A 72089-nucleotide genomic window follows, 5' to 3' on the forward strand; every position below is an offset into this window, starting at 1 on the left:
TGGGAGACATTGTAGACTTCTAATGTCTCCCAAATGAAGTCATAAAACCCTTATTTTTTAGTAATTCTCATAAATTTAATAATTATATTATAGAAATGAGATAAATTTAATAATTAAATATTTGCGTAGGATCTCAACTTCATGCGAGTTACGTACTTTATTTTTGTTTTGTTATATCACTAAATATGTTTATCTTAAATATACTAATGTTCTTTGTATTTTCATTCAAAATAAATACAACATCCCCAGCTAAGAGAAAGGGTCATGGTGCTATTATTGGAAAATATTTATATTTCAAACGACGAAAAAATGGAAAACCACTGGAAGTGGTGTTCGACCAACGAACGTACAAGGATGTTGGGGGCGAGCATATTGCTTTTTTTTGCCTCAAGACACCCAAATTAAAACGAAGGTTCCCGAACATTACGATTCATGGGAATTAGTGCCTCAACATTACAAGGACCTAGTCCTTAGCATGATGAAAGTACAAAAACTATTCAATTAATTTTTTTTAAATGTGTCTTTAATATAGTATATTATTATTATGCTTCTTTTTCAATGTAGTGGTATTATCAAGTAGACGATCACGAGGATTACACAAAGTGTGTAGAGGGTAACGATCAAGGAGAAGGAAAGATGGATAACGTAATAGGAAAACAACAAGACTGAAGACTTAGAGAAATACTAAAAAGGACCAAAGGATTGAGACCAATGAAAGCACATTTAATGGCTCTTGGACCAAACTTTTAAATGTGATTAACTACTTTTAGTGATAATCTGTGAACATATTTCAAATAAACATGTCATCTTCTACAAATATTTATGACATTTTAAATGTCATAAATATTTTGTCGTGAAAAGTATTTTTTGTTGGTGTGAATAGAAACTCATGAAAAATGCAGCCTTAATGTATCTTAGAATTATTTTGCATGTTGATAAGTAATTTGTGTTGGAGTTGTTGTTAATAAAAGTGTAAATCAGAGTTACGCAATGGAATTAGCCTTTTAAAATATTTATTAATACCAGCTAGGATCATACATATATAAATATATTAAATCACAAACAAATAGATTAGAGATTACCTCATGTAGCCTATCAAGAATCCATGAATATTTTGTATAAATCAATTATCTTCCAATCCAGATTCTGAAAACTCAGACCTAGATCTTCCAGACCAATCCTCAAATACACAAGGACGTGTGTGAGCACGTAGGAATCAAAAGGTTGATTTAGAACTCTCTAGATGTACTCAACACATGAGATCTAGAGAGGTTTGATTGAGAGACGATGAAATTGAATAATTTTTCAGGTGTAGTAAACTACCACTTTCTTTCTGAGAGAGAGTTTGACAATCTTAACTTTTTAACCGCTTAAAACAACTTCTTTCTGAAAGTATCACTCTATCAGTTTCCTTAAAATAATTAACTTAGTTAATTAATCTTTATTTTATTAAAATAAATCTAATCAGTTATAAACTACTCATTTATTTAATTCAAATCATATTTAAAACGAATAATTAAACAAATAATTTTGAAATTTAAAATTTAAATCCTAGGGATACAAATATCCCTGTGTGTAGCGCCACACTCATTGTGCAGTGAGTGCGTCTCACCACACTATTAGGGCTCTCCCTAATTTTCTCCTTTGTTTATTTAATCAATATTTAAGACAATATACTTTTCCCAAAATAAATATCAGTTAATACAAAATTATCTTTATCTTAAAATATTAGTTATAAATAAATATCATATAATAAATAAGATAATTATGAATATCTCTCTTTATATTAATTAAAATGTGATTAATGTTTATTTTAACATATAGTTTTTAAAAATAAAAAATATATAGTAAAATAATTAATTAATTCATAATTAATCAATTGCTCATAATTATTACATATTATTTATTTGCCATGGAAAATTAATTCCTTTGCGATTAAGTCATTATTTCTACAAATCTTTCTTTTTACATCCTTACCCTTTAATCTATAATACGAAGTGATGTGGGGACCATGGACCTATAATACGAAGCTCCAATAAACCAGATTATTAATTAAACTCTTTAATCTAATAATCTTATTTATTAATTTCATATTTACTCCACTATAAATATGGAACCACACTCTAATTATTTGTAGAATAAAATTTACAGAGTTTTCTCTTGTAGTTCATTGATATTACCAATAAATGTAGTTTTGTCCTCCTTTTATTGTTTCGTTAATTAGAGTTGGTCAAGATTATTGTTTTACCCTTCTAATTACCTCTTGATCCTTAAGTACAATTAATTCACTAGTGAATAATTAATCTATAATCAAATTATAGATTTGAGGTCAATAACTATTTAGTTCCATAATTAACCCTTAAGGGAACCAATATTCGATCTCTTAGGAAAGTATGGACTCCATTATTATAAATCATGTTCCTAGCTGTTGACACCATTTTTCGTCAACTTAGAAAAGAAGAGCAATAAACAAAAATATACCAGACGAAATGAAATATGTAGACAAGATCTTTTACGTGGTTCGGCAGTTAAAATCTACCTAGTCCACGAATCTATATTATTAATTCTTTTGGAATTCCCTGGAGGCTTTCAGGAAGCAATTGTCTAGAGTTTTCTCTCTAAATCTCAATATTTTGGTCCTCTACAAATGAATTATCCCACTTTATTTATAGAGGGGTTTTCTGAATTGCTTCCCATATATTTCGAGAAGATATTCTATAAACCAAATAAAATAATGCCATTAAATGCATTAGTTACTATGTACGCGGTAATATCCCATAAAATGCGGGATTTAATAACAAATTACATCAGACCCCTTAAACATAGGGAATTTATAACAACAAATACATTCACACACAGCTGATGGGCCTATACACTAGATCCATGTGCCTTCAAGACCGTTTGCCTATTACGAGCTCGTCATCTTGGTTCGCCTATGCTCCCAATAAGTAACCATTGACGAATCTATCCCATTCGAGCTTACAGTTCTTGAGATCGAACCATCTTGTCTGAGATCGGGAAATGAATTAAGAAGTTTATACAAGTGTTGAACAATTGCTACTATGATTTGCGAGCCTAACTCGTTAGCTCGGAGCACCTTCGAGAATACATAATGCTCGAGCTCAAGAATTGGTCACTTACAGCGAAACTGTCTCTGACTTGTGGATCGCATGATGACTGTGATTATTTCGAGCTTACGCCTTACGAGCCTGAATTTTGAGATCAAGATTCCCATTCTCAAAATTTGGGTGTAACATTTTGCCCCCTCAAAAGTATCTGTTCGAATCCCATGAGAAGGAAACTTTTGAATTGGCCCTTTCGAAAACTGAGCAACTTAATATACTCGTGTGTGGACACGCATCAATCATAGGTTGCTCAATCAGAGTACTCAAGTACTTTTTCACCATACCCACATCTGTTTGCCTGCCAACTTTATGCTGCCATTACAATGTTTGTACCCAACCGTCTGATCAGATACCGAATCTGGCCAATGGCCCAGATCAATTCAACCTTTGACATTCCATGGGGCTTATAAATATGCTCGTATTATCTTCTTCCTCCCATTTTTGTGTCTTGAATTTTCAGAGAAAAAAGAAGAAAAACCAAAACTAACAGTCTGTTCTATTCTTGCATGTTTTCCAAACCACGGAGGCAAAATATCCATGGCATGTTTGATTCTGTGAGAGCTTCCCTGACACCGCTCTTTCAATCACCGATCTTGCTATACCCACAAGCAGCTTCTGTGTGTAAGTTCTATTCCTTATTCTTCACCTTGCTCTGTTATTTATGTATTTTTACGTGTTTTTCTACTGTGTGAATGTATTCAATAACTTGTTGCCTTAACAATGTAGTTTAGATGATATTACATAAACTTTGGACCCAAAAATCTTTGAAATCGTGGATTTTAAACCCAGATTTAGTGCGAAAAATCCAGATGTAGGCTTTCTTCCTTTTAGACTACAAGTGATGTATCGTGTAGACCAAGAAATGGGGTACTGAATTAGGGTTTTAAATTGCATGATTCCTCAAATTATCACCTTTTTGAGTAACCGTCAAATTTTCCCCTGAAAATCTGGGATTCTTAAAATGAACCCACACTTTTCTTCCCTCACGACGAATACACGCTTGAAGCCCAAACTTTACAATAGTTCGGGGTTCTTCCTCAAATTCGACCTGTCCTTTCGAGACCGCGGTCTCGATCAGGCTTACTCCTTGAGCTCGAGCCTTCGAGCTTGAATAACCTAAAATCTTACTTTGATCTCTTGTATGTCTGGCCCTCACCTTTTTCTTTCTTGCTAGATGTCGCAGAATTTTGAGAAACAGTGGGGGTCAGTGCTTGCAATCCCATACTCTCCAACGACTCCAAATCTTGAATCTCCCTTCACTCGAAACCAGTAGCTGATTCGTGAGTACAAAGTGAGGTGCGAGCAAGAAGATATTCGAGCCCATTTTTGATGCCAGATCTACGAGGTCGAGGATAAAAAAAGGAGGAAACTTCGGGTCGCAATTTATCCAGATCTAGACCCCGATCTGGTCGAGGATAAAAAAAGGAGGAAATTTCTAACATCCTTGCTCGCCACAGCTTTAGACTGTCCGGCTCACTGAGGTGCCGAGCTGCTACTCCAAATGAGCGGAGCTGCTATGCCTCGGGTGATGGCCAACCCAACAATAAACTTAAGTTCGCAGCCTGGAGTTGTGATCAGATGAAGGCAGGGACTTTATTGCCCCTGAAATCCTTTTTTAAGGATTTTCTAGATTTTTTTGGGCTCGCGCCCTTCAACTCCAGACCAATTCATACAGGGTCTTGTCAGCCCTGAGGTCGCTATACCACGAGTTAAAGTGGAAGGACCTTCACCAAGGGAGATCCTCTATCTCTTTTGCCTGAAAAGCAATCCCTCTCGGGCTCGGGGAGGAGACGACTTTTACTATCTGTCAAGCTACCTGAAGGAGAAGAAGATCTTCGAGGATATGCAGAACCACCCTCCAAACTTCAAGCTACCCTTCTTCTGGACAGACGGCCTGGCTCCTTCTAAATTTTATTTGTTCCAACGAATTCGTAAGTTCACACACTTATCTCCTTTTTCGCTCAATTAATGATTGGGCTCGAACTAATGACCTGTATCCATTTCTTCAGCCAATTATCACCGGCCCACACCCTCGGACTCGATGGTGGAGCACAGGAAAGCTTTGCTTCAGTTGTCGTATGGTAGGCGTTCCTTGTCTTATCTTCTTCATGAAGATAACCTTCGAGCCTGCGGCCTCCTAGAGCAAGATCAGTCGACGGATGACACCGCCTGCCGCAAATATACCAAGTGGGAACACATACCACTTCCTACTGAGAAGCTCTCTCCGAGACAGAGGTCAACGAGCTCAAGAGCCCGCTCTCCCATGGCTCCCCGCCACGAACGCCCGTGCTCGGGAAATGAAGCAAACGACGAGGCTTCGAGCTCGAGTAGTGGAGGTAAAGTTGTTCTCAGCTCTACTAAGTGGTCCCCATCCCTGCTAAAACATAAGTTTGATACCCTGATCCTATTCGTGGATTCTAGGGATAATTTCCATGTGGGGTCGTGGGTAGATGAGAGGGTTCATAGGTTCGATAGCTGGTTAGGAAAATTCCAAACTATGTTTAGTTTAAATGAAGTTTAGGATAGGGTCGCCATTCAGTATGAGACGAATGACTATAGATACATTTTGAGTCTATATCCCACATATAGAGAAGGGACTACCCCAGCCTCCTCTAAAGATAGGGGGATTACATGGTCGTCGAGCACAAGCTCGGGGGAGAGTTCTAGTTAGGTTTCTCGTCACTTGAACCTTTATTTCTTTTTAGTAGTTTAAACTCGTTAACTAATGTGTGACTTGTTTATGCAAGAGATATGGAGTCCGACCTCGACAACGTACTTAATCACCACTCGAGAGCAAAACAAATCAAACGCCCGAGGGCGTCACAGAGGGTGAGGCAACCTTCTAAGGTCCTGAAAAGAACCGAGGTGACCCCTCCTCCTCCAGGCTTCTAGATCCTGAGCCAAGCCGTTGCCACAGCCCTCGAGGTTGGGGTACCTACCGAAGACACTCTCCCCCTGCCTCCTGCTACCCAAGCCTCCCAGAAAACCACGCCAGCTCCAAAGAAGCCAGTTCCAACTCGGGAGCGTCTGTTGTCGATTTTGACTCATTCCAGTGAGTACGTGATTGAAAATGCTGCGAGAGCACATAGGGAAACCCTTGGCTCGAATGTTCTGTCTCAGGTGGGCCAAAGCTTCAGCAATCTCGATGCTCCCCATTGGTAGTTCTTAAACAACTACCAGGATACTAACACCCTTTACGACAAGGGTAGCGAGCTCATCTCCTTGATAATTTTCTCTTTTTACTTTGTCATGTTGTCTGTTTGAATTTATTTGGTATATGATCTAACCTAATTTGTTTGTGTATAGGCCCTTGCTGCATTTGCTCAGCTGAACTACAAGCTGAACAATGAAGTCCATTCGAGCTTGTCTTATGCTCAAGAGTCGAAGAATCTCCAGCTCAAGCTCGCGGATGAGCTTAAGGCTACCAAGTCAAAGTTGTAGGCTGAGATTAAGGAGAAGGACTTGAGAATCAAGGAGCTTAAAGAGCTAAATTCCAAGCTCAAGGAGGAGAAGAAGGCCACGTTCGACATAATCGAGGGAAAAAAGGCCCGCCTTCTTGAAGAATTCAACCAAAAGAAGGATCGCACAGTTGATATGGCCATGTATAGAATATGGGCCAACAATGTCGACCTCGATACAAGCTTCTTGGATACTCTCAAGGATGAGTTCCCGACAAGGTGGCAAGCTCGACTGGAAGTGGAGGATGCTGAGGAGGAGGCTGAAAAGGCAAAGGAGAATTCGGATACTGTTGGGGGGGATGCTCTCGCTTCATAGAAGTGAGGCCATAGGCTACATCCCATTAATACTTTTTGTAATAATCTTTTTTATTATTATTATTTATTATGCCCTTGGGGCAAAGACAATCTTCTGCTCGTTTAAGGGCAATTTTAAATTTGTTCAAACTTTAGCGTTTGATTTTCTTTGCTCGACAATTTTTGTATATGCTTAATTAAGTTTTACTTTAATGTTTTTGCTTTTACATTTCTAGGTCAAAATATTTTAAGCATTTGATATTAAAGGTTTGCTTTTATGTTTGTTTATTCATACAAACACCTGTTGGATTTAAGCTCGAGTTTCGATGCATTTATGCACAATTTAATCGATGTATCCATGTTCGATCTCGTTATTTATCAAGGTCGGACCTTACTTTTACCATGCACTCGAAATTACTTTATATGGCATGTAAGATAGGTAGTTTAGTTATATCTTGCTTTTCTAGACACTTTTCCTCTTCCTCGAGTAGCTCCCCATGGTTGTGAGGTCGAAACTATCTTTTTGCAAAATATTCCAGCCTCGATCTTGACTTAATTCGAAGTAGGTTTATTTATATTCTAACTTCATGTCGATTAGTTTGAGCTGGTTTGTTCCAAACTTATTTAGCTTGTCTCTGGTTTGTAATCCATACACTTATAATTTTGATAATCTGGCTATGTCCAAAATATCTTAGCTCGCGTATCTGGTTATATCCAAACACTTACTTTTGATAATCTGGTTATGTTCAGATCATCTTAGCTTGAGCATCTGGTTTTATTCAGACTGTTTTGACTCGCATATACACTTATAACCTTTATGTCGGGTTAATGATTCCAGACATTTTTATTAGTTTTTACGTGTATACAATATTTTCATGTCAGGTTAGTGATCCAGACATTTTTATTCTATGTTATTTATTTTTTCAAACTTATGGTATTATTATATACCACTGATGCCCCCTTAATATCCTATGAGTGTGACCATAGGTTATTAAATTAAGAGAGTTTCCAAAAAATACAACATTTAGTAAAAAGTAAAAATAACTTTTGATCAAGGTTAAATACTTTACTAATAAAAGATCTGAAAAGGAAACAAGCTTGGTTACAGTAAAACATCATTCCTACACTACTGATAGTAAGGTCGTAGATGTTCGCCATTCCAAGCTCGCAGTACCAATTCTGTGTTTAATCTAGCCAATTTATATACTCCAGGTCGACTAATGGACTCGTTTTGGTAAGGTCCCTCCTAGTTAGGTCTGAGTACTCTAGCAGACGAGTCCCTTGTAGCTAGGAATACACGTCTTAATACCAAGTCTCTCAATCCGAATTTTCTAGTTTGAACTTGTTTATTGAAGTATCGGGTAGCTCGCTGCTGATATGCTGCATTTTTTAGTTGAGATTCATCTCGTCTTTCTTCAATAAGGTCCAGACTTTCTTCGAGCTGGGATTGGTTTGAGGCCTGATCGTAAGAATGGCTCCGAATTGTGGGTATTTCAACCTTAATTGGCAACATGGCTTCGCATCCATATGCCAGGGAGAAGGGAGTGTGTCCTGTGGAAGTGCGAGTTGTGGTTCGATAAGCCCACAAAACCTGGGGTAACTCTTCAGGCCATTTTCCATTAGCCTCCTCCAACCTTTTTTTCATGGAGCTCTTAAGGGTTTTATTGACTACTTCGACCTGCCCATTTGCTTGGGGATGGGCAACGAAGGAGAAACTTTTTATTATTCCATTTTTTTTCCACAAAAATGGGTACCGTTGTTTGCACTATCTTTATGGGCATTCCATATCGGCAGATGATGTTTTTTTACCACAAAGTCTAGAACTTTTTTCGAGGTAATTGTTGCCAGGGGTTTGGCGTCAGTCCATTTTGTAAAATAATTGACCGCGACCACTGCATACTTTACCCCACCTTTTACCATTGGTAATGAACCTATGAGATCGATTCCCCATACCACAAATGGCCATGGGGAGGTCATCATGGTTAGCTCGGTTGGTGGAGCTCATGGAATTGTAGAGAATCGTTGGCATTTATCACATATTTTGACATACTCGAATGCGTCTGTTTTGACTGTGGGCCAGAAATATCATTGTCTTATAACTTTTTTGGAAAGACTATGCCCCCTAGTGTGATCTCCACAAAATCCTTCATGAATTTCTTCTAGAATTTTCTTTGCCTCGGGTGGAGTTACACATCAGAGTAGTTGCATAGAATATCCTCTTCGATGCAACCTTCCTTCCATAATAGTGTATCTTGGGATCTGATACATCAATTTATGAGCCTCGTTCTGTTCTACTGGGAGAATGCCAGTTTCAAGGTAATCGATTATTGCGGTCATCCAAGTCAGTTGGGAGTCAATCGTGTACACGTCTTCCTCATTAGGCTCACTGATACTGGGGGTTGATAGAAATTATATTTGGACCACGTTCAGTGTGTCGGCCTAGCTGGTCATAGCGAGCTTGGCTAAGGCGTCTGCATTTGAATTTTGCTCTAGGGAAGCCTTCTCTCTATGGCATAAAACTCTAATTGTTCGAGTGTAGCCTTGGCTTTCTCTAAATATGCGACCATACTTATGCCACGAGCTTGATATTCCCCCAAAATTTGGTTGACCACTAACTACGAATCACTGTAATAGTGTATTGCCTTTGCTTTGAGTTCCTTGGCTATTCGAAGTCCTGCCAATAATGCTTCATATTCAACCTTGTTATTGAACGCTTCGAAGGTGAACCTCAAGGCGGAATGAAAATGACTTCCTAATAGAGTGATTAGTATGATTCCTGCCCCTGATCCATTTTCATTGGATGATCCATCGACATAGAGTTTCCACAATTCGTGAGCTAGGGTTATAACCTCGTCGTTAGACACTCCAGTACATTCTACGATGAAATCTACTAGGGCTTGTCCTTTTATGGTCGTTCTCGGGTGATATGTGATCTCAAACTATCTGAGTTTGACTGCCCACTTTAGCAATCTACCCGAGGCTTCTGGTTTAGACAAAACTTACCGCAGTGGTTGATCAGTTAATACATGAATAGGATGTGCCTGGAAGTAAGGTCGGAGCTTTCGAGATGAGTGGATCAGGTTGAGAACTAGTTTTTCCATTAAAGGGTATCTTGATTCTGCCCCCAGTAACCTTTTGCTGACATAACACACTGGTTTTTGTACCTTTTTGTCTTCTCGGATGAGCACAACACTTATGGCGTGCTCGGTAGTAGCGAGATACAAGTATAAGACTTCTCATGTGATAGGCTTTGACAAGATTGGAGGTTTTGCGAGATGCTTCTTTAAATCCTGGAATGCAAGCTCACATTCCTCTGTCCACTCAAACTTTTTGTCCCCTCTCAAAAGGTTAAAGAAAGGAAGACAATGGTCTATAGATTTTGAAATAAACCTACTTAATGCCGCCATCCGTCTAGTTAAACTCTGGACATCTTTATGCTTTCGAGGTGAGGACATATCAATCAATGCCTTTATCTTGTCAGGATTCACCTCCATCCCTCGCACGTTTACTATAAAACCTAGAAACTTTCCCGAAGATACTCAGAAAAAGCAGTTTTGTGGGTTGAGTTTCATGTAATATTTTCGTAATATGACAAAGAATTCTTTGAGGTCATCCACATGGTTATCATTATGATTATAATTTACTAGCATGTTTTCAAGATAAACTTCAATGTTATTACCTATCTGCTCGGAGAACATTCTGTTCACAAGTCTTTGGTATGTTGCTCCAGCGTTTTTAAGCCCGAAAGGCATGACATTGTAGCAGTATAATCCTTTATCGGTTACAAAGCTTGTATGCTCTTGGTACGGTGCATGCATGGTGATCTGGTTATATCTAGAATAGGCATCCATGAACGACATGAGGTCGTGACCTGCTGTGGCATCGACGAGCTGATCAATCTGAGGTAAGGGAAAACAATCCTTGGGGCATGCCTTGTTAAGATTGGAGTAGTCGATGCAAGTTTGCCATGTTCCATTGGGTTTCATAACCAACACTGGATTGGCAATCCAATATGGATAGAAGGCATCTCGTATGAATTGATTTGCCTTTAACCTGCCGACTTTTTTCTTTAGGGCCTTCTTTCTATCGTCTTCCAAGAGTTTTCGTTTTTGTGGCTTCGGGGGGAAGCTCTTGTCGATGTTAAGTACATGGCTTATGACATTTGGAATTATTCCCACCATGTCTGAATGCGACCATGCAAATACATCCTAGTTCTCTTTTAAGAAGAAAATTAATTGTTATTTCGGTTTTTCAGAAAGATTCTTACCCACCTTCACCGTCTTCGTGGGATCGCCTTCTTCGAGCTTGACCTCTTCGAGCTCTTCTAGAGGTTCAAGGTCAGTCCTTTCCTCTATTTTGGGGTCAATCTCTTCATCTATCTCAAGGATCATCCCATCCTTGTCCTGTATTATCATAAGTGCCTGTTCACTTGTTTGTTTACACTATAAGAAAAAACAGTATTCATAACACTTAAAAACTGCTAACCGGGACTATTGATAGCACTTTTGAAAATGCTAACATAGCCTCTGTTATTAAAAGTCCAGTCTTTTCTATAACAGTTTTTGAATGTTATGTTCGGTGTTATCTTAAACTATTCAATAACACATTTTTAGGTGCTATAATATTCAAATAATAACATTTTTATAGAGTTTTTGGTTATATATTTGAAGTTTAATCTTGTACTTTTTTCATAACACTTTTCAACTGTTACATTTGATTATTTTGATAACATTTTTAGTTTGTTATATTATATAAACCATAACGATTTTTTACGCTTATAATATGTTTTAAAATCATAACATATAGTAATAAAATTTTAAATTTTATTTTGATAAGTATACTTATATGGTTTTTTTTTAATTAAAAGATTTTCATTATTGTATTTTGATAAAAAAAAATTCAAAATTAATCATAAAATGTAAATCTCAATAGATTGATAAACCATAAGTATTACATTAAACAATAACTAATTCAATCCATGAATGTGTCTACTTCATGAGATCTTAGTTCTAACTTAAGTTTGAAAGCATAACATAATAAAGTTTAATAATCTTGAACAATTTTTACTTCAAAAATGAAAAATAGAAACATTACAAGATACACAAAAGTAAACCATGCGTGAAACTTGCTCTATCCTTCAATTCATCATCCTTTGTGCACTTGCTCCATATCTCTCTTCAACAACCTTATCCATTTCCAAATTTTGTCTAAAGCTCTTCCTCTTTTCATTGAGGAGTTTAACTAATTTTCCTGTAGGTATGTGTTTTGGCCTCTTTCCTTTTGTAGATGGAGGTGACATATCTTGTACTTGGCAAACTCTTTGACTAGTTTCTGATCAAACGTTTCTATAATTAGTACGAATTTTGATGAGTTACAAAAATCATATATAACAACATATTATCAATTATCACAAAAAAAAACTTATAATAAAAGGCAGAAAGAAAGAAATAAACAGTCATTCTTGGCATCAAAGAAATAAAAATTCAAAGTGTCATACTAATAGTAAAAGAGCGGATAAGCATCTCTTGGTCCATTTTTGCCACTTTTATCCTCATATTATTTTATATTTACTTTTTCCACTCCATAAAAATGTTGAATTTTTACATTACATACGACTATTTTAGTAGCCACTGCCAGCAAAAAATAAATAAATAAAAGACATATGTTGACTAAGAGAATATTCTTAGTGCCAGCACTTAGTCTACTTAGTGACTAAGAGAATATATATATGTGAGGTAGCTTTACATATCCTATTTACTTCTTTGTAGAATTTTTGGTTCCTATAAGTGTATATCTGACAAGTATAGAATGCCAAATTGCTATACTCCTCTTGAAGAGTTTCTTTATACTTTTGGAGGACCCTGGCATTTCTCAGTTTCTTTAGTGTAGTGGTTTGATTTGAACCCATAAGTAAATCACTAGTATTAAATCATAATAGCTGTCATAGAAAACTCTTGCTTGGAGAACCTAGAAGCAACATGATTCTTCACTGTACAATATTTGCATATTCAGGTGAGGGTCAAGGTAGAAATAGAAGAAAGACTTGCATTTTGGGACGATTGTGAAATTGAGGAAGTACTTTTAAAGGACAACTTTAAATTCTAAGATTTTAGCTGTTTACTTTCTACATGAATGGAACTCACTATGTCTATTGGAAAGGATTATTCTGCTCTGTCTCAGAGCTGGTGTTTGGCACAAAACTAACAATGAGACAGTCAATCATTTAGTTATTCATTGCCTTTTTCTGAAAGAATGTGGATAAATGTAAAACTATTTATAGTTGGAGGCTTTTTGGATTACTTTACAGTACTCTGTAAATTTGTTAAGTTTAAATTTTTAGGAGTGGGTAACGAAAATAGAAAGTAGCTGTGGGATTCTGCTATGATGGCTATTTGTTGGTCATTGTGCTTAGAAAGGGACAAGATAATTTTTTTAATATTGAAAAAGAGATTGATATTATTTGGGCTAAAGTAGGCATCTCAGTGATTTGTTTAAAAAGAATTCAGGAATTGTATTTTTGGTTTTTCAAGAGATTGAGCATTTTTTGTTATTTGGATTTCAGTGGACTTTTCATCTCCTTTATATTTTGTCTTTGACAATAGTAGGGTCTAGTTCTTATTAAAAAAAATAAAATAATGTATAAATAATATGTTTTGTAAAGTCTATGGTTTAGCTCATTTCATTTTGTCAAACTTTCTAATTATGTTCATTGTGTTTCTCTCACACATAGATTATGATGAGAAGGCTGAAGATGCTGTTGATTATGAAGACTTTGATGAGCAATATGAAGGAAACATGGGTATTGGATTATAAAATATTCTATTGTTACAAAATTATATTCATTGTAAATAAATAATTAGAAAACAGTAAAGGAGAATGGAAAGTCCCTAGGGTATGTTTATGATTTTTTACTTCAGGATAAGAAGCAAGTTATATAAAAGCAAATAATAGTGAAGCTATAACATAAGACATTCTTCAAATAAAAGACTTTAACACATTACAGAAAGATACTCTTAAAATAATGGGGGCCTTCATATAATATTAGAAAAGTAAAACCCAATATCAATTAATCATTGTGAACATGTCCATTATGTTTAAGTTTAAAAAGAAATGAACATGCAAAAGAAAAAGTCCCAAGGACTCATCAAACCTCTTAGTAATGACAAGATCATTAATACATGAAAATTCTAGTCATGAACATGGTGAACATTAAAACTTCCTCAATTAAGCAAGAAATATTCAAAACAGGGAAAAACTGTAAGATAACTTCCTCAATATAGTGTTTCTAATGTGTTGTTATGAACTACATTTATCAAGTGGCTTGGTTCCATTTACAAGAAAATTATTTCTATTAAGGTTATTTGACAATGCTTAACTTGTACAAAACTAGAAGAGACTACAAACACTATAACATCAAACCAGGCTCTATGTCTAACAATAGAGGCTCTTAAAATATCTATCAATAAAATACATTGATTTACCATTTTCACAAGTCCATAATATTCATATAAATATAAACACATAAATTATACATAAATAAAACTATCAAATATAAAAACCAAATAACTAACTAGAGACACAACAACGATTGTTAATAGCCACAACGCAAATATTATTCCAATATATATATTTCAATTCACTAAGACACACAAGTTCTCAACCTTCTGTTATCACCGCAGCACACAACAATAATCTCAGAACCTACTTTACTATGGATGAATATTTAAGATATTTAAACTCATCTAACATTAGCATAATATTAAAACAAAGGTAAAAGGCATACCACTTGCAAAATGCAGACAAAAATAAGAGTCTCCCGTGAAAGATTGCTTGCACACAAAGTATCTTGCCTCTTCTCTTGGAGGCAGCCATCCAGAAAAGTTTTAACTATATTACAAATAGAATAAAAATACAAAGATAGAGCCATATATTAGAAATATAACAGCACCAAACACTAATTCAAAAGAAAAAAACCAGCGTAGAAAACTTTCATTGAATTTCGACCAATATGATATGTTGAAATGTATGTCTGTAAAACAGGCATCCAAGTATTTATGTATGCACCTAAAGAAAGAATACCTAGTGGATAATAAATAAGGAATAATTCAAAAGATTCACTGCCATGATAGCTATTGGCTGAACTAAAAGCCAACAGGCAACGACACTGTAAAGGTAATATGGTTATAGGCATAAGATTAGACTCGTGAAGTAAATGCAATTCAACACACACAACAAAGTAATAGTTAATCACCTCATCAATATCGAGGGTTCCTTCGGAAACAATAGTAACACTAGTGACAGCAGCATTGTGTACGTGATTGTGATGATGATGATGATTGCTGCATTCTGTATTATCCATCCCAATTGATGTAAAGAAATTAGTTGATAACCAATAAAGCAATTAACAGAAATCAACAATATGAATTGTCAAAGATAAAACTAACTAAATAGGCACTTAAAAGATAAACATGTACTATAATAGTAATAGTAATAGTCATAATAATAATAATAATAATCAACTGACAACTAATTCATCGGTACAAAAAGTGTCTATAACAGAGCAGGTTTAGCAAGTCCTACAAAGCAAATATCACAATGATAATCAAGCACCAAAACCAGTTTGAGATAATGTTTGAATAAAGAATTATGAGTCATTTGACATTCCCAAATGGTAGAACCATTTGTGAAATTAAATGTAAAATCTACTAAAGAAATCAATTTTCTCTTGTATGGCAAATACTTGGAGGGTGTTTTACTGTGCAAATTTATTGGTTTCTTCTCAATACAATAAAATAATAAATGCAGTTTTCTAGAAATGCCAAACCGTTTGGTTTGTTTTGAGGTGAAACAGTTGACGCAAACAAACAAATCAATCTCTATGATTTGAGCCTTAGATTTGCGATAAAAATCTTTCTAGAGACATCACCCAAATCATTGATAATACCCCAAAACCAAAACAAAAATCAATACAAGTTTTACTTAACAAACTAAAACACTAAATATCAAAATCAAAGTTAAAAAAAAAAATACCTTACCTCTTGAGCTACTCCGAGAGAGGCTTCAATGAGGTGAAATTTGAGAGAGGCGAGGGAAAGAGGAGAGCGTGAGAAAGAGAGGCCCTGTGAGTGTTTGAATTAGCTAGCATACAACCTGTCTAGTTTTAATTTTCTGTGTTATCTCAATTAGAAACAAATATATATAATCAATATTCAAAACACTTTCTTAATATTAATTTGAAATCTGAAAAAGAAAAAAAAAACTATAGAAGAAACTAACAACTTCGTGAGTGATTGGGTCACTTGCTGCCTTTTGGGTAAAATTTCAGCTTGTTTTTTTTTATTAGGATATATTTATAACACTTCCAAATTTACGTAATATTTGAACGTAATATATAAGCAAAATTGTTGTAGTGTAAGTAGAACTAATGTTGCATGACTCTTCAACAGAATAGAAAAAGAAAAAACAGGGGGTCCATCACTCAATGTTGACTTAATTTACAGTATATATCTTGCAAAAACTTTAATGCCTTGAAGATATATTCTCAGCATTGAACTATATGTGTGCGTATTGGTACTGAGTTTGAACTGTAATTGACAATGTTGAAAGGGTTGAATTTAAGAAAATCTTAATTATTCACCTGCCAAGGTTAATGGCCTCGCCTAAGAGAAACATTGAACCAATCATAGTAATGATTAGAGTCAATGGTTGTGACATGGCTAGGAAAACTGGTCCCTTCATCTGAATCACCCATGCTTGAATGTTATATGAAAGAGAAGTAATTAAAATTCCCTGTAAAGAAAATAACTTAAATCAACTATGCATATAGTATTAACTGAAAAATCTTTATAAAAATTCAAGTGTCATAAAAAACTTTATAATGCCCAGATAATGGGCAGATAAGGGCTTTTCAGTCTCCATTTCTTCACCATAACAATATCGTTATTCAAAAGAGAACATTTTACTAATTTAGAATCAACGAAACATAGAAGAGTATGAAAATTTCACTAGGACACAACTTCCCAAATCTATCTATATTATCAATATGTAAAGCGAATAAAAGAAAGTTAATTAAAGTTACAAAATTCCATACCAACTTTCGTTTCTTCCATGAGTATTTGGTTTTTTTTCTTTTAATTTCTTTTATTATAAAAACAATTTTGTTATACATAAAAAAAATAATAAAAGATAAAGGTTACCTTCTGCTGTCTCCTCTCCACTTAAGAGACTGAAATTATATGAATGAATTAAGTAATGAAGGGTCTCTTGTTTGCTTACTGTGTAAACTATTGTGAGTAATTTAATGTTCCAACCAAGTTTCCATTCACTAGGATCTCTCTCCAAAGCAATGGCAAATACAAAACACTGACCAGTACTTGAAAGGCATAGTAGGGTTGTGAACCTTAGCCTTTCTAGATAAATTTTCAAGATTCGAGCCTAATATTAATAAAATCCAACACATCATATAAAAGGTCACAATGATGAATTTGTAATTAAAACACAATCTCTTTAATAAAATTTCTATATGTGGTCTCAAACTTAGTACTTGGTTCTCAAAATTTCATCTATATCATATTTTTATAAATGTCATGATTACTTGTTGGTTTCAATCAAAATTAATAGTGAAATATTCTTGCCAAGATTTGAAGTGTTAGTTAAACTATGTTTAGGGACAAGATCAACTTTAGAGAGTCCAAGTTAATATATATCAACAAAATGAAACAATGTAATTTCTTACATGAACTCTTATTACCTGAAGAACAAGGAACAAAGACCAAGCAAAGGTTCCAAATAGAGAGAGCAAACAACCAATTACCCATCTTTTGTTAGAAGAGAGATGAGATTGGTGTTCTTCTTGTGGGTGATGATACTCAAAGGGGTGATGGTGGAAAAAGGGATTCAAATGAGGACCTTTGTAAAAGGTAAGAATCACAATACCAGCCATGCACGCCACTAGTCCTGCAACCTTCACTATCCCTGCTGTTGTCCTTATGTTTAATTTCTCCATCCTGTTTGTGAACATGCAATGTGATTGATTTGATTTTATACATATTTAGGCACAAAAGGGTCAAACTTAAAACATTCCAAGTTTCCAATATCGGTGAAATTATCTGTATTTCCTATTTGAGCTCAGTATGTTTTTAATCCTTTCTTCTAATAAACAGAATACATTCTATGGTATTTTCCTAAAGTAATCTCATGTTTTATTCTTAAGTTCACCAATCAAGATTTATGGATAGTCCTTTTCAACATCTGTGTAAAGCTATAACAGAATGGCCGATAGAAAACAAAAACAAAAAAATGCTACTATTTGTCCTCCACTTGAAAAGTAAAGTGTTAAAAGAACAATGTAGGAAATTTCGACCTTTTTCAATTTTTTAAGTTTCAAGACTAAAAAACAAACTTTTGTATCTTTGTTCAGAGACCAATTCTGAGGATTAAATGTTTCTTTTACAAAAATCTATTACCCTGATGTGAAGATCTAGAACAAATAAAAAAATTAAACAAATGCACATGATTAAATTGATAAAAGCACCGTAGAAGAAGAGCCAAGAAAAAAGTTGCAACAGGGAGGCAGTTCAATATAGCAGCACCAAATGTTGTTGTTGTGTAGGCAAGTGCAACATTAGAAGCATTAAGGGGAAGAGTCACCCTTCGATGAAACAGTTAAAAAATATCTTGGCAATATCAATAAACTTATGAGGAAAGCTTATAACTTTCATGGAACATTTTAACATGTTGATATATACATAATACATACATACCCCAAGAAGGCAAGCATGAAAATCTTCCCGAAGGTAACAACAGAAAGTAGTGTTCCATTTCTTCTACAATGCAATAAAAAAAGACTGTCACAACATGTTATATATATATATATAAATTACTTAGCTCATCGTAAAAGAGTACTTAATTAAAATAACATAATGAAAGAAAGAAAGGGACCACCTTTCGAAAACCATAGCAAGAGGGACTTAGACGACAGTTCCAACTAGTTGACGATAGAAAGTGAAGATGTAACAGTTCATACCACAATTAAAGGTGGCTTTGGTAAGCAAAACCATGCCAGCATATATTGCTTGTGCTAGTATCACAGCTAAATAGTACTTCTCTTCCCCCATATTTAGTGATAGTGATGTAGCATAAGCTGTTTTTTTTAACCTTGATTTCAAAATCAGATTGGAGAATGGAGATTGAAAATATAATGAAAGGGTTCATATAAATAATCAATAACCCTCTCACAAATGAAAAAGAAATTTCGGAAGAAAGAAGTAGCTACAAAAAATTGTGTATTGATTCTCTAAGCACTATGCCAAAAGAAGGCTTATTCATAATCATGAAAAGACGGTTTAGTGACTTCAATTGTTATATTGTTTAGTTACAAATGACGAGACGAAACCAGAAATTAGTGAGTGAGTGGTTGTGTAGATGAGAGTGAGTGGAGGAGAATAACATGGTTGTGTAGACGAAAAAAAAAGAGAAAGAAAGAGAAGCTGAGAAGCAAGAAAGAGAAGCTGGTGACACATTGAAAATGGCATCTAGTTCAATTCAGTGCCCTAATCATTTCTGAGACAACTTGAGGATGGAACAGACACATTATGCCATAAGATAGACCACGTGTAAGCACCTAAATATGTTGTGACATGTTTAGGTCTATTATACTGATTTGACGGTTTGCCATATAATCTTTCACAGCTTTTTGCAAACAATAATATCATATCACAACAAACCCAGATCCCCATTTCTTATGCACCTCCACTAATTGTTGACAATGCTAATTGATATGAATAATCCCAATTGAGGAACCCACTTCAAAGTTGCATCTAACATTTTGTTTCTTGTTATAGAAAATGCCAATATTTGGATATGCGTAGACAAAGGAAGCTTCAAAACATATATAACCCCAAAAGGAAAAAACTTTGTTTAATCAGAAACTAAATCTCACTACCTTGACCCTTACTTACTTCTATAGACGTTAAGAAAAAATGGGAATTCACTCAATTTTCATTTCCAACTTTAGCTAGAAAACAAACAGATTGTTTCATCATATAACATCACATTAAGAATGGTAAATGCATACTCAAAATCAGAAAACTCAGGGGAAACAAAAATATAAACCTAAGATTTTAATGCAAGGCAACTCATTTAACTGGCCATGAATCAAATATGGCAACTATGAAACAAACCTTTGGCATTCGCAACACCAACCAAACACTTAATTCAAACAATCAATGTCCAATTCTTATGCAATTATCCTCTACAGTGCTGTGAAAAGAATATCAAAATTGTATATAATGCAATACATACATAAATTGAGCTCGTTCAACCAAATGAGTCACTTTGCTTTACAGTGGCTCTTTTCATCTACTTTTATTTTATATATATATATATACATATATTTATCATTCCTACGATGCGAAAAAACATAAAGCTATACACTATTTCCTGAAATTTTCAATCACTTTAACCAACACATTGACTTCAAAAATTTCTCTAGGTATCACTACCAAACCATATTTTAGACTATGAGTGGCGTCATAATGTTCGAACTATAGATAGAAAATAAATAAAATATTTATACCAGAGATAATAAAATATTTTAACATCTTTTTCTATTATTTTAGAGAATTATTTATTTTAAACTATTAGAAAGTAATTTTTCTTAATTATTATATACAACTCAATCTTTCACATCAAAAGATAACCATTCTAACTTCTAAGTTTAATTAGTAATGAACATTGTTTAGCTAATGTTTATTATATTAGTTACACTAGATTCAGTCTCAATCATGACTGTTCTCTATTGGTATATATTAGCAAAATGATCATTTTAAAGTTACCACTTTCAACGAACAGAAGTTGATTAATTCATTTTTTTATCCTGAAATTCCTTTTACATGATTGAGAGTTTGTTCCACTAATTACATAAAAAAAAAATTATATAAGTAATTAGTACTATGCCTTTGGGGCCTAACTTTGATTCATTTTGATCATTGACCCACTAGAGCTAAAATCAATCTCCTCAAAATTAATTTGGCAGATTCAAGAGACTTGAGAAAAGGCCCAAGAGCTACCATGCATTGATATGCACTCAATATATTAAGATCTATCTTTCAAAAATATTTTTTTTTCTTTTTAAATAAAAGGTCAATTTGCATTCTATTTCAAGTAATAAATTGCAAACGACATTTTTATTTTGTTTTATCCATTTATGTGCAGAAAGAAAAGTTTTCTGTATAATTCAGTGCTTCCAAACATAGTAATATGACTGGCTTACTACTGATTAAGTATCTGAAACAAGTCAGAAGGAAAAAATAATAAATCCTGTCTCTAGTATTGATTCATGAGCCAAACAGAAACCAATTTCCACATATCTACAAATTTTAACCGGAGTAAATAATAGGACTTTCCAAAATAAAAGTCACACATTTAAATATCATACACAAGTTTTACATCCAATTACTCAAGAATTATGTGGAGGTGACTCTTAGTCTTTAAGGATCCAAGATATTTCACAATATTTTTGTGGTTCAAATTCTGCAAAAGAGAATAAGGTTTATCAGTCTCTGACCATTCACCTTCTTCCAAGGATGCTAGTTGTAGGATTCAACTCAAGTGAAAGAACATAACAATGAAGTGATAGCTATCCATGGTGTTTAACTAAAATGGAAGTCCTCAGTTTATATCTCAAAAGTTTCATTGCTAAGCTGCAGATTTTGGCATGCATCAACCAATCTTTCTTATTTTTGAGTTCAAAACTACATAATTAATACACGCTACTTGAGTCATACAAGCAAGATAACAGTACCTTCAGTAAATCTATCTCTTGCTGTAAAGTTACGTGGAAAGGATCCATGGGAAAGCCATCAAAGAGAAAAGAGACTAAGTTAGTAGTCATGCATAGATACTAAAAAATAAACAGTTTATGAAATACTGAAAATAATTAAATGTCAATCATATGGGTAGGAGTACTTCGGAATCAAGTCCTCGTGAAACCTTTAATGCTTAATCATGTTTCAAGCTTTTCAATTTACTAACTTCTTAAAAGCCATATTTTCAAGATCTGTGGTGTTCTGGGAAAATAGTTGTGACATATCAATCTACAACATTCAGCCAACAGTTATCAATATTTTCAAGATCTGTGGTGTTCTTTCACAACAGTTATCTTCCTCAAAGTTCAGCTCTTATTCTGTCAATAGCTCTTAGAAATTTCTTTCACAACAGTTATCTTGCATATCAATCTAGTTTCTATCAAAGATGGGTTTTTTATCATATCAATCTACAACATTCAGCCAACAATTTATATTATCAGGGATGAGAGAAACGAACCTGAGATAGTAGGCGTGAGGCAGAGAAGCACCACTCTGGAGCGTGACTTCGTGAGGCGGAGAAAGATCTCCACTCTGGAGCGAGTCTTCATGAGGCAAAGATGAGTTGAGGGCGAAGAGACTTCGTGAGGGCGGTGAGGCAGAGATGAGTTGAGGGCGGAGAGACTTCGTGAGGGCTGTGAGGGCGGAGAGACTTCGTGAGGGTGGTGAGGCAGAGATGAGTTGAGGGCGGAGAGACCTCGTGAGGGCGGTGAGGGTGGTGAGTCTTCGTGAGGGCGGAGAGGGTGGAGAGGGCAGAGTGAGTCTTCGTGAGTGAGAGATGGAGGCTGAGAGAAAGGGTAACTTAGAGAAAGGCTGAGAGAAAGGGAATTTGGCATAAATTCATTTTGGTGACTGAGTTTTAGTCATATGGCGCCAAAATCAGACCCGTGTGTTTTTAATCCCCACTATTCAGACCCGTGTGTTTTTAATCCCCCACTTAATAATAGCACTTCTAAATATATGCTATTCTTTAATGTAATATATACTAAATATTGTTGTAGTGTTATTTCCTCTAACGGAGATGCTACAACACTCCCTCCCCACAAGCTGGTCCCTTTTCAGAGTCCCAATGCCACTAGAAGTCGGGAACTTAATGGCCAAGTGCCTAACAGATGATATTTCCTCCCCCAACTAAGGTGGGTCTTCCGAGCAGTACATTGTAGGAAGATGGAAGATCCACCATGACGAACTCCATCATCTTGGTTACAAAGACTGGATAGTCTCCCAAGGTCATAGGGAGTTCAATGGATCTGATACAGGCAATCCCTTCTACTGAAAAACCATACAACGTGGTTGCATAGGCCTTTAGGTCGTGAAGCGTGAGTCCTATCTTTTCTAGAGTGGCTTTATAGAGGATATTAACCGAGCTTCCGTTATCAATCAGGACTCGGTGTACCCTCTTGTTCGTGAGCTGGAGGGTTATGACTAGGGGGTCGTTATGGGGAAATTGGACATGAGACGCGTCTTCTTCAATAAAGGTTATAGGTTGAGTTTCAACCCTTTATTGTTTTAGATCTCTTGGTTCAAGTTCGTAGGGAGAACCGTCACCTATTTTGAGCTCATTTACATATCTCGTTTCTACCCGATCCTGCGATATGGGGTCCCCCCGAGGTGGTTATGACATCTTCTCCATCAATCAGAGGGGGTCGCTCATCCTCCTGAGCTTGGGAGTTACTGTTCTAGGCAGATGGTGCAGCTGCTACCCTTTGGCTGGTGGAAGCCTGCTTGGGATTTTGGTTTCTTACGTATTTTCTGAAATAACCCCTCGAGATCAATCCTTCGATCTCATCTTTTAACTGTCGACGCTCATCGTTTGAATGCCCGATATCCTGATGAAATCTACAGTATTTACTAGAATCTCTCTTTGCTTTTTGATTCCTCATTGGGTCAAGTCGTCTGAATGGGACCTGGTTTTCATTAGCTAGGTAAATGTTCTCTCGAGACTCATTGAGCTCGGTATACACTTTGTATATGGAGAAGTATCTTTCCCCTTTCTTCTTCTTTCCCACATCTGCCTTGGGGTTATTCCCTTCATTTTACTTCCTTTTGGAAGGGTTGTCCCTGGGGGGTTTCAAAGTCGACGAGTCTACCAAGGTCAAAGCAGAGTTCGTGTTTGTTGTTGTAGTTATGGGCTAGGAGGTCATGTTCAACGCTGACCTCACCTCTTCTACATTGACAAACCTCTGGGCTCGTCAATTAAACTCAGTTAACGACAAGGCAGGTTTCCTTTGTAAGTCTTCCCAGAGAGGACTTCCTGGCATTACACCACTCGAACTGCCATTAAGTGACCACTATCGTTGACATCTCGAGCTCGAGCTACTTCTAAGTTAAACCTTGTGAGGTAACCTTTTAGTGACTCATTTGGTTGTTGCCGGACATTGATCAGGGCTGAGGCCTTGGGCCTAATGCCAACCATAGCTTTAATTTTTTTTTTGAAATATCTTGATAATTGATCCTAGGATGCAATCGAATGCCTTTTGAACTTTTCAAACTAGTTTTTTGCTGGTTCTGTGAGTGTTGCTGGGAACATAATACATTTGAGCTCGTAGCCCACATTGTTGGCTCGCATTATAGTGTTGAATGTGCTCAGATGGCTATATGGATTTGAATTTCTGTCAAATGGCGGGACATGGGGAATTCTAAACCTCTGAGGAAATGGGGTGTTAGAGATATGCGGGACAAATGGTTGAGCTGCTCATCAAACTCTTCTTCCTTCTCCTTGCTATGCTCATTCTGTAAGTGCCTGAATGCTCTCTCCAACTATTCAATACTTTCTTGGACTAGATCTACGGGAGCCCTAGCTAGGACCTTGGGGGTTGGTTATCATTGAAAACAACTCCAGCTCCCTGTCTCGGTGCAGAATTGTAAATTGGCTGTTAATGGCCATTTAGATGATCTCGTAGATATAGGTTCGTGGGATTGTCACGTCCCCAATTATGGTTTAAGTGTTCCCTTAGAATAGGGTGATCTCCTCAATTCTCGGCATTCCTTGGTTCCATGTTGTAAATTCTCACGGACTTAGTGTAATCCGAGATTTCACTTACATAACCGGCTAATCGGTTATTACGAGATCGATCTCCTGCTAACCTCCTTGTCCCAGCAGTTTGTGATCGTAACATTTGGCTTCTCGTAGGTTGAGGAGCCCTACGATCTTGGGCAGCTTCTCCTTGTTCGTTCCTAGCCCTTCGATTCCTATCTTGATTGGTAGGTCACAGAACTTCCTGAACTTGCGAGGGATGCCTTATTGGTAATCGTGGGTGTCTTATGGGAGATGGTAGCTGTCTCCCATTGTTGGGCCTAGATGGTCCTAAATTTTCTCGGTCAGGCTCTGGGATGTTCTGCGCAGCACCAAGATTTGAGATCTGAGCCACTGAGGGGGCTCGGTTATTCCCTGTTCCTTCTACAGTCGGGTCGGCGGTACCCTTAGCCCGGTTACTCCTCTGGGGTCTTGGACGAATAGGCTGGGATGCTGGTGGTGGCGCCTGCTCTGTCCTTCTAGCAGTCGTGTTCTTACGAGGACGTCCCCTAGGACTTCGAGGAAGAGCCTGGGTGCCAGCAGCTAGTCTAGCTAATTCTTCATTATGTTTCGTTGCTTCTGCCAACTGTTTGTGTAATTGGCGATTTTCAAGTTCCACAATTGGAACATACCTTTAAGGATTGTAATACATATCCTCATCAGGCCTGGGGGCAGGCTGCCCTCGAGAGTTGGATGAGTCACTCCTTTCTTCGGGATGGGGATCAGCCATAGGTTGCTTTCCAAGCCATCGTGGGTAACCCTCATCATGGGGAATTTCCTCCTCAGGTATATTGGGGTTACTTGCAGTGGCCATTCATGATCCTAGAGGCTCTCTAACTAAACAGGTTCACGTCTTGTTTAATAGCTCTCAATGAAAGCACCAGACTATTGACGCCGTTTTTTGTCAACTTAGAAAAGAAGAGCAATTAAACAAAAATATACTAGAGGAAATGAAAAATGTAGACAAGATCTTTTACGTGTGTTATCCCCAAAAATGGAGATTGATGACGTGGCAATAGAGGTGACAAATGGCAGTACATGGTCAGTAAAAGACATATTAATAGTCAATAAATACATTGACTCCTCAGAGTTGTGATAAAGTGACCCGATAGACTGGTGAAGAGTTTGGACTGCTTGAAAGATGTCATAATCAAGCCAAGTGCATCCTAGGAGATCCCAAGGGTGTGGTCCGAGGAGACCCCAAGGGGGTGGTCCTAGGAGATCTAAGGAGAGTGCATCCTAGGAGAACTAAGGAGAGTGCATCCTAGGAGATCCCAAGGATGTGGTCCGAGGAGAGCCCAAGGGACTTTGGTCCGAGGAGAACCCAAGAGAGTGGTCCTAGGAGACCCCAAGAGAGTGGTCCTAGGAGACCCCAAGGATGTGGTCTGAGGAGAGCCCAAGAATTTGGTCTTTATACATATGTCCAACAAGTGCATGGTTGCCCAAATAAAAGAGTGCCATGTTAGAGGAGAGATATGGCATGCTAGAGGAGAGTGCCATGTTAGAGGAGAGGAGTGCATATCCTACCACCATGCACTTGTCCGACCCACAAAAACATGTCCTACCACCATGCACATGTCCGACCAGCACTTGCATGGGTGGTCAGTAGGAGGTGGATCAACTAGCTAGAGGAGGACTAAGTCAAGATTCCCAGAAACAACTTCAACAAGATATGCGGGAATCTCTCATTCTTCCCACAAATTGGGGGTTTGTTACATTTTGAATGTTTGTTGTAATTTAAATGTAATAAGTATAATAAAATATCTTGGTTCTAGGGGATACCGTATGTATGACCCTAAGCCTATAAATAGAGGGCTTATGGGATTAGAGAGGGGCTTCTTCTGCTTCTTCTTTCTAGAGAGAGAAAATTTGGGTCTGAGTATTCTAGAGAGAGAAAGTGCTGGTATTTGAAAGGATCCTTGTATTTTTGCAATCTGTACTGAAGAAACTCAGTTGGCTCAGTCCATCTGATCTTGAGTACAGATATATAATCACAACTCTAAGTGGATTAGGCTATTAACGACTGATCGGGGCTGAACCACTATAAAAATCTCCTGTATTATTTACTTTTCTTGATTAAACTGTCTGTGTCGTTTAAATTCTCTTGAAGGTTTATTGTTTTTGACGTTCTCACGTCGTTGCCTAAAAACACAGTCAACAACGTGGTTCGGCAGTTAAAATCTGCCTAGTCCACGAGTCTATATTATTAATTCTTTTTGAATTCCTTGGAGGCTTTCAGGAAGCAATTGTCCAGAGTTTTCTCTCCGAATCTCAATATTTCGGTCCTGTACAAAATGAATAATCCCACTCTATTTATAGAGGGTTTTTCTGAATTGCTTCCCATATATTTCGGGAGGATATTCTATAAATCAAATAAAATAATTCCATTAAATGCATTAGTTACTATGTACGCGGTAATATCCCATAAAATGTGGGATTTAATAACAAATTACATTAGATCCCTTAAACATAGGGAATTTATAACAAAAAATGCATTCACACACAGCTGAGGAGCCTAGACACTAGATCCATGTGCCTTCAAGACCGTTTGCCTATTACGAGCTCGTCATCTTGGTTTTCCTATGCTCCCAATAAGTAACCATTGACGAATCCATCCCCTTCAAGCTTACAGTTCTCGAGCTCGAACCATCTTGTCTGAGAGTGGGAAATGAATCAAGAAGTTTATACAAGTGTTGAACCATTGCTACTATGAGTTGTGAGCCTAACTCGTTAGCTCGAAGTACCTTCAAGGCAACATAATGCTCGAGCTCAAGAATTGGTCACTTACAGCGAAACTGCCTCTGACTTGTGGATCTCATGATGACTGTGCTTATTTCGAGCTTATGCCTTACGAGCCTGAATTTCGAGATCAAGATTCTCATTCTCGAAATCTAGGTGTAACACTAGCCTTTCATGATACTGAATCTCCAAAACAAAAGTCATTAGCTTCATTATACTAAGAAACCTTAACCACTGAATCAAAAGATCCAATAAACACAAATAGGAGTTCATGAATACTTAGGATTTAGACTGATCTACAAATGATCATCAATTATGATAAGAATTAAATCTTTATGTCAAATGATAAGTTTATAGAGATAATTAATTATCATCGGTCATGTCATATATAATCTCTATTTTATACAACGCATTTGCTAAGATGTCTACCCACATTAGTAATCCGAATCTAGATCACTTGCATCCCGTATGCTTAATAAACTGCACTAGTAACCTGTAACGCCCCACGTCACTATGGCTGCTACCTGGAATGACGAATGGCCCTGCAAACCAACACGAGTCTTTCCAATGTGCTTTGTCCTCACTCGCACACTTCTTGGGAAAACTTCCCAGAAGGTCACCCATCATGAGATTACTCCAATTCAAGCATGCTTAACTTTGGAGTTCTCAAGTATCATACATATATAGATATATTAAATCACATACAAATAGATTAGAGATTACCTCTTGTAGACTATTAAGAATCCACGAGTCTTTTTGTATAAATCAACGATCTTCTAATCTAGATTCTAAAAGCTCTCACCTTGATCTTCCAAACCAATCTTCAAACACACAAGGACGTGTGTGGGCAGGTAGGATTCAAAAGGTTAATTTAGAACTCTCTAGATGTACTCAACACATGAGATCTAGAGAGGTTTGATTGAGAGAAGATGTATTTAAAAGTTTTTCAAGTTTAAGAAAATCTATCACTTTTTTTCTGAGAGAGAGTCTGACAGTCTAAACTTTTTAATCGCTTAAAACAAGTTCTTTCTGAAAGAATCGCTCTTTCAACTATATAAAGATGATTAACTTAATTAATTAATTTTTATTTTATTAAAATAAAACTGATTAGTTATAACCTATTAAAATATTTAATTTAAATCATCTTTAAAAAGAATAATTAAATAAGTGATTAAACAAATAATTTTGAAATTCCAAATTCAAATCCAAGGGATACAGATATCCCTGTGTGTGGTGCCAGACTTATTGTGTAGCGAGTGTGTCACACCACACTATTAGGGCTCTCCCTAATTTTCTCATTTGTTTGTTTAATCAACATTTTAGACAATATATTTTCCCCAAAATAAATATCAATTAATTCAAAATTAACTTTATCTTAAAAGATCAATTTTCAATAAATATCTTATTATAAATAACATAATTATTAATCTCTCTCTTTATATTAATTCAAACATGATTAATATTTATTTTAACATAAAAATTTTCAAAATAAAAACAATATAATTAAATAACTAATTAATTGCTCATGTTTATTTATTTTCACTGGAAAATTAATTCATTTGCAATTAAGTCCTTCCATCTACAAATGTTTCTTTTGACATCCTTACCCTTGACAGTGTAGGATATAGGTGATCTGGGGACCATGGACCTATAATACGAAACTCTGATAAACCAGATTATTAATTAAACTTTTTAATCTAATAATCTTATTTATTAATTCCATGATTACTCCATTATAAATATGGAATTGCACTCTAAGTATTTATATAATTATATTTACAGAGTTTTCTCTTGTAGTCCATTGATTTAATTAGAGCTGGTCAAGATTACCGTTTTACCTCTTAATCCTTAGGTACCATTAATTTACTAGCGAATAATTAATCTATAATCAAATTATAGATTTGAGCTCAATAGCTATTCAATAGCATAATTAACCCTTAAGGGAACCAATATTCGATCCGTTAGGAAAGTATGAATTCTATTATTGTAAATCATATTCCCAGCCATTCATGATATTGAATCTTCAAAACAAAAGTCATTAGCCTCATTATACTAAGAAACATTAACGAGTGAATCAAAAGATCCAATAAACACAAAGAGTAGTTCATGAATACTCACGATTTAGACTGGTCTACAAATGGTCATCTATTATGATAATAATTAAATCTTTATGTCAAACGACAAGTTTATACTTAATAAAACATTCACATTTCATTGGTTCATAAGAAAACCATTTATTATAAAGATCTCAGTGGGGACTTGCTTAAAACAATGCAAGTTGGGCCCAGTAGTTTTAAAAGAAAATATGAGTTTTCATGCAAGGTTCAAAAGAAACAATCCAATAATTAAGTCCCACCGATAAGTTTAAAAAAAGTCCCTTAAAACATAACATAATTAAAATTTCGTCTTTAAGTGATCATTTTTCCGTCCATAGGATGCCCTCACGCCATACACCCCACGACGATAGAACTCCTCACGTCACCGCGCGTGCCATAGAGAAACCTATTTGCTACCTGAAAGGGAAAGTAAGGGGGTGAGCTAAAAGCCCAGTAAGGAAGTACAAACAATAAGCAAGTAAGATACAAGAAATTACAAACACTATCGTTCATCTTTATACATCATGGCATCATCGTAGCATTGGCATCAATAAACGTAAACATATTACCACCATCATATCATAGATATCATAACATCATAACAGAATTATTAACATCACCAACATCATAACATAATCATAAACATAACATCATAACATAACCATAAACATAACATCATAACATAACCATAAACATCACCAGACATCATAGCACATTCATAAAAAATTCCTTGTGAACATGGCCCGCTAACTTGTCCATGCCACCCTTTGAGGTAAACAAGAGTCTCTGGTCCTTGAATAACCTCGGCGTGTCCGCCCATGGAGTTACGTCTTCATATCCTTAGTAACTCGGGTTACGTCTTCTTTATTCTTAGCAACCCATTTTGATGTGTCGCGTTCATCACGCTAACATCCATTCATATCATACAACATACAATCCAAACATATCATCATATCAAAGTGTTTCATAATTCATAACGCAAGGCATCATAACATATCATTTCATAATCATCATCACATAAATATCATCATTCAAAATATACTTATTCATGCTTGTCAATCTTACCATTCACAATATAAGCAACCAAAATTCTCTCTAACTTCTTTACCTCATGTCCAAGCTAAGTAAAGCAACAGATCGGGTACGCTTCACAAAGAGCCTAGAATAATATTCAAATAACATTGTCTTAATAACACACTTAATTTATAACAACATTTCACCAAAGAGCATGTTTTTCATGTACCATTCATGCACACAAAGTCACCAAGACCGAACATATATACATGCTCCAAATAACATTCTCATTTCAAAACAAGTATACTAAAATCAAAATGGAGAGAAAAAAAAGTTCTCTACACTCTTTCATGTTGATTCCATAGAACTAAAAACATTAAATGTAAACTATTATACTCACATAAACACATATATATATATATACAATCATTGACGTATAAAAGAAACACAAATTGAAACTATGGCACCTACACTTATGTATTAGTATATATATGTATACATACACAATTTATATGCATGCTCTCGGCTTCATGTAGGAATGCATGATATATATATACACACTTGCAAGGTAATATATAAGTATATATATTTATACATATATACACGCATATATCTTATTAAATATAAACTTTATGCAAATATAACCGTGACACACTTTTATATATACATGCAATTTATAGCCACTATATTAATTACATATAAAATATTTAATTTTATACACATTCATGCACATATACATATATATATATATATTATATTGTATATATATGGAGAACATATGAAATTATATGCATACAAATATATATATATATTGTATAAATATGCATACAATCATATATATATAAATATATGTATATATTTATATTCACACAACCATACATGCTCATTTACAAAAAAAAACATAGATCAATTCACATACTTGTATACATAATATATATATACACTATATTAATTACATATAAAATATTTAATTTTATACACATTCATGCACATATACATATATATATATATTATATTGTATATATATGGAGAACATATGAAATTATATGCATACAAATTATATATTGTATATATATATATGCATACAATCATATATATATGCATATATTTATATTCACACAACCATACATGCTCATTTACAAAAAAAAAAAAATATAGATCAATTCACATACTTGTATACATAATATACATTTATATATCTGCATATATATAAATACTTTCACATCATACACAACTATATTCAAAACTCCATCTAGTTTCTAGTACTCTAAAAGAAAAGAAGAAACATAATCACATTAGTACATAGATAATGACATCAAAGAAATGAATCCCAACCTCTTTGATGCTCGATGAATTTCCTAAGATAGATTAGAGAGATGCTTCACTCGATTACCACAACCGCTTGTCCTAATCATTTCAAAACATACTCTTTAAAATCTATGGAGTAGAAGAGGAGGAAAAAAAATTGATCAATGTATAGGCATACTTACCAATATACACTTCTATGTTCTTGTTGTTTTCTTATGATTTAATTCCTTCTTTTTTTTTTAAAACCCCAACCTTTCACTCTCTACCTATGTGGAGAGAAATAGAGATAGAAAAGTCCAACTCTATCCCTTTAGTATGGATGGAAAGAGTAGAATCACAAGAGGAAAATTGAAGATAACCTTAGTGATTTTCCTATTGCGTGGATGGCCAGAATATATAGAAGAATGAGAAAAGGGTACTGTCTATTTCTATAACCAATCCTTCCCAAGATCTCTCGGCAATAAAAAAGAAACAATTGATTTTCATTAATTTTATTTTGATTTATCATAGAAAATGCCAACTCAAGATGAATGAAAGAAATAACAACAGAATGGAAACTTCTAAAGGTGATATTTCCCTTAGTTGACCGTGCCACACTCACATACCCCAATATAAGGTTTGGCTAGCACCAATATAGAAAGCAATCAATTCATTTATTTCCTAAAACTCAAAATAATTATATATATAAATGAAAACATATTAGAATGAGATACAACTATGACTTTCATAGTCTAATATTGTCATCTGTAGCAAAATATCACCTGATGAATTATTCAAAGACAAAAGAAGTAAATCCCAATGTGTCACTCAATAAAGTCAAATAAAAACCAATTTCAATAGAAGATATCACAAGCTTATTTCCAATTCAAACAACAAATATGCTCATGTTTTCACCATTTGACGAATTCCCATAAATGCACACACGCACACACATAGGAGACTCGATCCTATCACAAATTGAGAAAATTATCAATTTCAATATTCATAATTTGTCGCGCTTAAATATTTAATAAAAGAAAATATTAAACAAACAAACCCATCAAATTCAATTGTACAAATAACATTACAAATTGATAAATAAACTAGTAATAAATAAATAATTAAATAAATAAAGCACAAAATTAATAAAAAAATGAAGAAATTTTTTTTTGGTGCGCTACAGTTTGATAGCTGCTACTTACTTCTTGGTCATTTCTCCACTTATTTCTCCTTAGAGGATGACCATGATTCCACCTAGCTGAATGATTACGTCGAGGTTGTTGGCCTCAATTTTGACTTGCTAGTCATTTGTTCCTTGGTTGTCAGAACTGTTGACCAGGCCCTAGGTTTTGTTGATTAGGAGGTTTCCCTCCTCTTGAGGCTGCCCGCCTTGCTTTCCCATCAGTAGGCCTTCCAACTCCAAATACTTGTCTACCATACCCTTGACCTTGGTCACAATTGGGTAGCACATGTTCATCTTGGTGGAGTTGATGCTGTACTCTTGGTTTAGTTCCCTTGTTCAAGTGATGACTTCGAGTTTGCCCAGGGGGAACCACTTGGTTTCAGGACCTTGCTGGTTGAGCAGGATCTAGGGCTCGTCTGGCTGGCGTTTGAGCCTCAACATTTGCTCGGCCAGTGTTCTCAATTCAAGGGCTCATTGGTCGAGGTATTGCATCTTGAGTTTGTTGCAAGACACCCTCTAGCACTCTTGCTACTTCAGTATTACGACGGTCAACTTCCTCTTGACAAGCTTTAAGGGCTCGCTGTCATTGATCCATCGAAGATTGAAAATCTTGTCTCTAATTGTTCAGGGCTTCAGCTATAGCTTCTTGGGCTGCTGCCTGATTTTTATGCATGACCACAAACTGCTCCTGCATTTGTCCCACGATTTCTTTCAGCTATTCAATATCGAGGTTGAGGTCTTCCGTTAAGTGAAAATGGGGCTCATCATGCCCAAATGCTCCTCGTGGAGGAAGGTCTCCAGGTAGAGGAACTTGCTAACCAGGGTGCAAGGAGGAATTTGACTACTTGAAGGGCGATCATATGGTCCAGTTGTAGGGTTTCCCCTTTGTGGTTCCTGACTTTGGCTTCTAGTAGTGATAGCCATTGATTCATACGAATCTAGTAGATTGTGATCTTGGATTTCAGCTCTCAATGAAAGCACCAAAATGTTGACCAACAATTTGTTCAATGACACTATTAATATGAACAACAGTAAATAATTTGGAGAGCTAAAATCAAGTAAAACGACACAAAAAATTTATAGTGGTTCGTCCCCAAGAGCTAGTAATGACCTACGTCCATTTGCACCTATTTATTGAGCCTTTTAATGGGTTATGGGCCCTATAAAATGATCTAGGCCATACACGTGTAGTGTGAGATTGTTACAATTGATTACATATTCAAATTATTACAAGAAATACATTCAAATATTAGTAACATAAATATCTTATGATATCTCGTGAAATTCAGATCATTCTAGTTGAATGACTTTCCATCTAGCAGGTCTCCCTTCGAGCAGCTTTATAAGGTTGTTGTGCCTTCGACTAGCTTCCTTCCATTTGAGTAGAAAACTTTGTTGCCTTTAGCATTTCAAGGCAGATTGCTTCCTTCATGTTGGTGGAGCTTACTCGAGCAACCTTTTTGTCTCGACCAACTCTTAGAAATCTCAATGCTCTGTTGCCACATGTCCCCTTCAAACACCACGCCACCATGTCCAATTTTGGGTTAAACAAAAAAATGACCATCTAATAGACGTGGTTCTTAATACCTAGGCATATGTGTCAAAGCAATTTATTCCTTTCTTTTGTTTGAATCCCTTACCTACTAATCTAGCCTTAAAGGTTTGTATGGTGCGACTGATATGGTATTTTCTTCTAAATACCCATTTGCACCCAATTTGTTTAGAGCCATTTGGAAGGTCAACCAATTCTCAAGTGTGGTTGAAAATAATTGAATCCATTTCATTGTTTGTTGTTGCCTTCCAAAAAGTGGAGTCCCTTTAGGACATAGCTTCTTTGAATGTTTTAGGATCATCCTCCAACTAAAGTACTATTGGATAGGGCCAAGTGACTTCTGTATTATTTCCTTCTATAAGGTATAGTGTCTCTATTTGAGAACACTTCTCACTTGATCCCAAATCTTTGAGTCTTTGGCTCCTTGTAGGCAATAGAGGTTGCTCACCAATCCTTTTAGGAGTCTTTTCTTGAGGCTCTCTAATTTAAGTTGGTTCTATTAACTTGTTGTCATCACATGACATGTTCTCAAAGAACTCAGACTCTCTTGATTCAATTAGCACATTAGACTCCAAGTCTAATAATCTAGAAGCTTTGTTATTTGAAGCATAGCCTACAAATGCAAATCTTATAGCCCTTCGACCCAACCTGGTCTTTTTAGGATCCATGCTCTTGCAATAAGCAAGACACCCCCCACATTTTAAAATAACCAATGTTTGGTTTCTTTCCTTTCCATAACTCATATGGAGATATATTATTTTTCTTCATGGGAATATGATTAAAAATATCACAAGCGGATAGCAAGGCTTCACCCCACAAATTAAAAACTCAATTTTGAATGTAATAGCATAGCATTAATCATCTCAAGAAATGTTCTATTTTTCCTTTCCGCTATATCATTTTGCTGTGCAGTAGATGGGCCAGTACATTCATGTATTATTTCATGCTCTTCACAAAACAAGTTGAAATCATTTGAAAAATATTCACCATTCCTATCACTTCCAAGCACTTTTATTTTCCTTTCTAATTGATTTACAACTTCCGCTTTATAGGCTTTGAACACAAGTACTTACCACCAGTACTAGAAATATACCAAGCAGCCTAGCTTGGTACTTAGCAGTGTTTCTGCCATTCTATATTGTTATTTACACTTAGAAATCTACTTGTGTTCTCTGGTTATCTTATGTAAACCCTTAAGATCAATAAAAATCTCATAGTAAAGTAGGTCATTACCAATTCTTGGGGCCGAACCTCTATAAATCTTGGTGTCCTTTATTATTTATTGCTCACTATTATCAGGTTCTTGGCTCATTTATGGTTCATTGATTGTCGAATTGAAAGCTCTCTAATTAATTATTTGACTCTACGTCAGTTGGCTAAAATACCAGTCAACATTTTGGTGCTTTCATTGAGAGCCTAAGACAATCACATTCGAATTATTTTGCTGCAAGGATGGTAGTCTCAACCAGAAGGTCAAGCCAAGAGCCTCTACAGCCTAAGGCTGAAGTCTCTCACCAAGTCCCATCAATGAGCAATTTCAATGGGCAGTGAAGTGATTTGCCACCTATAAATCCATCTGGTGTCGAGGGCAAACCGCACCAGGACGTGGAGCTACTGCCTCTGCTGGAATCACCCATGCAGGAACGTCAGGTGGAGTTGTTGCACAGGGTACCAACCAGCCAGTACCCAGAGCTGGAGGTCCTGGACGGTATGAGCGCCATGTAGATATTGAAGGACTTGACCTTGAAATTGATTAGATAAGGGAAGTTGTGGGTAGATGCAAGATCAGCTTGCCACCATGAACCAGGGGTGAGCTACCACTCAGGAGGCCCTTAATGAGGCTTTCGAAAAACAAATGAGAGATTTCAAAGAATGGATGGATTAACATATCCGGGAGGTGCAGGCCCGACAAGAGGACATGGAGCACTGGACTAGAGAGGTTGTTGAATCCATCCACAATTATATGCAACAACAATAAATCCAAGGTATGGTAACTGGAACTAGAACTACTGCCCAAAACCAACAACGTCCTCCCATTTTTTGTTTCGATGAAGGTGTCATGCATGGGCCAGAGGCTTAACCTTAGAATGGGAATCAGGTTCCAACCAAGAGTCATAGATCTGGTCGAGGTGCTCAAGCCAACAACAATAGGTGACCCTTACTAGCTGATGAACAGATCCTGCCAAAGCGTGGCGTGGGACAAGACCAAGTAGGAAATTTTCGGCCAAGACCTCAGGGTAGTGGCCATGACAGGAATCTTGGTGTTGTAGGACGGGATGGCAACCCCCGAGCTCCAGCACCGAATAGGAGTGGTCAACCCCAAAACTACCAGCAGCAACTTGGTCGATATAGACATCATCAAGAATACCCACCAAGAACCCGAAGAGATGAGCCAGAAGTTAGTAATGCATACAGACCCCATTATGCTGATCGGTGTGACCATGATGAGGCAGCAAGCCAAGTTCGCCATCAAAATTATTGAGGCTAACAGGATAACCAGGGTCAGAGAGGTAACCAGCTCGAAGAAGCGTCTATCCCACAAGGGCAGGATATGCCAACCAATCAACCACCCCGAGGTGGGGGGTTTCAGGGAGTACCTCCAGTACCAGGCTGAGCAGACAGCCAGAATGCTGGGGGCAGACCTTGGCCAAACTCTGTTTTCAACTGAATGGGCCCCATGGGATGTGAAGACCTTCGGGATGCTCTTAATAAAAGCAGGAAAAATTGGGATTCGAATAACATAGCTCCACTTCAGCCTTTTCTGGACCCAAGAATGGATGTGGTCTGCAATGCAACACAGCCCCAGGCAGCTGCAAACCCTAATATCCAGGCCCAGTTGGATCTATTATCCTGACTGGTAAGGGACTTGACAGCCCCCAAGTTAACAGATATTGAAATGGAGAGCCAGAAAGGTTCCCCATTTTTTGAACGTATTAATCAGCTGCCCATACCTGTCAAATTTAAAATGTCGATGTGGAAGATGTACATTGGACTGGAGGACCCAATATCTCATGTTCACAACTTTGAACTACAAAATAATTTGCAGGGGGTTCAGGATGATGCCAGGTGCATGATCTACCTAGCCACCTTGTCAGAAATCGCCCAGCAATGGTTCTTCAAGCTACAACCAGGGTCAATTACACCATGGGATTGATTTGTTCGCACATTCAATTCCCAATTCTCCTTAGCAATGCTCCTTCTCACCGAGCCGAATGACCCGGTGGACATAAAACAAAGGGATAATGAACCTTTAAAGGACAACATTCATCATTTTATGCGGGAAGCCACTAGAGTGAAATCCCTCAGAAATGATGGTAAGTTGATTGCCATCAATTCGGGAGTCAAAGTAAAAAGTCTGTTCTGGAGAAGTTTAAAAAGGAATTCTGCACGTACCACCCAAGAGTTCCTTAATCGGGCAGAGGAATTCATCAAGCTTGAGGAAGTCGAGCAGAAGGTGGATAATCCAACTCAGATGGCCATTGAGCAGGGGAAAACAGATGCTGGGAATACCACCAACCCTGCAGAGGGAGGAAAGAATGGGGCTAAGAATGGCAAGCGTAGTAATGGGGTTAGAAGTAATGCTAACCAGAATGACAATAAGAAGCCTAAGACCACCGAGCAGCCCAAGCCACGGGAATATGTTCCTAAATTTACTACTTACTCCATCCTGTTAGAGACCCGAGTGGACATTTTTGATGCCACACAGGTTGTCGAACCGTATAGAATACCTTCACCAATGAGGAAGGATGTTAATAGATGGGATATGACAAAGCTCTGCCAGTTTCACTGTAACGCCATGGATAGCCAAGACCGTTACACTGTGTGTTTATAAAGTGCTAGACTTGCTAATCAAGTCATTTAAATAAAATCGTGTTATTGAAACTATAAAGGAACTAGGGTTAAAAGCGTTTTGGTCTCAAAAGCCACATTTTCATTAATAAGCATAATTTGTTACATGGGATCCCAAAAATATTAAGTTCAAAGACTGTTTACAAAAGACATAAGCTTTATGTACAACAATTGGCCATACTAAGGCAAAACGAGTAGTTAGGTGATCCCTGTCCTGGTCCACTCCTCGACCGTGGCGGCCGAACCGCTGGCTATGTACATTCCACCTTGGAGCTCTCCACCTCAGGCTTGGTCCAGCTTGCCCTTGCCTTTACCTGCACCACGTGGCACCCGTGACCCAAGGCCCAGCAAGAAAACACAACAACAACAGAGCATAAACGATTAACAGACAAGACAACATCTCACACTGCACCTCATAAACTCAGCCATATCATCAATCAGTTTAATCAAGTAATCCACATACTAAGCATATCAATTCATAACATAGACAGTTCACAAATGATAACCAGGGCTAGCGCTCTCAGGCTGCTCCCTCCGTTATCCCGTTGTTCTTGGCTACCAGTGGCCAATTCGCGCCCTGTGCGCTAATATCATGTACGACACTCTTAGGCCGCTTTTACATGTCCCATGGCGTGATACCAACATTGACACGACACAATTCTTGGGAGCACTTAGTACCATCACAAACATACAACCGGGTGCAGTTTTCTTACCTTTCAATTTACTAGTTTCCGATGCGACGAAGCCGCGAGCACGGTCCTCTACCCCGAGCCTCTCCAAAGACCTAGTCACAACACAAATGAAACATCCTTTGTCACTAATAAATTTAAAACTACTTCCCGGAACCAATCCCACACTCACGGAATCCCCCAAATCCCTAAAACAATGCACCGAAGACATCCCCCGAACCCCCGAAGCAAAGGCTCAAAATTGTAAAATCCCATGCTCTGAAATTGGCCTAGTGCCGCGGCGCTGCCCAATAGGGTCGCGAAGCCCAGCAAGTTAGAGTCGCGGCGCCCAACAAGTCAGAGAACTTGCTCTGCCCAGAAACAGCCTCGCGCCGCGGCGCCCAAGAACAAGGCCGCGGCGCTCCTTCGCGAACCTAGATTTCTGGGTTTTCCCCTGCATTTTCCCCGAACCCAAATCACTCCAAATCATTCCAAATTCATACCTAAGCCAAAAAACCAATTCAAAACCCCAAATAGACCATTCAACAACCTATGAACATTATAATCTAGCTCAATTACACAACCACTCACAGAATTCACACTTAAATTTCAGATTCAAACCCTTGAACCAAAACTTGAGAAAAGTGCAAACCAGACCTTTAAATTCTTAAACCATAATAGTTACGAAAATTAAACATGATACACTCTTACCTTAGTCAAGAACCCAGCTTGAATTCTCCTCAACTCTAGCTTCAAATCACCTTCTCTTTTGATTATTCCAACTCTGAATTCATGCAAAACAAGCCACTAACTTGTTTCAATTCATACCTATCCTCTAAAAACCAGACTTGAAACTTAAACAAACCATAGACAAATCCTTACCTCTGAGTAATCTTGTCTTATGCTCAGCTTAGTTGCCTTGAACCGTCAAAACTCTCTTCTTAGGTCTCCCAACTTTAGCTTCCCTCTTCTTCTCTTTTCTTCTAGATTTTCCTCCAATTTCAGCATAAATCAATTTTCCAATGTGTTATACGTGACTAACTTTTCCTCTCAGCTGAAGCTCATCTATCCACTGCCAAAAGACCACCTTACCCCTCCACTAATATCCCTTTCTAACTAAACCTCAAGGGCACACTTGTCCTTTTACTTACATTACAATTCTACCACTTCTCCAACAAAACCTGTTACTCTCTATAGTTACTAACGGTTACACAAGTTACCAAATCCCCAGTTACCATTATCTAGCTTTCTAGGACCGTCTCGGCACGTGCATCACATTGATATCACCACACCCACGTGGTGCAAATCATATAGCATAATTATCACATAACATAATACACATAGTCACATAACATGCTTTAAATCATAATCATGCATCTTAATCATTAAAATCACACATAATTCCCATTATGCCCTCCAGGCACACTAATCAAGGCCCTTAAGCCTAATTAGTAAATTTGGGTCATTACATTCACAATGACTATGGTCATGAAACCAATGAATGTAACCACCTGAAGGAGGAGATAGAATTCCTCATTAGACAAAGCAATGCCCATCTGAAGAGGTATGTACGGCCGACTGCCGACCAACATTCTGAGCAGCCTCCTCATCAACAGTCTCAATAGTATTAGAGCAATCAGCCTCTCCTACCACCACCAGTTGCTGTTGGCTAAATATGACCTGCTGTGGGCTGCATTTGGCCGGCAACTCCGACAAAGCTCGAGAAAGATACACTCGTTCCCTTAGGCACAAGCAGGAGGAAGATGGACTGGTTGTCCATAACCGTACTCCCAAACAACCTCGCTACGAGTGTGAGCCCATCACGTTCAGCGAGGAAGACACAAGTCACGTACACCATCCACATAACGATCCGTTGGTGGTAGAAGTACAAATTGCTAATATGATCGTGGCCTGACCGATTATTGACCATGGGTCATCTACCAACAACCTATTCAAGAGTACCCTAGAGAGGATGAATTTAAGCATCAATGATCTGGAACCATGTGAGCAGATGTTGTATGGGTTTACAGGGAATGGCATGGCCCCAACAGGAAGCATAAGGTTGCCTTTGACAGTGGGAACAACACATAACAACAACACTGTAATGGATTTGTTCGTGGTAATAGACATCCCCTCTCCGTACAATGCCATGATAGGCCGACCAGTCTTGTATGACCTCCGAGCAGTCACTTCAGTCTTCCATTTGCTCGTCAAATTCCCAACTCGAGCATGTATAGGATGTCTCAAAGGGAACCAACTGGTGGCCAGATAATGTTATAATTCGTCAGTAAAAAAGGTAGGGAAGGGACCCTGCACTGCACAGCTTGTAGGCCCCGGTCACCAAAAATAGGAGCAAAAATGTCAGCTAAAGCATTTAGGCCGGAAGGCAGAGTAGAATCCTCGGGAGTAGAAGGGTTGTCTTGTTCGAAAATAGAGAAGGTAAGATCCTAGACAACTGGAACATATTCGGTGGATACAGTCTAGGCCTCAGCTTGTTCTCGCTTGGTACAGTATTGCATAAGCTCCTCGAAAGCCTCTTCCAGGTAGCTGTAATCCACCCCCTTATTGCGCACCCAGAAGTCATAGAAAGTGCTCATGCCAAAAGCCTCATAGGCCGTGACATCAACAACCCTGCCAGCTTTCTCTTCATCAAAGGCCTTCGCTAGTTCATCCATCACCACCTGAATGGCTCTCCTCTCGGCAACATTCCTCATGGAAATTTCCTTCAACTCCTTGTCTCTTCTCTCCAGAAGATTGACATCAAGATTCCTCTGGTCGACAGCAATCTATAGCCCATCATTTTCATTGGAAATATGCTCGATGGTCTGCTGAAGATTTCGGACCTGCTCAGTCAATTGGGCAACATGAGAGGCTTTGTCCTCAGACTCTTTCACCAAGCCAACCACATGTTTGCTCACCCCCTTGGCTCGATAATGAGCGTAGCTGAGAGCTAGCATACCCTGCAATATGAATGGAAAAAATTTAGAACAAATAACAAAAGAAAAAGATTAGTTAAACACCAAGCAGATCAATTATTTACGCTAGCAATATCATGAAGACCGGTGCTAGTGATGTAATCCAGGGATTTGGTATCAAGGGTATTCATGAATTCAACTTGGGAGGTAGACACCATTTTTATATGTCCCAGTTGGATGGCCAGGGCTTTCTTTAGAGTCTCGTGGATCTCCTCACTAGGGTCCTCAACAACGCCTTCTGGGGCTCTGCTCGGGGTGGCCAGCTCTAGTGCAGTGTTCGTAAGGTAACCACGTCGGTAGAAAGTCCTTTGCTTTTGCCAGATTTGCTCGACGGTGTATGCGCCTTTTTCCGAGAGGGAGTCTTATCAGGGATCTTCTCGACCCACTCAGTAGCTTCAGCAGGTGAGTCAGCTTTCTGACGCTTGGCTGAGGGAACCTCACTGCTAGGACAACTCGTATGCTTCTGGGCAAACTTCTTGAAAAATACGGACGACATATTTGCAAACTAAAAGCAAAAGATTAGTAAAGGAGTCGAGCAGGGTCATAGTAAGAAAAAAACATAATTAAGAAAAGTAAAAGCAAGTTATGAGAAGAGAGTCAGATCACCCTCTTTGGCTCCCCCTAGCTGTCGGCTGCCTCGAGCGCAAGATCCTCATCACTGGGTGATGAGTCTGAATCTATCACTACTACAAAATTGTACTTAGACGACATGCATGAGATGACGTTTGTAGTAGAACTGTTGTATCATGTTAAAAATATACATGATACAACAGTCGCTCACAAACTATTGTGCCATGCAAATTAAAACTCACATGAAACGACAGTTCGAATGAGACTGTTGTAACATGCCTATTTTTAACATGAGACAACATTTCTACTTAAACTGTTGTCTAATACAATACGAATTTTCTAATCAATACCAATTTTGAGACTATAAAGAAATATTTCCCTCTAAATTTATATTATCATTTATTTGGATAAATAATAATATATATCCAATTGGATGAAAGGTTTATCCTAAAATTTGTGAGATTTAAAATAAATTATGATTTAATTATAATATTTGGGATTAAAAGAAAGAGTTTTGATTAGTCAAGATTATTGGATTAATATATTATTTAATTAAAAATGGGGTTTTTAAAAAATAAAATGAATTTAGTAAAGGACTTAATAGAGATGATTTTTGAAATTTGGGGCCAAAAGGAAATTAAAGAAATTGATTTTATAATAAGATTTTATTTAATTAAAGTAAAAAACTAAAGATATTATTTTATTTTTCCTCTGACCTTGTTTCTCTTTTCCGATTTCTTCTTCTTCTTTTTTCCCCCAATTTCTTTTGCTGCTGCTCGTCGTCCCTGTCAATGAAGCGCCGAACGAGACAAACATTGTTGTCTCTGCATCCGAGCATCTCATTAATTTTCTGAGCACGGCAAAGGCGTAACTTTTGGGCAGATTTGGGGAAGCAAGAACTTCCAGTGTCTAGGAAAATATGGGTAAGCATCTCTTTCAAACAACATTCTTTCAGATTTGGTGATTTCCGGCATTAGCATATTTGGTTGTTCTTTGTGGTGAATTTATTATATGTGGGAAATAGTTAAGTTCTGTTCTGGGTTTGATAATAGGTTTGGTTATTTGGGGCTTCTTCTCTGTAAATGCGAATTTGTAAGGGTATTGACTCATGTTGTACCATTGTATGTCTTTGTATTGTAAAGAAAGAAGAAGAAGAAATTACGGTAAAGCTATGGGCAGAAATCAAGATCGTAATTTCTATTAAGTATCTTCCATTTGTGTTTCTTTCATTCTTTTTTCTTTTTTAGCATCTCTGTATCTATCTTTGTGTTATTCTATAAAATTTAATCCACAAGTTGGCGTTCATCCAGGACCTCCTAGATTATGCAGCTCTTTGTGTGACAGTTTTTAATGCTTGCTCTGATGCTTGCTTCTCCATGGAGGCAATGACACAGGTTCTAGCACCATGTGGGGTAAATGATTTTGTTTGTGGTAGGGCTTCACAGTGGGTTCATAATGGCACAGAGTTGTGTCATGCTGCAGGATTTGCTGTTAAAGATGATCTGCTTGGTGAAGAAACATCTTGCTATGGTGGTAAAGCCAGTCTAAACTTAATTTCTGATTCATGGAAATCTTCACGGTCATCTTCAATGCCCCAGAAAACTGGGGCTGCAGGCCTGTTAGATGATTTTCATCAGTGGGTGCTGGAAATGGCATTTGCTGATAGAGTTTCATGGGCAGTTGGAGGGATGGTTCTTACAGCTGGATTATTGTTTTTGAGCAAACAGAAAAGTCACAACCATCGTCAGAAACTAGCTGCTATTCAACGCACTGCTAGGAAAATGGAAGCCCAAATGAACCAGAACTATCCTGGTTACCAAGCAAATAAGAAGGCAAGTAAAAGATGATTTTTCTATATGTGAACATATAATTAGTTGATCAATTTTCCTCTGGAAATGTATTATTAAATTACTTGTCTAGCATAGTTAGTTGAGTTATTGTAACATTAAAACAATTTTTGTTTCCTTTTTGTTTTTACTATTTTATTATTAGAAGTTGACATGTATCAAAAAAATACAATAACACACAGTTGACCAAGGTATTTTCAAATATTTATTAAGGATTTTTGGCTGTTAACATGTGCCACTCTTTTTAGAACTATGAGTACTTTCATGTGACTTAGTTTTTCACGAGTCAGAGAATAATTTTCTGAATGTTGGATTGGTGTTTTTATTGATATGTGATAGCTTTCTTCATAACTTTTAGGACTAGCTCAGAACTTCTGTTGAATCCGGTAAGTATCATATGTTTACTTTAGTGACAGAAGTTCTTAATCTTATGCAGTGTGTATTTATACTATTTATAGATAACGTTTTAATTAGAAGTACTTTTTCAGGTTTTGATTTGTAGAAACGAGGCTGAGAAATGCTTAATTGAAACATCTATTAATTCATTGCGCATAAGCCTCAAGGTAATTATGAGCAATTCTTGTTTACTTCAGAAAATTTAAACAGTTTGAGATAACTGAGTCTATGTTATCAATATTATTAACTCTGTTTATTTTCACATTGATATGGAAACTTATGGTGAGAAACTGCGTCAGCGGTCTTTGTTGTTTGAGTTATGATTATATTATGGATCTTCATTTATATATGAATGAACCTTATAGTTATTATGTAGAACTTCACTAATTTTTTATTTTAACAGCATGAGAGATCAATCAAGTCAGGCTTAAATAGTAAGATTCAAATGTATAATAAAATGTGTTGTAGAAATGTAATATAGAAACTTCTTACATAGCCCAAATTTTGTGATTATTGTGGACCACTAATAAAGAGGGCATTCCATGCATGATTTGGTGATTTTTATATGCACGGCAAATCATTTTTTTTCTTTCTTAAAAGATAATTGAATATATTGAATGCAAAATTACTTATTGTGTGTGATATAATATGGAGACTTTTTCACATAAGACGAAGCCTGCCCTATGTGGGCTTTTCCTGTAAATTTCAACTTCAAATCTTTTTTCGACACAATTCATAAGACGAAGCCTGCCCTTCCTGTAAGTTTCAACTTCGAATCTTTTTTCGGCACAATTCATATTATAGGTCTGATAAGGGTACATCAATTTTCCTCTTGCATAGGTGAAGCAGGCAGATGAACTAGAAAACATACTAACTAAAAAAATTCTTAGATTTTTGTCAATGAGAGCAGAAGCATTTCAGGTGCTTAGAAGAAAACCAGTACAGGTACGTAGTCTTTGTTACTTCTGTAGTGGTCAAGACATTTCTAGAGTCTGGCATTAACATACAGATTTACTTGCTGTGTGTATATGGAATTTAACATTTTATCAGTCTTAGGACTATCAGTCTATTCATTTGCTCTTTTTGCTGCTTTGCATGCAGGGTTATGATATTAGCTTCCTTATAACAAATTACCACTGTGAGGATATGCAGAAGCACAAGCTCATTGATTTTATCGTACAATTCATGGAGGCAAGAACATTATTAAAATCTCATAAAATTCATATTTCAATAAATGGTAGAAGATATATGTGTATTCCATTTGATAGTTTAATATTAAGTGATTCAGGACATAACAATGAACCCCGTAAGTTTCTACAGTCTAATTCTGAAACAATTCCTTTCAAGAACACATATTTACAGTTGTTTAGTAGAGTTCAGATAGTAAATACTCAATCGTATGCGATTTCCCTGTATTTATACATTGTCATCTCAGACCTGAACTAGATATTGAACAAAATTATCCTTTATGGTTCAACTGGGTATCGAAAACCTGATGCAGTGGTTAAAACTCTGGGAAAAGGGTTTAGGAGTTCATTGTTTTGTAAATATGAAGGTTTGCTGATTATTTTTTTCTTATTTGTATAGGGTTTTCATGTTGATTACCTTCCTAAAGGCAGAAGGCAGTGGCTTGCGTTTAACGTGCGCTCTGCTGATGATGAAGGGGGTTGGAAATCATCTCTTCCAGCAGTTGCTGAATTTAACAGGCTCAAGGTTTGTTGGCTTAATAATTTCATGATATTTGTTTTAAAATAAATGAAACTTTATTTTCTTGTTTGCTCAGCATTCTATCGCTTCTCCTTAAACATGGCACTAGAGTGAGCCAAAAGAATAAATTCCGATTGACTGCATTTCATACGGCTGTTGGTAATGGTAACTCACAGGCACTTCAGGTATGAAAAAAATCTCACGTCAATCTAGTCTGGTGTTCTCTTTGAGTTGACAGATATGCATATGTTTCTTTCTAGAAATTTATTAGTTTTTTAACTTTGAGCTGACAGATCCTTCTACTGGAAGATCCTGATGGTATCAACTACAAGACAGAGATGAAAGAAACGCCACTGTTTTTTGCAGTAAAGAATGACCATATGGATTGTGCAGAGATTCTTTTGCGCTGGGGAGCAAACAGTGAAGTTCTGAATTTGCTTTAGGAACAATGTTTAGTCCTTTTCGTCCTGCTCATAACGACTATGTTCATTTTACTTTTAGTCTCTAAGAATAAGACCATCGCCCATGCACTTCTGATGCTTTCTTTTATTTTTCGGTTGCGGCTGTATGCATATGCATGAACGGACCATTATATATGCTCTTCAATTCAACTTATGCTTACCAGTAGACAAAGACCAATAGATTTAGCAAAGTCGCAAGATATGCGTTTTATGCTAAATCCAACCAATATCAGTCTTAGTAAGTTGAATTTTACTCTATTTATTTTATATTTTTAATGCGATTATAATAATGTAATCTCACTTCTCTGGTATCTGCATGTAGTAAATCGTAAACTCTCTTTGCAACAGAAACATACAACATTGTTACAAGATGATGAGTTTTTCTTGGACACTGGAGGAACACTCCTAAGCATGACAGATGGAGAGACCCCCTACGAAAGGTGCTACTAATGGTCTTCTATGTTCCTGGGATATTTATATCCATTAATATGGTCTCATTAAATTCATAAAAAAAATAAAGTTTAAAAATAAATTATTTTTTTTTTATTTGTTCCTGGTAAAATATTTTGAATTATTGTATACGGATAGAGAAGCTTCTGTTTGACCCCTATACATTTCATTCAGAAAATGAGAAAATCATTTGTCCCATGGTAATAAGCAAATAAGTAACTAAGTCAATCTATCACTCGTTTAGTACCTGCATCTACCTTTAGCTATCATAATTGAATTTTTTTTGCCTTTTACAACAGTAATAAAAAAATTGATTGGATATTAGACCTATTTTGTTATAAATTTCGATTAACATCGCAAGTATAGATAGCTAGGTTTATATAATATGCATATCATCCTTAGATCTAATCCATTATATTGAAAATTTTCTATTTAAAGCAATTATTCATCACCTGGCAAGCGATGTGTCGTCATCATGCGGGTGATTATCAGGTACATTTGCTGGCAGTAGTATTATTATTCTTTTATTCTTTTTAATATTATACATGTGTATTTTAGAGGAGTTTGAATATCTTAAATATTCATCCATAGTGAAGTAGGTTCTGGGATTATAATTGTGTGCTGTAGTGATAACGGAAGGTTGAAAACTTGCATGTATTAGTGAAGTAGGTTTTGAAAATTTTGTGTGCTGCCGTGATATATGGATGAAAACATGTGTGTTGTTTGATTTGTTTGTGTTGATTGTGATAGATGGCTAAGCTAGTAAATTAGGGTATTTGCTGTCCGATTTACTTTTATACTTTAATGTTTTCTCTTCAAAATTTTAATGACAATACTCCTATAAATGATATCGCAATGAATATGTTGTCACACTTGGACTGATACATTGGTAGCAAGCAATGTTTAAAATACCGCTAATACGCCTCAAGGCGTTTTGTTTTTGTGAGTGGCGTACGCCTCACATATTTAATTAAAAAAATAATTTTATAACATTTAAAGATATAAAGTAAGATCAATGTGTCTTATAAAACTCAAACAAAGAGTAAGAAATATCATAAAACTCAAACATACCATAAAATGTATCATAAAACTCAAACATACCATAAAATGTATATTTTGATCTTGTAATTTTTAGATTTGGAACGTACTGAGTTCTATTTCTGCCTGTTGATTCTGTCTGGACTATGTTGTAATTACACAAGAAATTATGAATGAATATAGTGGTTGAAAATAGAGAAATGAAAAAATTCTCATATTCTACATGGGACGTCGGTCTCCACAAAACTGTCGTCTTATGTATTGCGGGGGACAATGCTTGCACATAAATTGTCATCTCATGTACTGCAGGAGGATGACGCTTGAGTAGGAACTGTTGTCTGATTTACTGCAGTTGATGACGCTTGCACATAAATTGTCGTCTCTTGTACCACAAGAGACAACGCTTGTATAGGAACCATCGTCTCATTTACGACAAGAGATGGCGCTTTTATTTAAACCGTCATGTCATGATTTACATGGCATGACATTGCATGGGATGATGGTATTAGAACCGACGTACGAGAGTCCATACGACGGTTTAAAACCATTGTCCCATGTCAATTTTGTAGTAGTGTATATGCTCTACTGCAGCCTGCTTGCCCTTTCCAGGCTTGGGGCAGCGGTAGTTTTGGGAGCACCTTGCCCAGCAGGCTCCTTGATAGCGACTCCAGCCGAGCTTCTTGTTCAGTGAGCTATGCAGGGTCTGAATGTAGGAATTTATGACTTGGTTTGCTTCTTGCTAGGTGGTGGACTGGGCGACCTAGTGCGGGACAGAGGTTTCCTAGGCAATTGCCTGGTAAGGGTGGCACCCTTGGCCTTCGTCTTGGGATGAGGGTAGAGCCCAGAAGATGGAATTATTTTTGCGGTGGTCAAGGCCACCAGATATTTATGGTAAGGTTCCATGGCAGCTAGTTCTATGGCCCTTCTCTCCGTCTCTCTGGTGGGGGCCGACCAGCTAAAGGGGTCGTTGCGACGGAAGGACTTGTTATCAGCAACAATGTCTGTTGTGACGAAGTATTGACTGGCATACTCCCCAACCTTGCAGATACCTTCTGTATTCTCTAAGTAAATATTGGAGTCTCGGTGGCTAAAGAAAAAAATACCCCACCTGCCTTGTCGAGGGCTGGACTTGAGGTCAAAGAAATAATTTATTTCGTGTGCAGTCGGCACTGGCCAGTTTAAGGATTTTTACAGAACATAGAGGGTCGAGAGGAGCCGGATGCCCTTAGGACTGATTTGGGTGGGGCAAAGCCCAAAATAATCTGCCACACTGCAGAAGTATGGCAGAAATGGAAGAGTGGCGTCAGGGATAATATGAAATCTGCACCAGGCATAGAATTGGGCTCTAGGGTGCTCGACAGTCTATACAGTAGTAGGTTTGAGGATGGAAACATCTTTGAGATTGAAATGATTTTGATGTTCTACAATTTTTTGTCAGAAATAGTGCTAGTAGAAGCTACGTACAAGGGGGGCCTCCTCTGTCTCTGAAGCAGGGTTGAGAATGGCCTCAGTATAAATCTCTGTGGCATAGTCCATTTTGGTTTCCCCTTCCTGCCCTGAGGTGCTCGGCTCTTCCTCAGCGGGTGGGACCTCCTACGCATCCTTGGCAGTGGCACGGCATGCCACGTGGGGATCTTCCTCCTCCGCACCAAGGTTAGTTTTTTGTATGTGGCCATTGATTTTTCCAAGTGGTGAGTTACAAGCCAGTTCGGTGGTCACCTTCCCTCTACACACACAAGAAAAAGGGAAAGGTGAGGCGAGAGAACCGAACAGTACTGGTCAATAGGGATGTCATAGGTTATACCAACTAGCCCAGAACAAACACGATATGGCATACCGAACAGTAGACAGATTGGATCGAAAGCAAGAAAATCTGAGAAAGTGGAAGGTTTTCCCCAAAAAAGTTTTTTGACTGTTGTTCTTGGTGTTCTTCAAGAACACCAAATGTAAGTTAACAAAAAGGGGACGTTAAAACCTGGTTTTTATAAAATCTTATATGTGCAAATCTAACATGCCACACAGTAATAGAATTTGAGTCAAGCGCTTGTTGTCACAAAAATGTCGTCGCAGTAGATTCATATGCCACACAAGAAAAGAGGTTTACTGCGAAGAATTTTGTCGTCCCTAAAGGTGCAATAATCGTCCCTAAAGCTATTTAAAGATGACATATTATCGTAAAAATGTCTTCGTAGTAGATTTGTATGTGTATAGTGCTACCGCGATAAAAATGACGTCGTCACTATACATGTAGCGCCCTACTACCGTAGAGTCGTTACTAAGTGAGTTTAAAAACGTGCAATCACTCGCTAATCGAGGCTTTTAAAGCAAAAGTGTAATTAAATCATAAACAGCGTAGAAACTTTAGAAATAACTCTATTTCATTGAAAATCATAAAAGTTTAACACTTGGGATCCAAAAATACTGTTTAGAAATATTTACAACATATAAGTACAACCAAGTCGGCTAAACGACAAAATCTAGGTTTTATTACAATCATCTCCAAAAATCCACTGGCTGTGGCAGCCAGGCAGGACAAACATGTACACGCCGCTTCATGCTTGCTATACTCATGGTTGGTTGACTTTCTCCTTACCCTTACCGGCACCACAGAGCACCCGTGAGCCGAAGCCCATCTAGAAAACCCACAAGCAGATAACATATGCAAAACAAAAACATAGCATATAAACAGACCATCAATAGGCTAAACACATACGGCCAAGCCGTCCAGGCGCTTTACCAGGCCCTGGGTTTACGGTCCACACTGTGAGGATATCCCAGGTATCCTTTAGGGTCTGGCCCTGGAAGCTCGCACTCCACGTAGCTCGACGCTGCTCCCAGTCCCTTGCCGTACTCGGCCTTGCACTCAACGTGCCCAACGCCATTCCCGGCCCTTTGTCGTTCCCGGCCCCTGCCGACCTCGGCCTGCGCCGTTCCCGGCCTGCGCCGAACATTTACACAATAGCATTCATAACATAATAATCATATACAGAACACTAACAAACTCAATCAAGGGCTACGCCCTGCAATTCAAACATATTGGGGCTCAGCCCTGCATACAAGCTCTATGGGAACAGTGGTTTCCTTATCTGTGTCCCGAGCACCGATATCTCGAGCACAGTCCCCTAACTTGAGCCTCACCGAAACCCTAGTCACAACGCATTAACAATATACATCCATCAAGTTCCAATCCATTAAATAACTTTGAGCCATAACTCTAATCCCCGGGACCTTGAATTCTGCCAATCCGGGTGACAAAATCCATCCCGAGCCTTAACCTTTGAGTTCCCAAGCCTAAACACACTTAAAAACACAAACTGGCACTAAGAGTCACGGCCCTACCCACAAGCGCCGCAACTAGCCTCAAAACAGAGGCTAGCACCTCCCTGAAGCACGCACGGGCCTCGGCGCACTTGGCCAAGCGCCGCAGCGCGTATCAAACACCATGGCCTCCCATGGCCGCGCACGCACACGAGCCGCGGCATGCCCCTCCTAGGGCCGCAGCTCTCACCTCCATACCTAGAAATCTCCATCTTTTCCTGCATTTTCCTCAAACCAATTCACCCAAAACCAAACTAGCAATTCCAGATTATCACCACAAAGGTTCTAACACAGTATTAGCATCAAAACCCAACAAAGTCTAGCCCCAAACTCAGCCAAGCAATCAAGAACAAATTTCAAACTTAGCTAACATGCAAACTCAGATATTCAACCTTAAAACCAGCTGATAAATTGACACAATTCAACATATTAGGAAGTTACCTTTGCTAGATTATACTTCTGAGCCAATCCTCTAGATTCCAAGCTACAATTCTCCAAAGCCCCAACTTGAAACTCTGAATTTCCTAGCTCTCTTCCACAAGATTTCCCCCTTAGTGCAGCTTTTAGAGTAAAGAGAGAGAATGGTAGAGTCCAAGATCGGTTTCTCCAAGTTTCCCAACAGTTCCTTTATTTTGTTTTATTTAGCTTAAATCTATAGGGTTACCTCAAGGCTCGGGGTACCAAAACGTCCCCGAGGGCAGAATGGTCAATTTCCCCAATATTCCCTCCTAGACATTCTATCCTCAAATATATCTCCAAATATTTATTTCCATAACCCGATAACCCCATACTACATCTAATACCCAAAGTACCCCTCGACTCGCCCTGAGTCGGATTCTCAACCCCGTTGTGACTTTCTGGCTAACCGCTCCCCAAGTCTGTCTCGGATCGTGCTACACAGAAATATATCACATGCATATCATATTTATCACATTTACGCTCTCAACGGGCTAAAATCACAAACATACCCCTAATATCCAAACGGGACCCACATGCACATTTAACTTAACTAAACATGCATCTCTATCACATACTCACATAAATTCACGTATTAACATATTAAGTCATTTATTGCCCTCTAGGCACGCTAATCAAGGCCCTAAGCCCTATTAGAAAATTTGGGTCGTTACAACTATCCCCTCCTTACAGAAATTTCTTCCTCAAAATTACCTGAACAACTCGGGATACCGCTCCCTCATCTGTGACTCAGGTTCCCACGTCGCCTCCTCAATCTTGTTGTTCCTCCACAACACCTTCACCAAGGCAATGGTCTTGCTCCGCAAGACTTTATCTTTTCGGTCAAGAACCTGAACCGGCTTCTCCTCATAGGACAAATCCTGATCAAGCTCCAGATTCTCATAACTTAGAACGTGCGTCGAATCTGACACATACTTCCAAAGCATAGACACATGGAAAACATCATGAACCCTTGATAAAGCTGGAGGCATCACTAGTCTGTAAGCTACCTCTCCAACCCGCTCCAGAATCTCGAAGGGGCCAACAAACCTAGGGCTCAGCTTACCCCAAACGCTAAACCTTTTCACTCCCCTCAAAGGTGAAACCCTAAGAAACACATGATCACCAACCTGAAATTCCACGCCCCTGCGTTTCAGGTCTGAATAGCTCTTCTGACGACTTTGGGAGGCGAGCATTCACGCTCTAATCTTCTCAATTGCCTCATTGGTTCTCTGAACCATCTCTAGACCCAGATATCTCCTCTCACCTGTCTCATCCCAATGAACAGGTGATCTACACTTCCTTCCATAAAGCATCTCGTACAGAGCCACTCCGATGGTCGCCTGATAATTGTTGTTGTACGAGAACTCGATCAAAGGGAGATATTTACTCCATGATCCCCCAAAATCTAGCACACAGGCTCGCAACATATCCTCTAATATCTGAATCATCCTCTCAGACTGTCCATCTATCTGAGGATGATAAGCGGTACTAAACCGTAACTGCGTGCCCATAGCCTTCTGCAGACTCTCCCAAAACTTAGAAGTGAAGGTGGGGTCTCTGTTGGATACTATCGACCTCGGAGCCCCATGAAGTCGAACAATCTCCTTCACATACAACTCAGCGTACTGCTCCACAGTATAAGTTGTCTTAACAGGCAAAAAAGTGGGCGAACTTGGTATACCTATCCACAATCACCCACACCGAGTCATGTTGTCCTATAGTTCTCGAAAAACCAACCACAAAGTCCATAGTGATATCTTCCCACTTCCATTCTGGAATCCCCAGAGGCTGTAGTAACCCTGCGGGCCTCTGATGCTCAGCCTTAACCTGCTGGCATGTTAAGCACTTGGCCACATAATCCACCACATCCCTCTTCATGCCCGACCACCAATACAGAGCTCTCAAGTCTTGGTACATCTTCGTCGTACCCGGGTGCAAGGAATAGAGAGTGGTATGCGATTCATCTAAGATCTCTCGCCGGATATTAGAATCCATCGGAACGCAGATCCGACCCTTGTACTTTAGTAACCCCATCTCTGAAATAGAAAAGTCCTTAGTCGCTCCGACTAAGACATTCTCTCTGTGACCCCTCAACTGGGAATCTTTCCCCTGCGCCTCCTTGATCCTCTCAAGGAGTGTAGACTGAAGAGTGATGTTTGCCAACTGACCAACCACCAACTCTATACCTGCTCTGGTCATCTCCTCGGCTAGCTTATCAGATATCTTCCTCGAACTAAACAACTGTCCCGGGCTTTCCGACTCAATGCATCAGCCACCACATTAGCCTTCCCAAGATGGTATAGGATATCACAATCATAATCCTTAACCAATTCCAGCCACCGCCTCTGGCGCATATTCAGGTCCTTCTGAGTAAAGAAATATTTTAGGCTCTTGTGGTCGGTGTATATCTCACGCTTCTCACCATAGAGATATTGTCTCCAAATCTTAAGTGCGAACACCATTGCTGCCAACTCCAAATCATGCGTGGGATACCTCTGCTCATACTCCTTTAACTGTCTAGATGCATAGGCTATCACCTTACCAGCTTGCATCAACATGCATCCCAAACCCTGTCTGGATGCGTCACAATAAACCACAAACTTTTCATTGTCTGTCGGCAAACTTAACACTGGCAGGGTGATCAGTCGCCGCTTCAACTCCTTGAAGTGTTCTCACATATGTCCGTCCAGACATACCTTGCCTTCTTCTTTGTCAGTTCTATCAAAGGCGTAACTATTCTGGAGAAACCCTCTACAAACCGCCGATAAATACCCTGCTAAACCCAAAAAGCTTCTCACTTCGAGAACGTTGCTTGGTCTAGGCCAATCTCTGACCACCTCAATCTTACTCGGGTCAACCAAAATCCCCTCCTTACTAACAATATGGCCTAGATATGTAACTTGTGGTAACCAAAACTCACACTTATTGAACTTAGCATATAACTTATGCTCCCTCAACCGCTGTAAAACCAACTGCAGATGCTGCTCGTGCTCTGCCTCCGACTGAGAATACACCAAGATGTCGTCCATGAACACAATCACAAACTTATCCAAATAATCCCTGAAAACCCTATTCATCATGTCCATAACGGTTGCTGGGGCATTGGTTAATCCAAAGGACATAACCAGGAATTCATAGTGTCCATACCTCGTTTGGAAAGCGGTCTTTGGTATGTCCTCCTCTTTAATCCTCAACTGATGGTAACCTAATCGAAGGTATATCTTGGAAAACACTGTTCTTCCCTGTAACTGATCAAATAAATCGTCGATCCTCGGCAGTGGATACTTGTTCTTAATGGTTAACTTGTTTAACTTCTTGTAATCAATACACATCCTAAGGGATCCATCCTTCTTCTTAACTAACAATACTGGAGCACCCCATGGTGAGAAACTCGGTTTGATGAACCCCAAATCAAGTAACTCCTGCAACTGAATCTTTCAACTCCTTCAATTCTACTGGAGCCATTCTGTAAGGTGTCCTAGATACTGGCTCTGCTCCTGGTACCAACTCTATAACAAAGTCAATCTCCCGCTGCGGCGACAACCCTGGGAAATCTGCCGGAAACAAATCTGGAAACTCACACACCAATCTAGTCTCACCCGGTCCAACCGACACCACCTTAGAGGTAACCACAATGCTCGCTAAAAATCCCATGCAACCTTCCTGCATCAGATTTCTAGCCTTCAATGTTGAAATCATTGGTACCCGCGGTCCACTAACTGTCCCCACAAACACAACGGGTACCACCCCTTCCGGTTCAAAAGTCACCATTATGCGCTTGCAGTCAATTGTTACCCCATACTTCGATAACCAATCCATCCCTAGAATCATATCAAAGTCATCCATCTCTAACTCAATCAAATCAACAGACAGATCCCTACCATCCACCTCTACTGGCAATGCTCTAATCCATTTCCTAGAGACTACCAGTTCTCCTGTTGGCAACAAGGTCTGAAATCCCTAGCATACACCCCACTAGGTCTACAAAGATGATCTATCACTCTAGCCGATACAAATGAATGGATAGCCCCTGAATCAAACAATGAAGTATAAAGAGAACCAGCACTAGAGATCTGACCTATCACTACTGAGGGGCTAGCCTCCGCCTCGGTCTAAGTCAAAGTAAATACCCTAACAGGAGCAAGACTGTCACTCTGCTTCAGCTCCTCTTTATTGACTTATGGGAAATCTCTCTTCAGATGGCTGGCACTTTCACAAACAAAGCAGGCCCTGATCCTGCACTCACCCTGGTGTCGTCGCCTGCACCGTGGACAAACTGGAAAGCTCCTCCAGTTGTCACTTCCACCCTGACGGCCAGTAGAAGCACCCCGTGCCCTCCTATCTGAACTGGGAGGAATAAAGAAATCTGGGGCCTTCCTCTTTTGCTCACTAGAACTACCACCCCGACTAGATCCAACAAAAGGAGGCACTATCCTCCTGGCATCATGCCTAGCAGCGTTTTCCTTCCAGATCTGATCTTCGGCCCTCTCAGCTGTAAGCGCCTTGTCCACTACCTAGGCATAAGTAATAGTCTCTGGATCCAAAGTAATATTCACATTGCAGGCGAACATAACGTTCAACCCCCGCACAAACTTGTCCCTTCTTGCCGCATCACTCGGCACTAAATCTGGCGCAAACTTCGCCAATCTATCAAACTGTAAAGCATACTCTGTCACTGTGAATCGGTTCTGAGTCTGGTTGATGAACTCATCAACCTTCGCAGCTCGAACTGCCACACTGTAATACTTCTCATTAAATAAATTTCTGAACTCTTCCCAGGTCATAACTGTTACATTCCTTCTCTGAACCACCATGTCCCACCAGATGCGAACATCCTCTCTAAACATGTAGCAAGCACAAGCTACCCTCTCATTTCCCTGAACCCTCATAAAATCCAGAATTGAGGAAATCATATTCATCCACTGCTCTGCCCGCAGTGGGTCTGGTCCACCCTCGAAGGTGGGAGGATGTTGTTTCCTGAACCTCTCATACAAAGGTTCCCACTTATCCTCCATAGCAGATTGAACCAGCACTGGCGCCGCACCCTACTAAACTGGCAGCCCAGTAACCTGACGTGAGGCCTGCCGCCTCAACTATCGCAACTCTTCCTCTGTTTGCTGCAGTCTCGCTTCCATCTCGGCAAACATCTCTTGCCAATTCTGTGGGGCAGGTGGAGGGTCCTGACCCTGGTTGTCATCCTCGGCCCTACTGCCGCGAAGTCTAGATGATTGTCGAGGCATCTCAACAAATATGCCTGCAACCAACGCCGCCGCTCATCAAGCATGATAACAACATCCAAAACCACCTCCCAAGCACATCAACCATCCACAAACAGTAATTCACATCACATACAGATATCATATCGCACACAACGGGCCATGCCCTGGCATCATGCATATGTTAACTCATTTTTCATGCTCTATATGAGATAAGCAGGCAAAAAGGGCATTCAAGCACATATTCAAGCATATTAGTCAATCATACCAACCAACCCTGAGTCGAGCTTGTCACTGACAGCGAGTGTACAAGTTCGGTCAATCTCCAGAACCATAAACCTTGGCTCGCTCTGATACCAAGTTGTAACGCCCTACTACCTTAGAGCCGTTACTAGGTGAGTTTAAAAACGTGCAATCACTCGCTACTCGAGGCTTTTAAAGCAAAAGTGTAATTAAATCATAAACAGAGTAGAAACTTTAGAAATAACTCTATTTCATTGAAAATCATAAAATTTTAACACTTGGGATCCAAATATACTATTTAGTAATATTTACAACATATAAGTACAACCAAGTCGGCTAAACGACAAAATCTAGGTTTTATTACAATCATCTCCCAAAATCCACTGGCTGTGGCAACCAGGCAGGCCATACATGTACACGCTGCTTCATGCTTGCTATACCCATGGTTGGTTGACTTTCTCCTTGCCCTTACCTGCACCACAGAGCACCCGTGAGCCGAAGCCCAATAAGAAAACCCACAAGCAGATAACATATGCAAAACAAACACATAGCATACGGCCAAGCCTTCCCAAGCGCTTTACCAGGCCCTGGGTTTACGGTCCACACCGTGAGGATATCCCAGGTATCCTTTAGGGTCTCGCCCTGGCAGCTCACACTCCACGTGCTCGACGCTGCTCCCGGCCCCTTGCCGAACTCGGCCTTAGACTCAACATGCCCGACACCGTTCCCGGCCCCTATCGACCTCAGCCTGGGCCGTTCTCGGCCCTTGCCGAACATTTACACAATAGCATTTCTAACATAATAAACATATACAAAACACTAACAAACTCAATCAAGGGCTACGCCCTGCAATTCAAACATATTGGGGCTCAGCCCTGCATACAAGCTCTATGGGAACAGTGGTTTTCTTACCTGCGTCCCGAGCTCTCCGAGCACCGATATCCCGAGCACAGCCCCCTAACTTGAGCCTCACCGAAACCCTAGTCACAACGCATTAACAATATACATCCATCAAGTTCTAAGTTATTAAATAACTTTGAGCCATAACTCTAATCTCCGGCACCTTGAATTCTATCAATCTAGGTGATAAAATCCATCCTGAGCCTTAACCTTTGAGTTCCCAAGCCTAAACACACTTAAAAACATCAACTGGCACTAAGAGTCGCAGCCCTACCCACAAGCCTCGCGGCTAGCCTCAAAACAGAGGCTAGCACCTCCCTGAAGCACGCACGGGCCGCGGTGCACTTGGCCAAGCACTGCAGCGCGCATCAAACACAATGGCCTCCCATGGCCGCGCACGCACATGGGCCGCGGCATGCCCCTCCTAGGACCGCGGCCCTCGCCTCCAAACCTAGAAATCTCCATCTTTTCCTGCATTTTCCTCAAACCAATTCATCCAAAACCAAACTAGCAATTCCATATTATCACCACAGAGGTTCTAACACAGTATTAGCATCAAAACCCAACAAAGTCTAGCCCCAAACTCAGCCAAGCAATCAAGAACAAATTTCAAACTTAGCTAACATGCAAACTCAGATATTCAACCTTAAAACCAGCTGATAAATTGACACAATTCAACATATTAGGAAGTTACCTTTGCTAGATTATACTTCTGAGCCAATCCTCTAGATTCCAAGCTACAATTCTCCAAAGCCCCAACTTGAAACTCTGAATTTCCTAGCTCTCTTCCTCAAGATTTCCCCCTTAGTGCAGCTTTGAGAGTAAAGAGAGAGAATGGTAGAGTCTAAGGTCAGTTTCTCCAAGTTTCCCAATAGTTCCTTTATTTTGTTTTATTTAGCTTAAATCTATAGGGTTACCTCAAGGCTCGAGGTACCAAAACGTCCCCGAGAGCAAAATGGTCAATTTCCCCAATATTCCCTCCTTGACATTCTATCCTCAAATATATCTCCAAATATTTATTTCCATAACCCGATAACCCCATACTACATCTAATACCCAAAGTACCCCTCGACTAGCCTTGAGTTGGATTCTCAACCCCGTTGTAACTTTCTGGCTAACCGCTCCCCAGGTCTGTCTCGAATCGTACTACACAGAAATATATCACATGCATATCATATTTATCCCATTTGCGCCCTCAACAGGCTAAAATCACGAACATACCCCTAATATCCAAACAGGACGCACATGCACATTTAACTCAACTATACATGCATCTCTATCACATACTCACATAAATTCACATATTAACATATTAATTAATTTATTGCCCTCCAGGCACGCTAATAAAGGCCCTAAGACCTATTAGAAAATTTGGGTCGTTACAATACATTTCTTCTGCAGTGACGACATGTCGGTCACAATAGAATATCTCATTTTGTTTTAAAAAAAAAACCGCTCTATTGTGATGACAAGTCTTCACTGTAGGGGGGTCGAAATTTTAAATTTTTAAATTTTAAAAAACCCTACTACGACAAAAATTCGTCGCAATAGATGCATGAAATCTGAAAGTTTCGTATTCTACAGTCATTCTATTGCGATGACATGTCGCTGCTGTAGATGTATTTTTATTAAAAAAATCAATTTAAAAAATAATTGGTATTAACTAAAAATTATTTTAATATTAATAAAAAATTATAAATTATTAATAGAAATTATAATAATATGAAATTAAAATTAAAAAATATCGTAGTTCAACTTAGTACAAACGTAAGTAGTACCAAAAATGTAAAAAAATAACACAAAATAGTAATAAGTTCAAAAGCATAACCTATGTAAATGTCATCTAAGTCAAACTCAATGTCCTCATCACTATCGGGCTTTTGTGTTGGTTGTTGTGGTGGCTGCTGAGGTGGAATTTGGCCTGAGACTAGAAAGTTCATCATCATCGACTAGAACATATTCATTTCCAAGTTAATAGTTTGAAATTGCAGCACAGGAGTGTTTGGGTTGGAAGCTTGCATAAATTATTGCATTTGGAGGAATTAGCTGTTGTGGGTCATGATGGCTTAACTGAAGTGTTGAACCATTGCAGGGCCAACTGTCAACGTAAATGGTGATGCCTCTGACTGGGAGGAGGCAATAGTGGCAAGAGAACTAGTGTCCTTCAACTTGTGATCAACACATCGGTTGTGGCCACGACGTTGACCAAGTACATTCGTGATGACTTGCGTCTCGTCGATAGAGACACTCTCAACTGAAGATGCGGATTGAGTTTGCGTTTGCGCCTGAATTTCTTGCTGCAAGGCATCCTACAATTTAGAAAAGAGAAATTAGTATATAATATAATACTTAATAGACATATATACAAAACATAGAAAGTTACTTACATATGCATCCCTAGCATTTGTGTTCATCCATCCACGTGTTGGATGATTGTGCTTATCATGAAATGTGTTAATCAATCTGGGTAGTTCTTTAGTTTTGTTATCCCCAAAATTTGAAAACGATGACGTGGCAATAGAAGTGACAAATGGCAAGGAATGGTTGGGTGACCTGGCTTAGGAGTGACCTGGTAGACCAGTGGAGAATTTTGACTGGCCTGGGAAGTGTCATGACCGACCAGGCATGACCTTGTCCGACAAGTCACATGTTTGTCTGCCCAGGCATGACCTTGTCCGATCAGTCACATGTTTATCTGCCTAGGCATGACCTTGGCCGATCGGTCATGAACATGTCCGACCAGCCATGTGCATGACTGCCCAGTCAAGTGCATGTCTGCCCAGTCAAGTGCATGACTGCCCAGTCAAGTGCGTGTCTGCCCAGTGAAGGTGTGGTCGACCAGCTTGAATGAGATATAGATCGACTAGATAGAGCAAAGCTATGCACGAGATCCCAGAAACAGCTTCAACAAGAATCGGTCTTGGCTTCCACGAGAATCTCTCATTTATCCCACGAATATAGTGTACTGTTATATTTTGAATATTATTGTAAATTGAATATAATGAGAATAAAAAAATATCCCGATGATGGGGGGATATCATCTGTACGATCCTAAGCCTATAAATACAAGGCTTATGGCATCATAAAGAGGACTTTTGGAACTTTTTATTCGAATTCAAATTTTCTAGAGAGAGAAAGTACTTGTATTTGAGAGAATTCTTGTATTCTTGTAATCTGCACTGAAGAAACTCAGTTGACTCAGGTTCATCTGATCTTGAGTGCAGATCTATAATCACAAATCTAAGTGGATTAGGCTATTACCAACACATTGGGGCTGAACCAGTATAAAAATCGTCTGTGTTATTTATTTCTCTTGAAGGTTTTTATCGTTTTTGACGTCTACATGTCGTTGGCCAAAAATGCGGTCAACATTTTGGTGCTTTCATTGAGAGCCTGAAGAGAAAAACAAACGGTCCCTGAAGTATTATGGCGCCTAAGAACACTAATACGACCTCTAAGAAGACAGGCTCCTCTAAAGAGCCCACCAAATCAGAAGGTCCTGGCCCACAATACCATGAGAGTGAGCCTAGAGTCATGCTTGAGGATGTGACTCCAGAAGTTGAAGAACTCCAGGAGGCCATGGGGGCCTTCCAGGAAGAGATGGCATAATTCAACACCAGGCAGGAGGCGTTTGCTGAAGAAATGGCCAGGCAAAAGGCTGCATTTGAGCAGCAAAGACGGGAAATGGACGCCAGGAGTGAGGAGATCCGGTGACAACAGGAGGAGGCCGATAGGCGACATCGCGAGGCTGCACTCGCTCTGGAGGCAGCTACACAACTGACCCGGGCCAATGCCCAAGCTGTAGTAGGAGTGGCAGCCACCCCAGGAGCAAGGACCACAGAAGTTGGTCGTAAGAACACTGATAGACCCCATTCTCGAGGGCCAAACAGGAGTGATAGTAGCCCACCTGGTCAAGAGGAAGATGGGGTCCGATCACGCACTGCCTTAACTCAAAGGGGGAACTCCAGAACCCCCTCAAGGAGCCACTGATCAGAGACTTCTAGGTCTGGAAGTCATAAATAAGGTAGCAAGAAAACTCCACCTGAGCAGGAGCACAATAGAACTCCTCGAGGTAAAGAAACTTCCCACTTCAAAGATGGGCATGGTCGTGATGAATTTGGCAGTCATCACACTGACCAGTCGAAGGAGAAGAATGATAACAACCATCGAGGAGGAAAAGATCGCCCAGCTCAGACAGGAAGGCCACCACTGCATTCCAACCAGCGCAGTGGCAAGGAGCATGTTCCGCCTAGCAAACCTTCCGAGAAAACTCGGAGTACGGTGTTCGATCGATTAGGAAAGCACACCACTCAGAAGGATCTAAGAGACATCATTGCTGATAGGAGAAGGACCGTCCCGGTCGAAGGGCGAGATCCAATCCGACCTACCTGTCAAGTAGAAATACTTAATGATGGTCTGCCGGATAGGAACGCCTGACCTGGCGGTCCCGAGAATGAGGCCCAAGCAGTGGCCCCAGGCATCCAAGCCTAGCTAGATGCTCTGACAACAACAGTTCAGAGTCTATCAAAATGACCCTCTGCGATTGATCCAATAGACCACAGGAGTGGTAGCCCGTTCTGTGCTCGAATTAGAGCAGCCCAGCCACCAGCAAAGTATAAATCACCGGTACTGCCAGTTTATACAAATAAGGCAGACCCGATAAGGCACGTGGGGAAATTTGAAGATCAGATGAAGCTGCTCGGAGTGAGTGATGACTATCAGTGCAGAGTCTTCCCCACCACATTGTCCGACACTGCCCAGGAGTGGTATTGGAAATTTAAGCCTAACTCTATCACTTCTTGGGAAAGTTTTAGAAAGGAGTTTTGCAGGCAGTTTAGTGCTGCTCGGACCCCTCCTGTTTACGCCAATCACTTGGCGGATATTAAGCAAGGAAAGGATGAGTCTCTCAAGAACTATATACAAAGGTTCATGAGAGAAGCTAACCGAGCTACGGCAGTGGGAGATGAGGGGAAGATGGTGGCAATTTCTTCCGGCATTATCTATCGGAGTCCTTTGTGGGACAGCATTCATCGCAATCCAATTTCAACATTACAACAATTTCTGGACCGGGTGGACAAGTACATGAAATTGGATGATGCAATTAAGAAGGGAGAGAAGGTCCTGAACAATCCGAGTGGATCAACTGATCCTCCCAAGAATGGTGGAAATGATCAAAATGGTGGTAAGAAACGTGGGAATAACGGGTCTGACCGCCACAATGAAAAGAAGGCTAAGTCGGGATCAAACGACAGGCTAACTAAGTATGAACCTTGGTTCACCAATTACACCACTCTTTCGGCGAGCCAAGCGAAGATATATTTGGCAAGTCATCAAGAGGTCCCCGACCGGAAACCCCCACCAATCAAGAAGGAGATGAGTAAGAGAGATATGAACAAGTTATGTCGCTTCCATGGGGACTATGGTCACGACACGAATGAGTGCAATCATCTCAAGGATGAGATAAAGTTTCTCCTCCAGTCGGGGAAACTGAAGAAGTATCGAGTAGAGAAGACCCAAGGAGAGGGAAGCAACAACAATCCTGGGTTCAAGCGGCAACGATCCCCACCTTTGCAACCTGAGCCTGTGGACTTCACTCTAGACACCATATGTGGAGGTTCACATCTTGCTGGAGATAGCAATAAGGCAAGGGAGAGGTATGCTCGTACCCTTCGTCATGAGTTGGATGCAGCATCAACCTCCGAAGTTATGGCTGTGGAGGAGAGACCACCAAAGAACCCACGATACGAAAGTGAGTCCCTCACTTTCACTGAAGATGATGCTCGACACGTGAGTTATCCTCATAATTACCCTTTCTTCATGACAGTCCAAATTATGAATATGAAGATGAAGAGGTGTTTGATTGACACAGGGAGTTCTGTGAACATCATTTATAAATCATCCTTTGAGAGGATGAAATTATCTATCAATGACTTGAAGCCATGCTCTCAAGTCATTTATGGGTTCACTGGAGAAGGATTGTCACCAGCTGGAACGATCAAGTTGCCAGTCACGACGGGGGAGGCTCCCAAACATGAGACAGTGATGACCGAGTTTTTGATTGTCGACTGCCCGTCCGCCTACAATGTGGTTATTGGTCGACCACTACTCACAAACTTACATGCGTCAGTTTAAATCTGGCACCTTTCCATGAAGTTCCCGACTAGTGCAGGCATAGGCTGCGCCCGAGGAGACCAGAGAGAGGCTAGGGAGTGCTATAATGCCTCGGTAGCTAAAGCAAGGAAGAGGGCCAAGGAGAGCAACATGATTGTATGTGCTGAGAAAGAGGAGGTAGACAAGATGGATGTCGACCTAAGTTTTGCAGTTGTAACCGATCGGGAAGAGATGTTAGAGGAGTTTGGCCAAGAAAGCACTCTTGGTTTAAGAGAACAAAAAGTCCCATCTGGTGATGAAGTCACCAAATAGGGCGTTGCCCAAAGCGAGGGAAGGGACTTTGATCCTCGCTTTGGGGATTATGAAAGTGATGTGGGACCGTACGAGGAGTTAGAGGAGGTCCCAATAGATGAGAATGATCCGACCAGAGGAGTCAAGGTTGGAAGAAAGTTGAAGGCAGAGGTGAGAGCACAGCTGATAGAATTCTTGCAGAGGAATCAAGATGTCTACGCCTGGTCTCACGAGGATATGTTGGGTATCTCACCAAATATGATCAACCACGTGCTCAACATGGATGAAAGTTATCCAGCAGTGCAGCAGAAGAGGAGATTGCTTGACAAAGATCGAGCAAAGGCTCTCAAGGAGGAGGTAGAATGGCTAAAGGAGAATGGGTTTATAAGAGAAGCATATTACCCCGCCTGGGTTTCAAACCCAGTGTTAGTGCCCAAACCCAATGAAAAATGGAGGACTTGTGTAGACTTTACTGACCTGAACAAGGCATGCCCAAAGGACTGCTTTCCTTTGCCAAGAATAGACCAGCTGATGGATGCAACCTCTGGTCATGAAACATTATCCTTCAGGGATGCGTATTCGGGCTATAAACAGATCAGCATGCATCCTCCTGATGAAGAGCATACCAGCTTCCGAACAGACACAGGGCTATACTGCTACAGGGTCATGCCCTTTGGATTGAAGAATGCAGGAGCTACCTACCAGCGTTTGGTAAATGGTATGTTCCGTGACTTAATCGGCAAGAGCATGGAGGTGTACGTAGACGATATGCTGGTGAAGTCAAAGGAAGCTGAAGGACATGTACGAGACTTGGAGGAGTGCTTTGCAATACTGAGAAAGTACAGCATGAAGTTGAACCCCCTCAAGTGCTCATTCGGAGTAAGTTCTGGAAAATTTCTTGGGTTTATTGTGAACTCCCAAGGAATAGAGGCAAATCCCGAAAAGATAAAGGCTCTCGCAGAAATGAAGTCTTCGGCCAGAATTAAGGATGGGCATAGCTTGACTGGGAGGATTGCAGCTCTAAGCAGGTTCATCTCTAAATGAACGGACAAGTGTGTCCCGTTTTTTAACCTGCTTAGAGGGAGCAAGAAGTTTGAATGGACAGCAGAATGTGAGTAGGCTTTCCAATCCATAAAGGAACACTTGGCCCAACCTCCTGTTTTGTCGAAGCCAGTTGATGGAGAAGACCTCTTTATGTACCTAGCAGTCACGGAGCACGCTGTCAATGCTACCTTAGTACGAGAATAAGATAAAGTGCAGCACCCGGTGTACTATGTTAGCAAGCGATTGATAGGAGCAGAATCCCGGTATCCCATGATCGAGAAGTTGGCTTATTGCTTGGTACTTGCATCACGTAAGTTGCGGCCGTACTTCCAGGCACACCCCATTAAAGTCCATACCGACCAGCCCCTACGTCAAGTCTTGCAGAAGCCGGAGTCATCTGGTCGGCTACATAAATGGGCTGTTGAATTGGGCCAATTCGAAATCAAGTACCAACCGAGATCTGCTATTAAGGGTCAGGCTTTGGCAGATTTCATTGTTGAATGTACTGGGATCGCTGATGTTCCCGACCAGCAAGAGCGTGTCACTTAGCAGAAAGTGGAACTTCCTACTTGGCAACTTTTTGTTGATGGGTCATCAAACGAGCATCATTCAGGAGCCGGAATTATATTGGTCAAGCCAGAGAAGCACCGAATTCATTGTGCACTAAGGTTCAAATTCAATGCTTCTAATAATGAGGCGGAGTATGAAGCCCTCCTAGTAGGCTTGCGCTTGGCTAGAGATGTGCATGCCCGGTCGGTGGAAGTGAACAATGATTCCCAATTGGTGGTCTACCAAGTCTTGGGGGAATATCAGGCAAGGGGCCTACGCATGGTGGCATACTTAAATAAGACTAAGGATGTGCTAGCATAATTCGAGGAGTACACCATTAAGTTGGTACCACGAGAGCAGAACTCTAATGCAGACGCTCTAGCAAAACTAGCTAGTGCAAAAGATGCTGAAACTCTGAACATAGTATCGGTGGAATACTTGGTGGAGCCGAGCATTAATGAACAAGAAGCCATGCCTATCACAATAGCTAACACTTGGATGACACCCATCAATGCTTACCTTGAGCAAGGAACCCTCCCAGATGATCGTAATGAAGCAAAGAAGATTATGAGGCAAGCTGCTAGGTACATTATGATGGATGGGGTGTTGTATAGAAGAGGGTACTCTTTGTGTCTACTCAGGTGCATAGCACCCGACCAGTGAAAAACTTTATTAGCTGAAGTGCATGAGGAGTTCTGTGGAGATCATGCTGGGGGGCAGAGTCTATCTAAAAAGATTTTGCGGCAAGGATTTTTCTGGCCTACAATGAACGAAGATTCTATGGAGTATGTAAAGAAATGTGATAAATGCCAGAGATTTTCTAAAGTGCCCAAGGCGCCTCCGAATGTCTTGAAGCAAATGCATAGCCCATGGCCTTTTCCAGTGTGGGGCATTGATCTGATCGGGAAATTACCCAAAGGGAAAGGAGGAGTGAAGTTTGTAGTGATTGTTGTGGATTTTTTCACTAATTGGACTGAAGCCGAACCACTAGCCACGATCACCTCAAAGAAAATGTTGCACTTTGTGGTTAAGAATATAATATGTCACTATGGTCTGCCCAAGAAGATAGTGTCTGACAATGGCACCCAATTCGACAGTGACATATTTACCGATTTCTGCACTCGGCATGGCATCACGAAAAGTTTCTCCTCGGTAGCCCATCCACAAGCCAATGGGCAAGTTGAAGCCATAAACAAAACTCTGAAGGACACTTTAAAAAAGCGTCTAGAGCGAGCTAAGGGTGCTTGGGTGGAAGAATTGCCAGAAGTCCTTTGGTCATACAGGACTACTGCCCAGACAGTAACTGGTCATACCCCCTTCTCCTTGGCATATGGGTATGAGGCCATGTTACCTGTGGAAGTAGACCCACCGTCTCATTGAAGAGCCATGTACAACCAGGAGGAGAATCACCAATTGCTAGCTGAATCTTTAGATTCCCTCGAGGAGAGACGAGAAAAGGCAAGCTTGAGAGTTGCTGCTCATCAGCAAAAGTGGCGCGCTATTTTAATTCCAAAGTCAGAGATCAAAAGTTCCAGGTCAGAGATTTGGTCCTCAGAAAGGTGTTCATCAAAGACCCGCCGGCTGGAGTACTAGGACCAAACTGGGAGGGACCGTATCAAATTGAGCAAGTCTTGCCACCCGGCATTTACAAGCTTGCTCGGTTAAATGGAGAGCTGATCAGGAACTATTGGAATGGCGAGCACTTGAGGAAATATTATCAATGAATACTGCTTACAGAGTAGTAGCTTTGTATCAAGTGCTTAACTTGTTATTTAAGTTTGTTTATGAACTGGCTATTTGCTAACCAGTCATGTTATTTTGAACAATGTTATTTTGTTTGAGACTCGTAATTAGACACGTTTTGTCATTTTTTTTTACGAGTAATAAAAGAGATCACGCGCAGCGTGGTCGAATCTTGCTACAAATTTTGCATATGTGTTGATATATTCCTGCTTTGGCAGTGTTCAACTGTCATTACAACTTAAAACAAAAAAGGTCTTCTAAAAGAAATACCGGGCAGTGTTCAACTGGTTGGTATCCATCGGTGAATACCAACGTTTAAATAGTTGCATGTTTTTGCAGTGGTTAACTGCTGAAATATTTTTGTATATTCTATGTGTTTCACGAGTAATAACTGCTCGGAAAAATTCAGTCAAGTAGCATGTGATCAAGGATTTTTCAACCCTCAATCACTTGGGGGGCACATAGGGTATACTGGCGTACACTTCAACACAAGCAATAAGAGCACGAGCAAAGATATTTGATTTTAGGCTGACTTGTAAATTTTTGAAGTCAAAAAAGGCCATTAAGCTAACTTGTTTTACAAAGCTTAAGTAACTTGGAATTTTTTAAAATTTTAAGTTAAAACAGATATTCGTGTGACATAAATATTATGCTCATAAAATGTTAGAGCAATAAGAGTGTAAGAAAGCACACTTAGTATGGACTTATGAAATGTCTAGAATTTCTAAGTTAGAAAACTAAGTACTCATGCAAAAATATAAGGCATACATCAGAGTCACTTTGCTATTCAAAATAAACTTGTAATGTTTTAAGTATAAAAAGACTTAAATGTTTCAAGTTAGCCAAAAAAGAAAAAGTAAAGTACAAATGCCAACAGCTTGATCATACGAGCAAGAGTATATAACAAAATACAAAACAAAGTATGCTAGAGAGCTGGTAGGATGACAACTGGTCTGTTCGGGCGGAGGCTTCTCTGGTAGGATGAGGGATCACTAGTCGGCTCTGGCAGGTTGATAAACCCCTTTCTCGGCATCAACTGCTCCTTCCGGTTGGAATGATAGAGTAGTGGAAGCAGATGTAGTGCCGGCAGGATTAGCTGCTTCCTCAGCAGCCCTGGCCTCACATTTAGCAAGCTCCTCTGGCTTAACCTCCTCTGTGAGAAAGTCGAGGTTGAGAGGCTTGTTTAGCTTCCACACCTAATAAAAATAGTTGAAGCAGATCTCCTCGTAGCGAGTGAGATAGGCTTCTTTCTCTTGCCTCAGCTCCTCAATCTCGCGAATCAGTCCCTCGTTCTCGCGAGCCAACCCCTCGTTCTCACAAGTCAGTTTGTCTAGCCGATCAGTCAGGGACTTGTTGGTTTGGGTTAGTTTGTCATTCCCATCAAACAACCCCCTAAGAGACTCCTTTTGCTCAGCCACAGTGTTCTCTGACCACTCCAACTTGGATTGAAGATCCTTTTATGAAGAAGTCAGAGCACCCACCTTAGCTTGGGCCTCCACTAGTTGATCATTTAAGACCTTGATCAACTCCTTGTAGTCTACTGCTCGGTGCTGAGCATGACTAATGGTGATAAGCGTCTGCATGAAAAACAAGAGGTTACTACAAAGTATGAATATAAGTAACAAACTGTCTTGTGGTAGAGTACTTACATTCGCCAACTGAGCAAGCCCTCTCTGTAAGATGACATCAACACTAATTCGAGGGAAAGACTCAAAGCTTTGAATCGTTGAAGCGTCGTGAAGAGTCTGATCAACCATGTCCTTCCCAATGGTACCACCAGCAGTGCCGGTCGGACGAGTGGGGGTTAGGCTCGCTGAAGGAGGAAGTGAGGAAGGGGTCAACTGCGGGATTGCAATTGAGCCCTCGGGTTGTCTCCCTTGGCTGGGCGGTACTATCCTCGGGACTTTTCTCGGAGGGGTGGAGCCACTCCCTTCTCTGGATTTCCTCTTCGGGGCAGGAGGGGCGTTGTAATGCCTGGACATCTCTGAATCTGCAAAAGAGAAAACACAAGATTTGTTAGTAAAAGAAATATATATATAAAGCAATATGTGAATAAGTATATTACTACTACTAAGCAGTTCTATAAATCCCATATAACTAAGTTGACAAACATATCACTATGACTACTAGACTTGAGTTGAGGATCTGGTCGAGGAAGTCGTCCTCGTCATCGGATGATGAGCTTAAGTCCCTCTCAGGCTGGATGGCCTTTCCCTTCCCAAGCTGGGTGGGAATAGCAGGTCTACGCTGATCCTCTGGCTGAGGCTCCCTAATGACGAGATCGCCTGGTCTACGGGATTGAGGAGATGGTCCAGGAGAGAACTGATCAGTCACCTTAGTGCCGGCGTTGGAGTGATCAGTTGCATTATTTTCCTCAGTAGTGCTCTCCACTGTGATGTTTTGGTTACATGGTAGCAGGCCCACCATCTTAAGGTTGTCTACAGTAACCAAATTTTTCACATCCTTCTCCTCGATGCACATCTTGGCCAACTCCTCTGCTCGCTTGAACATCTCTTTTGTGGGCGAAGGTTGCTCGAATGGACTCGCATGTGTAAAAGCCAGGTTGTTGGCTTTGATGTCCGACGTGAGAAAATACTCTGTATAGTATTTCCCAGGGTTTGACTTGTGAGTGATGCCACAAAGGTATTTAACCCCCTTATGCCTATGAAAGAGGTGGAAAAAACCGGTGTTCTTATGGCTTGGGTTGGTTCTGAAGTCGAACAAGTAATGTATCTCGTGAGGAGTAGGCTCATCCCAGCCTTGCATGTAGTAGAGAATGTACAGAGCAGACAACGCCTGAATCCCAATAGGAGCGATCTGGAAGGGAGAGACGTTGAAGTAATCCGCTACTGACCTGAAGGAAGGGTGTAACGGGATAGTCGCTCCTGCATATATATGGTGCCTAGACCAGGCACAGTACAGTCCGCCAGGCCTGTTAGCTCTCTGGTGAGGGCGCGGACATATAACATTCACCCCTCTCAAGCCCAAGGCTTGGATGTGTTTGTCAAACATCCCGGGGTTGAGTTTCGTAGGCTTGGCAGTAAACCAGGAAGGCATTTCTTCTCCTTCCTTCCTTGGTTTTTGGACAGCCAGGTGCTGGACCTCGTTGGCAAAATTCTAGGTGATTTTTCTCCGAGTCTTGCTTGATTTTGGCATCTGGCGGGGTGGTCTCGAAGAAGCTGCAGTGTGGGCCTCACTGCGTTCCACCACTTTTTGTACCACTCTGCGGGCCACTTGAGGATCCTAGTCCTGCGAGAGTCTATTGGACTTCTTTACCCTCATGGTCGATTGTTCAGCTTGATGAAGGAACAGCTCTTCGTGAAGAAAGTACAAAGCTGAACGGGGGAGGATCTTCTTAATGCCGCGGAGGCGATCCTCAGGAGTGCGACTACTAGGAGACTTTGACGAGGAGTCGCTGCTTTGAGAGGTCTCGATCGACTGCGGGACGTATGTATCAGAATTCATGTGGTTGTCACCTCCCCTATAGTCAAAGAAATTCATCTACAAAAAATAAAAATGGGGAGGTGAGTAACCATACAAATATAAATCAACAAGAGCAATGTTGAGTTTTTCTACTTAGAAAAAATTTATCTAAGTAGTGAAAATTTAGCATGCATGGAGAAAAA

General features: G+C 39.4%; 2 protein-coding genes and 1 pseudogene across 2 annotated transcripts; 2 read left to right on the forward strand and 1 right to left on the reverse strand.

The window, feature by feature from the left end:
* Nucleotides 1–16380: 16380 nt before the first annotated feature.
* On the reverse strand, nucleotides 16381–18993 carry LOC133832086 (WAT1-related protein At5g64700-like; annotated as a pseudogene).
* Nucleotides 18994–43977: 24984 nt separating this feature from the next.
* Nucleotides 43978–44687, forward strand: LOC133830332 (folate-binding protein 1-like). Its single transcript, XM_062260308.1, has one exon. It carries the CDS (start codon nucleotides 44067–44069, stop codon nucleotides 44535–44537), a length of 471 nt encoding a protein of 156 aa, XP_062116292.1. The 5' UTR covers nucleotides 43978–44066; the 3' UTR covers nucleotides 44538–44687.
* A 102-nt stretch (nucleotides 44688–44789) lies between these two features.
* On the forward strand, nucleotides 44790–47337 carry LOC133832087 (uncharacterized). The gene is made up of 9 exons (XM_062262472.1): nucleotides 44790–44793; nucleotides 44877–44923; nucleotides 45026–45100; nucleotides 45774–45878; nucleotides 46035–46124; nucleotides 46521–46639; nucleotides 46717–46825; nucleotides 46934–47060; nucleotides 47266–47337. The coding sequence occupies exons 1-9, from the start codon at nucleotides 44790–44792 to the stop codon at nucleotides 47280–47282; spliced, it is 693 nt and encodes a 230-aa protein (XP_062118456.1). The 3' UTR covers nucleotides 47283–47337.
* Nucleotides 47338–72089: the final 24752 nt, after the last annotated feature.

This window comes from Humulus lupulus, chromosome 4, assembly GCF_963169125.1.
Source record: "Humulus lupulus chromosome 4, drHumLupu1.1, whole genome shotgun sequence".
In the NCBI taxonomy this organism is placed as follows: domain Eukaryota; kingdom Viridiplantae; phylum Streptophyta; class Magnoliopsida; order Rosales; family Cannabaceae; genus Humulus; species Humulus lupulus.

Coding starts and splice junctions, on each gene's coding strand:
- LOC133832087 (XM_062262472.1), top strand. Junction 44,924..45,025: donor CAGAACTTCTGTTGAATCCG/GTAAGTATCATA, acceptor GTACTTTTTCAG/GTTTTGATTTGTAGAAACGA. Junction 45,101..45,773: donor CATTGCGCATAAGCCTCAAG/GTAATTATGAGC, acceptor CCTCTTGCATAG/GTGAAGCAGGCAGATGAACT.
- LOC133830332 (XM_062260308.1), top strand. CDS start 44,067: ATGGAGGCAATGACACAGGTTCTAGCACCATGTGGGGTAAATGATTTT.